Below are 72,089 nucleotides of genomic sequence, written 5' to 3' on the forward strand. Positions count from 1 at the left end.
GTGTCCACAGACTGAAGGTTGGCTCCTTTGGCAGATGAGTGATCTGGTTAGATGACTTGGGCCTCCCTACCCTCCAGTATCCCGTGTAGACACACCATGCTGACACGCCAAGGGAAGATAACAATGTCTTTTTCTGGCCCAGAGGCCAAATAGATAGCCGTAATAATGCCGGCCCTTTGGGGTCAGGACCTTTTATTCATTTCTCAATATTAGCATTTCAAAGCCTGAGGGCTAGATGCCTTTGTTCATAAAAGGTCACAAAAAAAGCCACACTGACTTCAATCAGCATTCTTGAACAGCCTGCCTGGCCAGGCCTTTCTGGAAGGGCAGGCTCCAGGAAGCCCCATCACGGGTCGACAGGAGACTCGTGAGACACAGGGTTTAAAATAGTGTTTAATTACTCCAAATCCACAGCACCACACCAGAATAATCCCTGAGCTCCTGTCCTCTGTCTATCACGGGCTTGTCAGGTGACTTGCCATCTCTCTGTGGATGCTGGTTCCTCATTCTGCATCAAAAAGGGTGGAGACACCAGAGCAGCCGCCTCCCATTAGAATCTTTTGACTTGATGCGTGCAGGTTTATTTTGAATTAAATGCTAATAAAAAACTCCTGGAAAGAAGCCCCATCTGCAGAGACTGACCGAGCTACAGGATGTGGAGACATTGACATGGGCTGGGTCCAGAGACTAGTTACCTTCTCGCAGGCTAGTTTTAGACCCCTGAATAGCTATTTCTTGCCCAACTCTGTGTTGGAAAGAACATTCTGTGTCAATAGATGAAAACCTTCAGAATCTCTTAACCTAGTAGGCTCCTTAGCTTTCACCAATCCCAAGGCTGAGAAGATCAGCCTGCATCTGAGGCCTGGCAGGAGAACTTCCCCGTCTTGAGGTGAATGCCTCTGAGGTATCCAGCAATGTGTTTTAAACCTGCTTGATTTATGATTTCTTTGTCCTATAACACTGTAAAATGCCATGAAGTTTGGAATAACCTAAGTCTGTGTTCCCTGGACATGGTCACTCAAGCTCGGCTCCAGAATAAACTATGTCTATGCCCTTTAAAATGACAGCCGTTATTGTTTGTTGTTATTGTTTTTTGTGTATGAGAGAGTATGTTTGTGTGTGTATGTGTGTGAGAGTGTGTATGTGCACATACGTATGTATGTGTGCATGTGAGTGTGTGAGTGTGTGTGCATATGTGTCTATATGGATGAGAATGTGTGTATGAGTGTGTGCGGGTATGTGTGAGTGTATGTGTATGAGAGTGTGTGTGTGAGTGTGTGCGTATATATTTATGTGTGTATGCGTATGTGTGTATGTGTGTGAGTGTGTGTGTATGTATGTGTTGATGGGTCCAGTACCAGGTTTTCTGAGTTGGCTCTCTAGGGTTGTGGTCCTGACCTTGCACTTAGGTTGGCAAGGAAAGCAGCTGGGTCCCAGCAGAGCTTCTTCAGAGCCACTGAACTGAATGGTCTCTCAGGGGCCTTTATTGCAATTCTTCTGAAAAAAAAAATCATCATGTAGCAACATAAAATATATTTATTTTAAAAAAAATCAGAAAAGTGGAGGACAAGAGGTTCTAAAGGGTGATAGCTCACCTCCATGTCCCCATTGTCCTTATGATATATTATGTCTGAGTGGTCTGCATAATTATAATCAGATTACAAATTCTAATTGGCATATTTTGGGAGATCTTTTTCACCAAATGTTATCTTAAAAGGATTTCCCTGTGTCTTAAACATCTTCCCCAAAGGACAACTTCAAAAGTGAATGACAGCTCGCTAGTGTAGACCCCTGCTTCTTCTCACTCCCTGTTATTGGATACTTCAGGTTAACTGGGTGGAAGTGTCTGGACTCCCACCCCCATCCCTCACATCCCCTGCCTGTCTGATTGCTGTGAGAGATGAGAGGCTGTCTGCCTCTGGCCTCTGTAGGGCTGTCTGTCTGTCTCTGGCCTCTGTAGAGCTTTCTGTCTCTGGCCTCTGCAGAGGCTGTCTGTCTGTCTCTGGCCTCTGGAGAGGCTATCTGTCTCTCTCTGAGGCTGTCTGTCTCTGGCCTGTGTAGAGGCTGTCCATCTGTCTCTGGCCTCTGAAGAGACCCACGACTCACACTGGAATTCCCGTTGGTGTCTGTGCTGGATGATGATGACAGACTCACTGAGTCATTCGCTCTCAAGGGGACCTAGGACAGGGCCTTCTGAAAAGCATCAGGATCCTTTGGCCTTGGTGCCCTTAGTATCGCTGCTGATGGAATGGATTAGTGTCGGAATGGATGGGCCTGGCCCAGAAAACACCTCCTGAGCCTTCCTGTCAGCTCTCATTTGCTGTGGCTTGTTTGACTGTTTTAAGGGCTGCAGTGAATTTTGGTATTAATTGGTGAAATCTCCGGTCAGAGAGCTCATTTATCAGCCCCATTACAAGCAGCTCAGACTGAGAAACAACGGGAAAGTCAGAGCTAGACTTGGGGCAGGGACCAAATGACCCACAGGTGACAGAGGCTAAGGAACTGGACAGTCTCTGCAGAGGAAACTGAGATACAGGGACATGATGGCTTAGTCCCAGGATGGAGGCAGAGGCCAGGGACCAGAACCGCTAATGGCTCTTATGTCCTATTGTTCGGCATGATTGGAAGTGCTGACCCAGGATTCTGTCATTGGTCTTCTTTCAGGAGGTTCCAAAGCTCACAAGGGCCCCATCCTTTGTCCTCCTCCCCACTAGCAGCTATGCCTCAGAATCCACATCAGAACCATGTCCACATGTTCATCCTGCCCTAGTGGTGCGGGAGAATTGTCTGTATTCTGTCAATCATGTTTTAAATAAATGCTGATTGGACAGGCAGGAAGTATAGGTGGGAAAACCAGACAGGAAGTAGAGGTGGGGCAATGAGAACAGGAGTATTCTGGGAAGAAGGAAGCTCTTTCTGCAGTCCTGTCCAGATCACCAAACAAGCAGGATGTGACCTGCCCTGCTGAAAAAGGTACTGAGCCATGTGACTAACAAAGATCAGAATAATGGGTTAATATAAGCTACAAGAGCTAATAAGAAGCCTGAGCTAATGGGCCAATCAGTTTATAATTAATGCAGACTTTCTGTGTGATTATTTTGGGGCTAAGCTAGCCGGGCAGCTGGGGCGACAAGCAGGCCCCTCATGTTACATGCCCCTCCTCTTCCCTTCTAGCCTTTCCAATTCCCTTCCTCCCCTCTCCCATGTCCAAATGCTCATCCTGCCTCCCCCATCCCTTTTAGCTTCTCTGACTCCCTCCCTCCCCCTTCTCACCTTCTCTCACTTCATTCACAGAATTCCTTGAGTGTAAGGCAAACCATTTGCTGCAGTGCCAAAGGGTCTGCCAGCCAGCGAGTGACAAGCTGGCCCTTTAGACTGCTAAGTACTATCAAGGGGCCTTGAGTTCTGGGAGAGGCCTCATCCAAGGCATGAGAGAAGGGGAGAAGAGCACCTCGAAATCAAATCCTGATAGCTTTTGTGTGGGTGAACCTCGTGAATTGTGAGCAGAAGAATTGGCCCTTTCCTTCCTGCCAGGGGAAGTGTGCATACAAAGGCCTGTGTGTAAGGAAGTTTGTGGCTCATGCAAGAACTGTGAGACATTCCATGTGGGCCCATGGTGTGTGTGTGTGTGTGTGTGTGTGTGTGTGTGTGTGTGTGTGTGCTGGGGTACAATGAGGTCCATAGCAAGACAGTAAGTTTACATGGAGAGGCTACAGGTCCCCAGTGGACTGGTCATACTGTCATATCAATTTAGCCTGGGGGTGGGGCACACTCAGGCTGCACCTGGATAGTCTCTGTGGGGACTGAATTCCCTCAAGAGTGAGAAACAGTGGTAACATAAGCCAAGGATAGGCAGTGGGAGATAGGGGGAGTGAATTAGTAGGGGAAAGTTAGGGCAGTGGGAAAGTAAAGTCTGGTGGGGAGGTAGGGACAGTGGCGAGGTAGGGGCAGTGGGGGAGGTGGGGCAGTGGGAAGGTAGGGCAGTGGGGAGGTAGGGGCAGTGAGAAGGTAGGGGCAGTGGGAAGGTAGGGGCAGTGGGGAGGTGGGGCAGTGGGGAGGTGGGGAGGTAGGGACTGTGGGGAGGTGGGGCAGTGGGGAGGTCGGGAGGTAGGGACAGTGGGGAGGTGGGGCAGTGGGGAGGTGAGGGCAGTGGGGAAGTAGGGGCAGTGGGGATATAGGAAGTCGGAATATTTCTGACAGTCCATTTCACTGCACTTCAGACTCCCAGGGGTGACTGTTTACTTTCAGAGCACCCCAGGGAGTCCCCAAAGGTCTCTTTAGTGGCTCAGGTAATTTACTGAGTTCTGTCTTTCTCTCGAGCTGTACCATGTGTCACCGATTCCTCGGGGCACCCAGGCTGGCTTCTGTAACACATGCCTCTGTGCTCCTGCCTGGGCAGAGCCAGCGCGGCCTTGGCGAGTATCGTGGCCAGACTGTGTACCATTGAAGAGGGTTAACTGAAGTTTTGTGTTTCTAAATTCAGTGTTGAGGTAAGAAAAGGAGGAGCAGGAAGGGTGGTTTATTTTCTTGTTATCTAAATAAAACAGACATCTAAAACCCAGTCCTTACAGGTTACAGCCAATTTTTCTTTCTTTCACCTGAGAACATCCCCAGGTGCAGAGCAGCTCTGGGGCTAATCCACACTTAAAACTGCATATGCTGCTCTTTGCCCCTACGACTATGATCCAGAGTGGGTTGTTGTCATGTGTGATAGCCAAAGGATGGGGAAGAACTCTAGCAAATTCAAATGACAGGATGGGGTGGCACACAGGGCTGTAATCTCCACACTCCAGAGGCTGAAGCAGGAGAATAGTGAATAAACCCAGGCCACATAGAAGATCTTAGTCTGGACTACAGGGTTGACATCTTGGCTCTAAATAATAATAATAAAGTAATAATAATAATTGTTAGGTATATTCTTAAGACTAGCCTCTCCACTGACACAAATAATTCCAGTCAGACCAAATGAGACTGAATAAAAGATGCCCAAGTTTAATGCAGCGCTCCCCCATGTCCAGGAGCTTGGTGAGGGAAAGAGAGAGACGGGAAACCATGCAAAGCCCGGAGACCACCTGTTCCTTTTCTGGGTGGTAGCCTAAATAGCCTGTGGGAGTGGTCCACCATTTGGTGGTTTTTTTTTTTTGACCCTCCCTGTGTGGGGTCACTGCTTGGCTGGCTTTCCCGGAGGTAGAGTCTGGACCAAGGCAACTCCCAGGGGTAGGGGGCTTCCAAAGATGGATGCCGGGTATAATTAATAATAGTAATAGTAATAATGATGATAGTAATAATAATAATAATAATAATAATAATAATAATAATAATAATGCAAAGACAAGGCTAAAGGTGAACTCAATAGTGGAGCAGCACTTGCCTGGCATGTAGGAGGCCCTGGGTTCAACCCTCAGGACAGAGAAACAGTTTACGGTTGTGATGGCCAATGGCATGGCCTTCCCTGTAAGGGGTGAACTGTGAACTTTGGCCACAACAGGAGCCATCACAGTAAGTGCTAGGCACCTGACCTTTGTGAGAATGCTCTGGCTCCGTACACCAGGGGAAACTAGGCGTCCACTGAGCCCAGACAGGAAAGGAGCCAGTTTACTTGGTTAAACCGCGCTGAAGACCTCTTCCAAGTGCAGCTGTAACCAGGGAGACCCTGACATGTTTAGCTGTGCTTTCCTTGGTGTCTCTGGGTTTGCGGAATAATGGTTTGGGATGTGCTACATTCATTTATACTGTGGAATAGTCGATTAATGATGCAAAGATGGGTTGCATTTTTTCATGTTGCATTTGTTTAACTCTGTAAAGCTCTGTTACTTTGCCTGCCTAAAACACCTAATCAGTCTAATAAAGAGCTGAACAGCCAATAGCTAGGCAGGAAAGAAGGTTAGGCAGGGCTGTCAGGCAGAGAGGAGAAATAAGAGGAGAATCTAGGCTCAAGAAGAGGGAGAGAGAAAGGAGCAAGAAAAGGAGAGAGGGCACCAGGGGCCAGTCACACATCCAGCCGTGGAGAGAGAAGGAAAGAAAGGCATATAGAATAGAGAAAGGTAAAAGCCCGGAGTCAAAGGCAGAGGGAATAATTTAAGTTAAGAATGGCTGGCTAGAAACAATCCAAGCTAGGCCAGGCATTCATAAGTAAGACTAAGTCTCCATGTCTTTATTTGGGGGCTGGGTGGTGGGCCCCTAAAGAACAAGAGTAAACAAAAAACCCAACAACATCTCTGATCTCCCTGTCCCTCATGAGGCTGGCAGCCAGATGGGCATCAAGGTGAGAGAGAAGAGGAGTGTTCATCTTTCCAGCCAAGGGTCGGAAAGTCCTGCTTGTCCATGTGGGTCTTTGTTATGAAGGTCTAAAGGGGCTGAGGGAGTGAGTCAGAAACTGTAGAACACATGCTACAGCTATAGGACTGACCGAGGAGAGCAGGGTGCGGGGAAGGGGCGACGTCATCTGCCCTGTGTCAGCTGTGCTCTGCAACCCAGCCTTGGCATCCTTTCCTGTGGGCTCTTGGATGCTCATAGTATCTGGTTTATGAAATCTCCAGCATCACAGACAGGGGGCTGTGTTGTTTTTATGAAGACAAATAATGATCTAAGTCTTTTGTAAGAGTCTCCTTGGGAGGCTTAGATTTTATGTTTTATCATCTCCATTTGGGTTATGGGCTGATTCTGGGTGACTTCAGCTACTTTGAAGCAGAAGGTCCCTAGACATTGTCGGTGAGTCTTATTTTTCCTTGCTGTGTTGCTAAGGATCTCATAGAATTATTCCTGAGGCATGCCGTCCAGCTGCACGCTGTTCTCTGAATAAGCTTTGAAACTCTAGGAGGCAGACAGATAAAAATAAACAAGAAGAAGTGACTAGAAGCCGCTGATTGGCTCTTTCACACTTCTAATTCAATTTAATCCTCTCTGCAATTCTGGGAGGAAGGGTTACTTATCTGTTTCTCCTGCTGAGGAAACTGATGTGCCAAGGAAAGTAGCTGAGCGGGTGGCGGGGTGGTGGCTGGGGTTCTAAGACAGACCCCAAAGCCTCCTATCTGTCTCTTCCTTCCCTGACTGTGGGCAGAGCTTCCCTGAGGGTAGAATAAGCAGCAGTTTCATATCTAGGTCGTGTTACACAGCCCATGAGTTGTTCAGGTATCATTAATATTATTTTGATGACTGAGCTCATCAAAAGGGATGCTGTCCAGATGGAATTGTCCTGCTACAGGAACCCCCCATCTACAGAGTGAGAAACCTGCGCGAGGGAGGTTAGACCACTGTTGTCTTGGGAGAGAGGCACTCGTGTGGGATGCAGGTGACTTTAGGACCGGAGACGTGTTCTGAGGTGAAAGCCAGTGACAGAATGAAGCCTCAGCCCTATGGCCCCAAGAACTGACTCTGGCCGGCATCATCTTTGCTTGGAAGCTCACGCTCTGGTGAGGAAATCAGCTTAGCAGATTCTTGGGCTGCAGCCTTGTGAAATGGAGCAGAGAACTGAGCTCAGCTCTGTTGGAGTTCTGGCCTGAAGAAACCATGAGGAAATAAACGATTCTTGTTTCAAAATGGGTTTGTGTGAATCGGTTATATAGCAATAGGAAGTGTACGTGAGATGATGAGCCGGACTTTAGCTCAAAGGCTGACTGGGTTTACGGCCATGCTGCTCCCATGCGGTACTGGCTTCCCTCTTCCACTCTATCCGGGAGGAGAAGAAAGGGATCAGTGGACAAGGAGATTCTACGAGTGTTTAGAGAGCCATTCTGTGCATACCCGTGGACTGGGCAGTGGACCTGCAATACTACAGAGACAGAATGGAATCCCCAAAGGGGCTTCAGACTAGTGTGAAAGGCGAATGTATCAGACGGCGATAGCGTAGCAAAACCATGGTGGACACAAGAACAGAATGCTGGGAAAGTGGGCAAGGACCAGGTTCAGATGAGAAGGAGACCTTGACCTCTGCCCTGAACCTGGGCACGAGCATGGGAGACGTATGGAACAGGCATGTGAAGGAGTGGAAAGAGCCAACAAAAAGCTTAGCATGCTTCCGTTCTAACGAGGAGCCTGTGGGTCCTGCACTACCAGGCACCTATGAGTCAGGTGCAAGATGGGCTAAAAACGCGGGAGGAGAGAGGGGTGCAGAGAGGAGTTCATGCCATGAGGTGCCAGTTGGGCCGCTTCCTCCATGTGTGCATGTGTGCCTCCGCTCTTTCTGCTGGTGCTGCTCAGAGACCTCAGAAAAACAGGCCACTCACTAGACCCCTCCGCTCTTTCTGCTGGTGCTGCTCAGAGACCTCAGAAAAACAGGCCACTCACTAGACCCCGTTCTAGGCTGAGCTCACATTCCCTGAGTGGTAAACTGCATTTGCAGGTGACTTCGATTCCTTTTCAGTTCATTTAATCCGTGAGTCAGTCATTCAACAAACACTCCTCAGACCGCCTCTCTTGCTGACACTGTCAGGGTTCGGGGGGTGGGGGCATAAACGCTCTCTCTTGGCTGGCAGGATTGTGAAACTACCTTGATTATGGGTGGCAGGAGGGGTGTGGGGGGGGGGCGGGGAGGCATTAGGAGGTTTTTCCCAGAGAAGGCAATCTGGCTCCTGGGAAGAGAGAGGAAGTAACGGGCCAGAAACATCAAAGTCTGTCTTTCTAAAGCATGCTGGGACTCCCTGTGCCCAGAGGACCTCCTGCTTTGATGAGTAGCTGGCAGGCTTCAGCAGGAAAAATGCCCACGTTTACCAGAACTGGGCCCAGCTGGAGCCTGCGTCCTACTTAACTGGATGCTCAGGGGGAATCGCCACACGTCCTGCAACCTTGATTGCACAATGGCATCTTTTTGTGAAAATTGGCATGATAACATCATAGGCAACCAAGCATTTCAGGGGCATCTTGGTGAACGGGCTTTTCTCCACCACAGCTCTGGCCTCCCTGCTCTGAGGGTCAGGGTTTCTCAGTCTGACTGTAAAATAGGAACAAGAACTATGAGGTGGAGCTGATTAGTGGGCCAATGGGGGAGCTAGTTTCTTTGGGCATTTGCTCAGCTGTCTGGTATTCACGGAGAGGCTTCAGTCTGTGTCCTGGGCTCGGTGACAGGGCCTCCGAGATAATTAAGTGGAGTTAACTTGCAGAGGATGAACCTGAACCTGGGCAGATGGCAGGGAGACAGGTAGGAAGTGATGTAGTTGCTACAGCACAGCAGCATGGGCTGGGAGGCTGCACACAGCTTCTTACTCCCTGAGTTCTGGAGGCTGCAGGTCAATATGTGAGAGCCCGTGGGGCAGGGTTCCAGTGAGGGCTGCACTTCCAGGTTGCACACTGACATATCCTGTCAAGGTCAGGTGTGGAGGCCCGAAAGTATGAGCCTATTTCCACGTAAGGTCAGAGAGTTGTAACTTACCTCTAGTTCCTCCAACGTGATTGTGCATCTTCCTCAGACAAAGGTCCACCTAGCTGTGGACTGAGAGTTCTGCTCTCTCAAGGTGGTTGTCAACAGGTGTGGCTAATAGCCAGACCTTGTACTTCAGGAAGAGTTTGTACCTCAAACAAAAGTCTAAGGCTTCAGTTCCTTTATGAAGATAACTTTGTCACTTTGATTGAAGTCAGCTAGTGAAGTGACAGAGAGCAGTACCGGGATCATGGGCTGGACGCTTGAACGCCAGCTCTCTGGAGCACAAGGCTGGAGGCTGAAAGTGATGGTCCAAGCTTATACAGATAGCCACCCCACAGCCCTCCACAAACAACCAGAGAGGTGTCTACACTACCTGCCTGCCTGGCTCTGCAAGAGAAAGTCTTATGATCCAAATTCCAAAAGCTAATGAGATATAAAATTTGAACAACTGATATCAGATTATTTAAATTTTTTCATGGCAGTGGAATCTAAAAACATACCCAAATCACAATGTACCACTTTGTTCATGAGTTCCCAAGAGAAATAGCATGTGGGGAGCATGTTAGTCACACAGTCTTTGGACCTTTGACATAAATCCCCATTCCAAGAATACCATTGAGCTTGTCTAGGTCACAAGCAGTGCTCTTCCCTTCCACACTCATTGAGCTCCCTGTGACACCCAAACTCTGTGCGTCAGACATCACTAATCAATCGCCATGCACTCCAGTCAATCCCGGAGAAAGCCTTAGACTCTTTTTAATTACAAGATCCCCAGAAACCATCCCTAACTGTAAGATTAGTGTAAAGATGTGGACTCTTTGAAGTTTTCAGACCCAAAAGATGAGGGATTGTTGGCTTGCTGTGTCCTTGTTCTGTGACTTGACACTGGCTTCTCCTGATGTTTTGGGTTTGACTGTATAACCTCAGATTTCAAGCTTTGGGTCACTAAAGCTCTGCCATAGATTTCCTCTTCCTCCTGCTTTCTTAATCCTCACCAACCAAGGGATGAGGGCTGTGCTAAACTCCCGGCTCCATCTCTTGCCTCACTCCTATTTGACCACGCCCTTCTAGCTGGGTTGTCATCGGTTCCTCTTGTTCTTAGCCGGTTTATACTCCCTAATGATTTTTTTAATTTAATTGTTTTTCAGGTCTGTGAGTGTTTGCCTGTGTGTATGTGTGTGCAAGCATGTATAGATGTATGAATGTATTTATGTATGTATACCTAGACGTGTACCTGGTGCCTCTGGAGTCCAGAAGAGTGTATCAGATCCCCAGGAACTGTAGTTATGAATGGCAGTGAAGCCACCCTGTGACTGCTGGATTCTGAACCTGTGTCCTCTGCAACAGCATCAAGTGCTCTTAACCACCCAACATCTCTGCAGCCCCCAAATTTTGATTTAAAAGTTCATTAGAAGGGCTTGAGAGGTGGCTCAGTGATTAAGGCACTGGCTGCTTCTGCAGAGGACCCGGGTTTGGTTCCCAGAGCCCACATGGCTGCTCATAGCCTTCTGTAACCCCAGCTCCAGGGGAACTTGCTTCTCTCCTTTGTCCTCCACAGGTGCTGCATGCATAGGGTGCATGGGCATGCAGACAGACAACTATGCACAACATAAAAAGAGATCAATCTTTTTAAAAATAGCAAAAAAAAGTCAAGATTTGTGGAATTTTTAAAAAGCAACTAGAATTTTCTATTGTTAACAGGACAGAATAAAAGATGCCAAATTTGCTGGTGCTCCTGGGTCCCCTGCCTCTTTACTCAGTGGAAAGCCCTGTCATACTGTCTCGGGTTATTTTATGTTCCACTATCTCACAATGGCCACAAGGCGCTCGTTAAATAATATTCCTACCAGCGAAGCTTCAGCTTCCCCCACCTCCTGGAGAGAACTCCCTCTCAGCCGCCCTCTATCTGCCCTCAGACCCCAGGTGTGCCCTTAACTGTCCTTGTACAAAGTCAGGGAGAAGCCAAGTAAAGAACAGGAATAGCTTCATTTATTCCTAAACTCAAAGACTCTTGGGGATAGAGGGATAATTTCTGCTGCGTTTAGAAGAAAGAATTCAGATCAGTGTTTCCCTCTGCTATCGTGAGGTTCACTCAAGGAGTGTATTAATCAGATCAGTCGGGTTTCCAAGGCCTCATTTTCCAAACTATGAGAGGCCTTCAGGGAAAGAAGAGCCCAGCAGATGGGCAGTGTCCCTCCTGCTGCGCAGCCAATCAGCTGGCTGTGGTCCCTGCTGTGGAGAGGAGGGGATGCTTTCCCTGCAAGGAGGGGATGCTCTTGAGCAGCAATGAGAGAACTGGGAGGCAGCAGCAGGTGGTGCCCTCTAGGGTCCTAGTCTCTCGCAGGCCTTAGAGACTGGGTCCTTCAGCCCTATAGGGGCGAAAGTTGTGGCTCTTTCGCAGTCTTAGGTATCAGGAGTGGGACTGAGTGCCCTAGGACTGGGCCGCAATCTGCGATTCTGCCTCAGCCATGCTCTTTGCAGCCTCTCAGCCTTCTTTGGCCCCACTTCCCGCTCTTCTCTTTCTTCCCATTGTTTCTAGGACATGGCTCCTGCGGGACTTCTCACCTTCTCCTGTGGCTCCTGTAGTTGCTGCTGGGGTGATCCCAGCAATAACAGCTTTTACCCACTGCTGGCATTTCCATCTCTGCCATCACCGCTGCCACGGCCGCAGCTACTACAGCCTCTGGGGTCACTTAGCTGCCACACCTCCTGTCTCTGCTTTATCTCCCACCATTGGCATGGAAGAGCCCAGAGTATAAAATTGCAAACCCTAAACACATGGGGGGTGGGGGGGCGGGATAAAGCTGACAGCCACTCTTAACCTCAACAGTCGCTTTTTGCCTTAAGAGCGGGCATCTTGGCAGCTACTGTGTGCAGAGGTAAACTTTTAACAACTGTCTCTGGCCTCCCAGCCTGGCAGTTTGCAGCTAGGTAGCACAGCAGACAAAGTTTAGCTTCTAACTGTCGCCGCTGTGGGACCCTCTGCACGTTATTCCCTTCATTTTTAACTCTCCTCCCATGACTGTACTCTTTGCCTTACATTCTTCCAGGGACAATGAAAAGCAACTGTATCAGCCACGGGTTTTTGCAAACATCCTAAGTAAACAGCATAACTTCCTATAATCAAAAGTTGTGAAACTTAAAAATGTAACAAGACTTTGAGCCTGACCTCAAGGTTGTAAAAGCTCTTTCACCCACCCACACCTGGTGCATGAGTTTAGTATAAGCAGAGGCTCAAAAGAGGCTTCTGTTGACACAGTGTCAGACGCCCCAACTTTGACCTGTGGCCCCAGTGCACTGGAAGTTTTTGTGCCCCACAGTGATTGGAATGAAGTTTGCTTCTGGTTCGTAGACTTTGGGGGTCTGCTCCCCATTATTTTGAGCACCCCTGGGACTCAATAGCCAGGGCTTCTTTAACTTTATGTAAGCAGCTCAGCCCGCTTGATTCATGATGAAGATCAAACTAGGTAAGAAAAAGAAGCAGCCTAAATTTGCAGCTCTAGGGGCAGTGACAGGAAGGTAAGGGAGGCAGGCTCCCAGAGTGGGCCCAGCAGCTTGCTTATACATTCCGTCATGGTGACAAGATGTTCATGTCCTCTCATAGGCATAGAGAGGGGGTAGAGTTACCAGGCCCCCACCTCGGATTGTACCTATCGCTACTTTCTGCCTCGAGTTGCGTGTGATATTGAAGGTGGTAGGGTAGATAGGAAGGAGAGCAGTGGCTCCCAGCCATAAAATGTTTCCGCTGCTACCTCATAACTGTAATTTTGCTACTGTTATCAATTATAGTGTAAATGTCTGCTATGCAGGCTTTCTGACATGTGACCCCCCAAAGGGGTTGAGAACCGCTGAAGAAGAATAACTGAGAGCCGATCTTCCTGCTGCAGTTTCCAGTGCAGTCTCTGACAGAAGCAAGAAAAGAGCAGCAGGCTTATAGAAAGGGGCTGACCGGAAATTACGGTTTGAGGGGGCTTTGGTAAGGAGAGAGCCTCATGACCAGTGCCATCGCTGTCTTCTCAGTCAGTTGATCAGACCTTGCAGCAGCAGAGTGTTAGGAGAGATCTGGCTCCACGCCGTCGGCAGCGGGGTGGGGCCTGGAAGGGTGAGCCTTTGATGCCAGAGAACAAATGGGCTTTCTGTCTCTTGAAGGTTTTCTTTCGGGCATGAGGGAAGCTCCATGCTACATGATCTAGCTTGACCTGACTGATGTGCTGAAGTCAAGAAGGCTGTGGTGGAGACTAGCTGTAATTGAAGGTTCACTTTGGTCCAGGAATTGAGGTAGGGGATTGGGCTTGCTCATGTCTGCAGGTAAGGGGGAACTGCAAGGCCACAGCATAGCCCGATTTCTTATCAACTCTGTCAGAGAGAGAGAGAAACAGAGAGAGACAGACAGAGACAGAGACACAGAGAGCTAAGGAGTATAGTCTGATTGCTGACATAAGATTTTCCTGTGGATGGGCATTGTAAAAAAGAGACCTTCATGGCCACAGGCAGCTGTCCATGATGAGGCCTTGAAATGGTAGACAATTAGGAGAAAGGTAACACCATACTAAAGGTAGTGAGGTGTTGGCCTTAAAGGGAAGCCCTTCAATTCTGAAGAACAAAGGAGTTTTCTGAGATAAGGTAACTAAAGATCCCTGGAAAAGCCGTACAACACGTCAGGTCCACCTCCAGGAGCCAGAGTTGTGCTTCTGCACCAAGGAGCTGGGGTTCTAGTGCGGCTTCCCCGAAGTCTCTAAGGCTATTCAGAAAGACTAGAGGTGGCGTAAACTCACCCAAGGGGCTGTTTGATCAACAGTACTTTACTCAAGGAAGCCAGAACACCAGGGAAGGGTCTAAGGACTGTTGACGAGGGACACAAACTGCCCCATTCTCTGAAGTCTTTGCTTATTTCCAGGGAAAATGCACATCAGAAGTGCTCACAATGTTAACACCGATTTCTAATGGTGCTTAACGGCTCTTTAACAATGTTCAGCACCTACTCAGAACTTGATAACAGGTGGATCCGCAGTCTGTCTTAGCTGGTAGAGGCCCTGAGTGATGAGGCTTGAGACTTAAATTGGGCAGGAGGCAGGCAGGAGTGGTGGCCTCATTTGTCTAAAATGTTCGTTCTCAACCTGTGAGTCGCGACCCTTTGGGGCTGAACAACCCTTTTACATGGGTCACTTACGACTGTTGAAAAACACATATTCACATCACAAGGCATAACAACAGCAAAATTACTATTATGAATTAGCAACAGCCATAATTTTATGGTTGGGGTCGCCATACACAAGGACCTATATTGAAGGGTCGAGCATTATGAAGGTTGGGAGCCACTGGTCTAAAACCAATTAAACTCAACTAAGGACTCCTCAGTGACAAGGGACTGCAGACAGCTTTAGCGTTCACACAGTGGCTCTTAGGTCTGTTTCTCCAGCCTTGCCTTCATTTAATGTGTCCCGAGCATCCGTGATTGTGTGGAATGTGAAGAGCAGATCCTATCTCTGCTCTTGGAAAAACAAATATTCATATATACAGGCAGAGATCTGGGGCATGATCAGAGCAGCGACTTTTGTTGAGCAGAATGAGCCTGCACACCCGTGCGTGTACACAGGACTTGCTGGGGGTTTGGGGGCTGTGACAGCAAGCAGAAAAATGAGAAGGACCTAGAAAACAAATCGCTAAAAATCCAAAGGTTTTGCAAGAAAGTCTGGGTACCACCATCTTCCAGACTGCCTTTTTCCATATCAATTAGGAGATGCAAAAGAGATCCTCTTCCAAGCTGAGAATCCCAGGTCTGCTGTCGGATAAGACCCTGAGCCATTAGATGAACAGTTTTCAATTCTGGGTGTGGCCAAAAGAAGCTTGGAGGCTGTTCCATCTCTCTTTGCAGACTAAAGAAGGTCAGCTTCAGAACCACTTCTTGTACAGGTGGGCAGAACTGCTGTTGCTTCCGGTTTCCCCTGGAAAGAGTCATGGCCAGCTGTCAATACCAAGGCAGGAGGGGCTGAAAGCAGTGGGAAGCCAGGGCAAGTCTGGGGGCAGAGTCAGACCTGGGGATGTCACATAGGACTGCGTTGGGCAGTGGGGGCAGAGGAGCCTGGGGTCTGAAGCAGGGTCAGCTCTGCAGGAGTCATCTGAGCTAAGCACTGTGGGAAAACTGGGGCTTCAGGTCAGATTCAAGGGCAGGCAGAGCTCGTTAGGATTCAGCGCCAGCTTTCAGGACAGTTCCTTGGCTAACAGGGAAAAATCAATCTCGTCCATGGGATGGAAGACCAGAACACCACCAGAAGCCAAGTCTACCATCATCTGTCACCTTCTAGAAGGGTCTACTGCATCTGGTCTTAGAGGCCCAGTCATCTAGTGTCTGCTCTAGGTCTATGGATGTCAGGGATGGGGAGGGAGCCCCTAAGGGCCCACATTTCAGCATGGCAGGGGCCTGGATTTGCTGCCTTGCTGTGCACCTGCAGAGTAGGGTAGGAAGCCAGCCACCTCTAGCCATGTGTACCTGAGCTTTTACATTAATAAAAGCCTTTTTACTTCCAGGAAATTTCATATTTCCTGTTATGGAATTTGTAATAATCATTCATGTTGAGCTATCACAAAACCAAACTGGAAAACTGCATGTAACTTGTAGTTGAGGGTGATGTTAGGGCTTCCTGATAACTCTCTGTGCTAAAGTGATCCCCCTTCATGGTATAGATGTTTCTAGACAGGTTCACAAGATACTCACTCTCTTTCCAGTGTCTGAGCTCACAGAGATACAAGACTGAAGTGGGATATCTCTCTGCACGCCGTGAACATGTTTATCACCATTGGTTAATAAAGAAGCTGATTTGGCCAATAGCCAGGCAGAATAGAGCCAGTTGGGAAACCCAAACAGAGATACAGGGAGTAAAAGGGCAGAATCAGAGAGATGCCGGCAGCTGCCAGGGAAGCCAGATGTGAGGTAACAAACCATGAGCCTCGTGGTAAAATATAGAATAATTGAAATGGACTAATTTAAGTTGCAAGAGTTAGTTAATAACAAACCTGAGATAATAGCCCAAACAGTTTGTAATTAATATTAAGCCTCAGAGTGATTATTTGGGAACTGGTGGGCAGGAGAGAAACCTCCAGTTACACAGGACTGGCTGGCCTTCCATACTCCATTTTACATTAAGAGTGAAAGCCATAAAATGATCTTGGATTTGATTTTTTTTATACCACTGGCTTTTTATTTTTTATTGTTTTATAAATAATACCATCAAGCCGGGCGGTGGTGGTGCACGCCTTTAATCCCAGCACTCGGGAGGCAGAGGCAGGCGGATCCCTGTGAGTTCGAGACCAGCCTGGTCTACAAGAGCTATTTCCAGGACAGGCTCCAAAACCACAGAGAAACCCTGTCTCGAAAAACAAAAAACAAAAAAAAACAAAATAATAATAATAATAATACCATCAAAATTTCCACTTCCTCCCCTCCTCCCATTTCCCTCCTGTTCTCTCACTCACTCTCCCTCCTCCCCCTCCAGTTCTAAGAGAGGGCAGGGTACCCTGCCCTGTGGGAGTCCAAGGCCCTCCCCTCCCCTAGGAAGGTGTGCATCCAAATAGACTAGGGTCCCAAAAAGCCAGCACATGCAGTAGAGACAAATTCCAGTGCCCTTATCATTGGCTTCTCAGTCAGCCCCCATTGTCAGCCACATTCAGAGAGTCCGGCTTGATCACATGCTCGTTCAGTCCCAGTCCAGCTGGCTTTGGTGAGCTCCCATAAGATCAGGCACATTGTCTCAGTGGGTGGACGCACCCCCTCATGGTCCTGACTTCCTTGCTCATATTCTCCCTCCTTCTACTCTTCAACTGGACCTTGGTAGCTCAGTCCAGTGCTCCGATGTGGATCTCTGTCTCTATCTCCATCTGTCGCCAGACGAAGGTTCTATGGTGACATTCAAGATAGTCATCAGTCTGACTACGTGACAAGACCAGTTCAGACACCCTCTCCTCTACTGATCAGAGTCCTAGCTGGGGACATCCCTGTGGACATCTGGGAACCTCTCTAGAGCCAAGCCTCTTGCCAACCTAAAATGACTCCCTTAATTAAGATATCTTCTTCCCTGCTCCCCTATCTGCCCTTCCTCCATCTCAACCATCCCATTCCCCCTCTCTCCCGCAAGCTCTCCCCAACCCTCCCGTTCTCCCTTCTCTCTCCCCCTCTCCCCATCCCCCCACCCCACCTCATCTCCTTGCTCCCAACTTTTGCCTGGCAATCTTGTCTGCTTCCAATTTTCAGGAGTATCTATATATGTTTTTCTTTAGGTTCATCTTATTATTTAGCTTCTCTAGGATCCTGAACTATAGGCTCAATTTCCTTTGTTTATGGCTAGAATCCACTAATGAGTGAGTACATACCATATTCATATTTTTGGGTTTGGGTTATCTCACTCAGGATAGTGTTTTCTATTTCCATGCATTTGCATGCAAAATTCAAGATGTCATTGCTTTTTTACCACTCAGTAGTACTCTAATGTGTGGATGTGCCACACTTTCTTTATCCATTCTTCCATTGAGGGGCATCTAGGTTGTTTCCAGGTTCTGACTATTGCAAATAATGCTGCTATGAACATAGTTGAACAAAGGCTTTTGTAGTATGATTGGGCGTCTTGTGGGTGGTGGTGCCACCACGAATCCTCAGACTGAGACTGGAAGTGAGACATGTCTCCTCTCATCTATTCCTCTCTAGTGCACACCACCACCGCCCATCTTCTGTGGCTAACTAGTGTGGCCGCTGGGATTAAAGGTGTGTGTCACCACTGGCTGACCTGTATGACTGACTAGTGTGGCTGCTTTGTGTTCTGGTCTTCAGGCAAGCTTTAGTTATTAAAACACAAATCATATACTACTATACGAGATAACTCAGACCCAGAAATCAGATGGCTCGTGTTCTCTGTCCTGGGTGGACTTCAAGTTTTGTGTTGCTCATTTTTATACACTTCAGTCACCCCGGCTTCACGTCTGAAGAATCACCCTGTCCCCTTTCTCGTAATTACCTCCGTTTTCCCAGAGTTCTGCACAGCCTTCACTGTGTAGCTATCTGCAGATGGAATATTCTGTTCTGCCAGTCGGCTTTCAAGTAATCACACAGAGACTTACGTTAATTATAAAGGAGTGGCCAATAGCTTAGGCTTGTTACTGCTACCTCTTACCACTTAAATTAACACTTATCTTTTTGTTTTTGTTTTGTTTTGTTTTGTTTTTCAAGACAGGGTTTCTCTGTGGTTTTGGAGCCTGTCCTGGAACTAGCTCTTGTAGACCAGGCTGGTCTCGAACTCACAGAGATCCTCCTGCCTCTGCCTCCCGAGTGCTGGGATTAAAGGCGTGCGCCACCTTTTAATCTACTTTCTTTCACAAGGCTTGATTACCTTTACTTTGTAAAGCCCATGCTGCTGCTCTTCTGGCTGGCTAGCAACTCTGCCCTTCTTCTTTCCAGCCTTCTCTCAGTTTCACTCCCGCAGCTAACCTCCTCCTGCGTGGCTATCGGCGAGTTAGCTCTTTATTAAACCAAGGAGAGCAACACATCTTCACAGTGCACAAAAGAATTATTCCACACCAGCTATCTACCGTGAGCAGAACTCAGAGTTTTCTCAACAGCCCACGGCAGCAAGAGAGGTGGGTAGAAAACACCTCCTGCCCTTGAAGTTCAGGGTAGAATTCAAAGAAAGCCCCCACCCTTCTGGTGTTGCCTGGGTGAGGGAGGATATGATCAATAGGATTGTCCAAAGCCTCCTGTTATAAGGAGGTCACCCCATCTGTGAGTGGACAGAGGGGTCAAATGTCCAGAGAAATGCGGTTTGTGAGGTGCCACCCAAACCACTCTGCTCTCCCCGCTAGATCAGAGCGTGTGTCTGGAAGTCAAAGTGAGCCCTGAAATGTGTTTGTTATATGGCGTTGCATAGTGAGGTTGGTTTTGACAGCAGGTAGAAATAAGCTCCGTCCATAAATTAATTCAATTGTAGTGATGAAGCATTCAGACACCAGGAGGTTGCGGCTGGCAAGCCTGGAGCCCAACTGTGTTTGATTAAAACAGGGGAGTCCTCCTTTCCAGGGATGTGAGCCAAAAAGGCAAATAAAGGGAATGCTCAAAATGGATTTTCTTTCTCAATTAGTTCATGAAAATGCTATTTAGATGAGTATATTAATGAATCATGTTTCTAAAACAATAAAGCTGGGTGCCTCGTGCCCCTCCTGTTACAGGCACTATGGGATCTCTGAGGCCCAGCACAGTTTCTTCATCCCAAAACAAGCAGTAAAGCCAATCTGACTTCTCTTCTGACTCTGCAACTGACTCAAAGGGAAATCCAGACACCCAAACAGGAGAGACTTCAGCTGGGTACGGCATAAGTTGCTTTTGTTTGTGACCTGCCATCCAGTGTGGACACACATACACACAACCCCCCCACACACACACACATAGCACAAACTCATAGAGCTCACAGCATAAATCACACACACACACATTCTACACAAACAAAATCACATGTACACACAAACCACACATACAGACACATAGCCACGTACAAAATTCCCCTTAGTTTTGTCACAAGTGCTAGATAGCGTTGGGCTCAGTGAGAGGGACTGTCTGGGAACACGAGGCCCTGGGGAGATAGACACTGAATTTGAAAGAGGAAAGCTAGAATGCCTCAAATATTGTGAGGTCGCTCACACTCACCTTTTCTGGTTTCTGTTTCCTCCGTGGTTAGAAAGGAACACGCCCCAAATTCCTTATAGTAATAAAACAGTGTTATTTTAAGAAAAAAGCAATATGAGATAGCTAGAAGCAATATGCTTATATATTAAATATATAGTTATTGGATAAATTTATAACTTAAAATATTAATGTTAAAATCATGAAATACTGCTACAGAAATCATGATTAGTGTAATTCATATTCAACATGAGCTATAATAAAGTCTATGAGTATTTCTGAAAACCCACAGAAACATTTCTGGGTCTTCCTACTAACCTTGGGTAGTAAAGATGTATTTATTTCCCAGGGTTCTCTGGGTGACTAGAAGAAACCCTCTCTCTACTGTCCCTAAGGGCAGTTTGCATATTCAAATTCCGTAACTTAAAGCTGTTGGGGGAGGAGATACTTTAGTTTGTCCTGACTTATTCTGGCCACTAAGGCTGAGTTTCATGGTGGTGAAAATTATGATTTCCTTGTCTATTTGGAAATAGTTCTCCAGGCAAACAACATCAACATGACAGTGTTTACCAGAAAACAGCTGGTGTATCATGGAAGGATTCTCACCCCCATTCAGCCTAGAATCAAAAAGCTTGAATGTTTCAAAACAAGGTAGTAGGTAAATGAGTCTGGAAGATTCTTGGTTTGCTGTCACTTCTGGTTGCTCCGCCTTGGTATATTTGGAATAAAATGGGAAGATCGATGGCTGTGTGCTCTGAGGCACCTGGCCCACCCACAGGGCTGGAAACAGAGCCAGGAATCAACCTTGTGGTTGAGGGAAATGGCTCAAAAGACTCAGGAAGAAACTGTACTGAAGGTAGAATTTTTTGGACCATCTCAGATCTTGTAGTTATAAGTGCTTCGTGTGTGGCAGACCTCTGCCCAGGGGCTGCGAAGGGGACACCAGATGTGCTAACTCTGCTTCCTCTTCAAGGATCAGGCCAGGGAAGTCGGTCTTTCCCTAGAAACCAGACAACATCCCCAGGGCTTAAAGAATAGAATTCCGGAGACAGTGCTGTCTTAATTTTCCTCATTACTGTTATAAAATGCTGTGACTTTTGTGTTTTTAAGGTTTTTGTTGTTATTGGTTATTTTTTTTTCACGTAAGGGAGGAAGGATTTATTTGGGGTATAGATGATAGCCCACCATGGTGGAGTCAGAACAGCGGAAGCTTAAGCTTGCAATGTAGCCAGGTGCATCAAAGAGCAGAGTGGCCCCCGAAGCCATAGCACCCACAACATTATCAAGGCACTCCTGAAGGGACCCCGGCTCTCCAAGCAGGGCTTCTCATAACGTAAAGGCGACCAGTCTTCATGACAGCCCAGATCAGACCTTAGCTGCACAGGTGACTTGTGAAAGTCAATGTGAGAACAAAGAGCATGAAATTTCCACTGACCCTTTGCAAATAATCACATTGTTGTACAAAGCAGAGTGTCTCTCTCAGCTAAATCTTGAGGCTTGGGGTTCTAGGGTTCTGGGGTTCTGATGACTCAGGTGCCATCAAAGCCTTGTAGTTTAGGGTTCCCAAAGCAGATTGTACTTCTTCACACATCCACCTGAGATAGGATGTTGACAGACACACAGAGCTACAGTTACCTTTCTAGTGTGCGTGAGCCCTTTCCTCTACCATGACGTTCACCCCACTAAGTCATGGATAAGTAGCTGCTTCCAGGGAGCTGTTTCTAGACCAGCAGTTCCTGACCTGTGGGCCGTGACCCCTTTGGGCAACACATATTAGATATCCTGCATATCAGATACTTACAGTGCGATTCATAGCAGTAGCAAGATTACAGTTATGAAGCAGCAATGAATGAAATAATTTTATGGTTGGGGTCACGACACGCGGAACTGTACTAAAGGGTTGCAGCATCAGGAAGGTTGATAAACACTGTCAGACTAAAGCACGCTGGGAGTTCTGACCAGTCCCTGGCACAGTCTAAATGAAGGCAGCCTTACTCTCTGACGCTTGCTTCAAGCAGGGGGTGGTAGGGATGGTTCGCGGGGTCACCCTTTACTAGCGATTCAGTCAATTTGAAGCTGTTGCTGGCCTTTGTGAAAGCTCCTTCCATTTCTTCCAAGGGAGCTGGGGGCCAACCATATGCCACTTCACTTAGCCTGACCCAGTCATCACCACACAAGAGAATTCTCTCTCTCTCTCTCTCTCTCTCTCTCCCCCCCCCCCCTTAAGTAGTCATGTCCACCCTACGACTGATATCCCAAGGCTATTGGTGGAATGAGTTCCCACAATATGACCCCCCAACCATAAAATTATTTTAGTTGCTAACTCATAATTGCAATTTTGCTACTTTTATAAATTGTAATATAAATACTGATGTAGGTGGGTCTTCTTTCTATGTGTTACTCTCATTGGTTACTAAAGAAACTGCCTTGGCTTTTTGATAGGGCAGGATTTAGATAGGTGGAGTAGACAGAACAGCATGCTGGGAGAAAGAAAGCATAGTTGATCAGACGCCATAGAGCCAGCCACCAGGTCAGACATGTCGAATCTTTCCCGGTAAGCCACCACCTCGTGGTGCTACACAAATTAATAAAAATGGGTTAATCAAGATGTGAGAATTAGCCGATAAAAGGCTAGAACTAACGGGCCAGACAGTGTTTAAAAGAATACAATTTGTGTGTTGTTATTTCTGGTGTAAAGCTAGCTGTGCGGGAGCCGTGCAGGACGAAGAGCAGGCCTGCTTGCCTTATCACTACAAAATACCTGATATGCAGGATATCAGATATGCGACTCTCCCAAATGAGTCTTGACTCACGGGTTGAGAACCCCCTGCTGTGTCAAAATGACAAAAATCTAACCAGGAGAATTATTTACTCTAAATCGTGACCCACCGTCATATATGGCTTCTCTAGATATCTCCCAATATCTTCTGTGAAGTTTATTCCTCCTAAAACATTGGTGATATTTTACCTACATACACTTATTCTTTTATTCAACAAATTAGTTTTCGATATTCAGCAACCACATCAAGTCATCTTACGAATACCCAAAGCAGACCTAATTCTTCCTAAATTTGCTTTCTCTCTAAGATTATGACATAAATATTTGTGAATTCCTATTGTAACTTTGAGACATCAAAAGATTCTTACATATGAAAGGCACCCTGATTTTTTCCCTTATAAACAGGGTCTGATTTGGGATGGCAAAGTGACCAATTAGAGATCTGCATACTCACGACTGTAGCAACAGCTTGTCTGCCAATGAGATTGACTGTGCCATATTGGTGACTACTGAAGAAGGTGGCAGAAACTCCTGGAACCTTAGCTCCTTATCAAGGGCATGGTGAAGTCACAAACACAGAAACCGTTCCAGTGAGAACTGGAATCCTTGCTGTCCAGTAGATAAACACAGGCACAAACAGCCTTTGTCTTGCTCCCCTGGCAGCCCCAAAGGCCTTCAGATCCAGTTACCACGTGTCTGATACATAAGCATGTATGTGGTCTCTCTCTTAGCCTAGGCTGGTCCGGAACTTGCTATGTAGTCCAGGCTAGCCATTAACTTTCCATGCTCGTCCTGCCTCAGTGTTCTGAGTGCTGGGGTTTCAGATATGAACAACCACATCTGGATCCATTTATCATTTTATCAGGGAGAGAAAGATCTGAGTCTTATATTTATAACATCATATCCTAAAGTACAGATTCTCCTGTTCTTCTGTTTCTTAAACTCAGGGATGTTTGCTGTTGTCCTGCATTGTAACCCATCTTCCTCCAAACCTGAGGATGAACTCCACCTTAGAGAGAGAGCAGCAAGGGAGGGGGGAGGGAGGGAGGGAGGAAGGAAGAAAGAGAGGAAGGGAGGGAGGGAGGGAAGGAAGGAAGGAAGAGAGGAAAGGAGGGAAGGAGGAAAGGCAGAAAGGAATCGAAAACTAACCATCAAATGCTAGCATCCATGCAGACCCAAAGCTCAGGGAGTTATAAACTATGACTGTTGACAGTCACTAGTGTGTCTTCAACACCTTATCCATGCAGCCAAAAGGAACTTCTGTTTCGTAAGACCTAAAGGTGTGGCCATAGAACACATTATCACAGCTACTTAGATACCCAGACTAGGATCATCAGCCAAGATTTTTACATTTAATTTTACTTAGAAATTACCCAGGTAACAAAAGATTGTCCATCAATTAATTTGATTTTAAATTAGCGTATGGTTACAAGTGTTGGAAGCTGCATTCAGGCAGGTGTTCAGCAAACATAATTAATGTAAAAGCTTGCCAGTATTATACAGCTCAATTTATTTTATAATAATTCAATTTAGTTGAAAATTTCACATTCCTCAATTCTAAATATTACATAGGAACAATATTAGCTAATCTGTTAATTATTTAAAAATTTAAGAAATTCACATTAGTCTCTTTAAGAAAAAGAAATCAAACCTTACTTTAGAAATTTTTGTATTATACCCCTCATTGAGAGCTCCAAAATTACATATAACTATCCTTCCATCACAAGCTGCCAGATCTGCCTAGTGAGGATCCCTTGTTCGTATTTACTGTGGTTCCTTAACAAATGCCAGGACGGGCTGATTGCCTAAACCTGGCACGTTTCATATATTAGAAGTGTAGTTTCTTTGATTTGAGGGGAATTCTGGGAATATTAGATTAATGTAGGTGCTTAAAATCTCTATGAGCCAATTAATTAAGAGATTTAATATTCTAATTTATTAGTGCCTTCCAGAAGAAAAGCCCCTCTCACACACATGCTCTCTCTCTCTCTCTCTCTCTCTCTCTCTCTCTCTCTCTCACACACACACACACACACACACACATTCATGAACACACATTCACAGACATATGCACACACACATGCACACACATACACCCACTCATACACACATGCACACATACACACATAGTCACACACAGATTCATCCACAAAACACACTTATAATACACACATTCACAAACACATGCACATGCAGTCTCTCTCTTACACACACAGAGAAATGAAGTTTACCTCGATCACATGCATTTGTACGTACAAAGACCTTGCAGCTCCCCTCCTAGAGACTCAGATACAGGTGAAGGACAGGAGCTGTGCACACTCACTGCCCACATCTGGAAGGGCTACTCTTTGTGTCACAGATGAGCACACAGTCCTAGAGGTCAGAAGTCAAGCAGATCAACCAAAACAACCAACCAACTAGACTCTTGGCTCTTTCTCATCAAGGGAAGAGACGTTCTCATCCCATCTGGGATTGCCGGATGAGCAGTGACACCCGAGTTCCGATCACTGCAGCCCTACAGAAAGTAAGTTATTGATTGGCCACAAACAAAGACCAGACTGAACCTGGATCCGAATAAAAACAGAGGTGGGAGGTAGAAGTGAGAGGAAGATGAGGGAGAAAGCAGAGACTGGAGAGAGCCTGATTTGGGATCCACGCCAGGAGCCAAAATAGCTGTGTCAGCTGCAGCAGTCAGACAATGCCCTTCACTGAGCACATTTTAATTGGTGCAGACAGGTTCCCCTGAAGCCTGCGAACTGACAACTGTGATGACTTCAGTCCTCTAAAAGTTAAAAACATCCAGATACAGAGTGAGTGTGTGCCGAGGACTAACTGAGGCATCAATCTGGGAGCAGTCAGATTCCCAGGAGGGGCCACCTTATCCTGACCTAGAGAAGCCTTCCCAGGAGGGGCCACCTTATCCTGACCCAGAGAAGCCTTCCCAGGAGGGGTCACCTTATCCTGACGCCCCTTACTTTATTTCTTGTCAGTTCTATTTAGCTTACCAAGACATGCATTCTGAAATATAGTGGTTATTATATACCATGGAAGGATGAAAAGTGACCCACCAAAGACGTCAGCACCTTCATCCCAGGGTCTGGGTACCTGGCAGGTTCATGGCAAAATTATTTTGCAGATTCCTTGGCTAAGGATTCTGAAATAAATGGAGGGTCTTGAAGCATTTTGGCATAATCAGATGAAGCATGTGAGTCTCCTTCAGTGGGAAAGGAAGGCAGGGGTTGATCAGGACCATGCTGATGTGCTGGTGCCTGCTGTGAAGATGGAGGACCATGCTGACCTGCTGTGAAGATGGAGGCACCCATGTGACCTGCTGGTGACTGCTGTGAAGATGGGAGACCATGCTAACCTGCTGATGCCTGCTGTGAAGATGGGGGGAGCCCATGTGACCTACTGGTACCTGCTGTGAAAATGAGGGGGACTTATGTGACCTACTGTTGTTTGCTGTGAAGATGAAGGAAGGTGACCAGCAACCAAGAATTATGGTAGCCATTAACTCTCACCAAGCCAGCACACAGCAACATGGTCATACACCCTCAAGGAATCAAATTCTTTCCATTAGAATGTAGATTCTCTCCTGGAACTTCCAGCAAGGCACAAGGCACCTTAATCAGACTTCTGATTTCCAGAACCGTACGATTGCTGTTGGCTTCAGCCATTGAACTGGTGATAATTTCCTATGGTGACAACAGGAAGTAGACGCAGTGGGATAGACAGAATTTGCTAGCATTCTGCAGGATGGCAAAGCTATCCTGATGTTATCTTTCTAACTTTCTAGCGTCCCTCTTATTTCATAACTACTGGGGAGGGCAAAGCCAAACACAGGTAGATTATTTGAGACAACGGGTTCCTTATTGAGGGATTCTGTTAGACAAGGTTCAGTGTGGTGCTGAAAGAGTGGCAGCCACCCTTTGCCTTCACCAAGTAGGTAAGATTGGGAGGCATCTTTGCATGTCATAGAATGTGAATATGCATGAGGGCAAAGGTTGTATTTGTATCAGTTCTCATAGACACACCAGGGTTTAACATAAAACCTAATGTGATGTAGGTCCAAGCTTATTTATTGAATAGGAATAACCCCACAAAACATGATCTTTACTTCTGGCTATAAATTTGGTGATCAGTCTCAATGAATCCCTCTGACTCCTTGGGCATGAAACTGCCAACCTCTCTCCCACAGGGAGGCTTGGCACTTACTTGCTTCTGCTCGGAACCCACACCCCACTGGGTGATCTAATGTATAAATGGGCACCTCATACCTCAGCTCTCACAGTACATCCTCTGGTGGCTAGCTGTTCTCATCCTTCCATGCCTTCTCCCAGTTCTTACAGCCCCTTTGCCCTCCCTTCAAGGTACCTAAATATGATGTTATCTGCCCAGGCGTATCCTCTCCATGGTCTAAAGCAATAAAGTAACCACTTGAGCATCATGGTTAGAATGCTTGGCTCTGCAATTTGTAGCTGTGTTATTTTAAATAAGCTGACCAATCTCTGACTTATTTTCTTACCTGAGAAACAAAGGTAATATTAAGCCTGCCAAAGATGGGTGTGAGGATTCAGTATCCAGGGCTTAGGACAGAGTTGAGGGCATAGCTAGCACAGAGGACAATCTTGCCATGGTGTGTGTTCAGTGCTGCTAATCTATCCTTAGTGTCTGACACAGAACGTCTGATATGGTGCTTGGTGTGCATGGGATTGTCTGTAATGTTCACAGAATAGGATGACCTAAGATAAACTCTGTGAAAAGAACCGTGGACAAAGCAGCATTGTCTGTGTAATGAGAAAAGCTGTCTCAAGAGAGTGCTCCAAGGCCAGGAGAGACAGCATCCTCTGCTTTCAAAAGATGCCTGGAAGCCAACAGATTGGTGCCAGTGAACAGTGCTAGAGACTCCAGCATGGCACATAAGCCTTGCTTCGGCAGAAGGGCAAGCATCTTGTTCTTCCAAAGAACCACGGACTCTCAACAATGGCAGGCTAGCACCACCTCATCCCCACTCCTGGCGCTGCCTTGGTCTCTGTCTCACTCTCTCCCCTTCTCCCAAGACCACCACTGTGTCCTAGATCAGGAACTTCTCTAGAATTCTCGAAAGCCATTAGAACAACACTGGAAATCAGTCTTTGAAATTCCCAGGAGCCTAGTCAGACCTAGGATGTGTCTTCCAGGACTGCAGAAGCCTGTTCTGGCTGCGGGGATTCAGTGGTCATTTCATCCCTTCTTTGGTAAGTGGGATGGTAGCTAGTTGAGCCAATGGCCCTTTGGATGTGCAGGCTGAGAACTGCCCTCCTTCAGCCCTTCTGCCTAACGTTGGGAAATACCAGGCTATTTGGTAACATCATGGAACTCTGCCAGCAGCTCATGGTGGCTTCATCAAACTCCTGCCCCTTCAGTCATCTTCTGGGAGACTCCTCAGAGTGAAAAGGGATTATCTATAAGTTATGAGAGAAGAATAGTCACCTTGCAGATATCCCCAGAGCCTACATGGATTTTGTACATGGAGAGAAGCTATAACCATTTACATAATCTTTAGGGTCCTGATATTAATACTGGTGTGGGCTGTAAACAGAGGCAAAGCTTTTGTCCTGACCACCTGGACCCAAATAAACACATAAAAGCTTATATAAATTACAAAATGTTTAGCCTATAGCTCAGGTTTACTGTCAACTAGCTCTTACAGCTTAAATTAACCCATTTTTATTAATCTACATTTTGCCGCATGGCTTGGTTACTTTACCTGTTCTCTAGAACATCTTATTCCTCTGGTGGCTGGTTTGCATCTGTCCCTGGCTCCACCCTTTTTTCTCCCTGTATCTCCATTTGGTTTTCCCTTCTGGCTCTATTCTGCCTTGCTATAGGCCAAAACAACTTCTTTATTAACCAGTGAGGGCAATATATATTCACAGCATACAGAAGGATTATCCTACAGCAGTGGGCTGCATCCAAGGTTGGGAAGAACCTTTGTTGATAGCCAGCCAAGCTTTCCTATCTTTCATCTATTATTAGATAAGTTTTTTTATAATCATTACTTTTATGGTTCAGATTTGGATACTTTTATTCCCCTACCATGAGAGAGCCAAAAATGTTGCATAAATATAAGCATAAATGCCGATAGCAAAGACCTGTATTTGGTTATAGTCAAGCCATCTTAGTTTACAAGTTAAGTAAGATAGTCACCTCTGTAGGGCAAGTTTCAGGCCCAGGAAATAACCCTTGTCTCTCCCTGTGAGTTAAGAATGCCTGCAGACTTGCAGGCCTGGGGCCCCAGAAGTAAGTAATTAGCATTCCCCCTGTTAGTAAACATTTACAGAGCCTCAGTATTTTCTTATTTTTCCTGTCATCTAGGACATCTCTAGACATGACATTCCAGTTAGAACAACCACATAGCAACCTACCCACCCCCTGTCCTTTTGCTATAGAATGCTCCTGAGAAAAAAATAAATGTTGCAGCTTGATCAGAATGCAGACATGCTGTCCATTTTCTCATGTCTTTTGTCCCTCCATTTCTCCCCTCCAGGGTCTGGGCTCCCAATTCATATCCCGCTGGTTGGGACACATAAAAAAGCTAAATGGAGCCCCTGAATCATGACTGTGCCTCTGAGAAAAGTGATTTGGGAAAGATTATTCAGCCCACGAGAGATTGTATCTGCAATGGACACAGAGACCAGGTCCTGAGTTCCAGATTTCTAGAATATTACATCCTCCGCTCTGCATTGCACCCTGTGCATTTGGACAGGCTAAGATGGGGTTGTGGGACAGACACCTAACAGAAGGGCAGGATTCCTGCTTTAAACACCTGAGATGAGGCTGCTGACATGCTTAGCAGGACGGGTGAAGAGATGTCCCAGAGCTATGCCTAGGCTTGATTCCTTCCATCTATCTAGCATGACATTTGAAGCATTACTGTCCCAGAAAGTAGCCTGCTTGAGCTTAGGATGCTGCCAGAAACCGCAGCACCTCCCGACACTGCTGTGCAATTTCAAAAAATAGCTCCGGGCCTCCTGTTGGGAAATGCCTTGGATTGACCTTAGGAACAGATAAGGTCTTCAGAGGTGTCCCCTTCTGTAGGACTTTCCTCCAGCTCTCTCCCAGGTGGCTGTGGAGGAGGAAAAGTGACACCCCGGAGAGGTCAAGGTCACACTTTGACAAGTACTAGAAGAATGGAATGTGTCAAGTCTTCTTTCCTGGTCTCTAAACCGTAGTTCTCATTATTCCTTTCCAGCTCTCAGATGTGCCTGGCTGAGCCAGCCCTGTCTTCTGCATCCTTGTGTGTCCCCCTCCCTCCCTCAGCTCTGCTGCCTCCTTCCCAGCTTCTTCCTATGACAGTCAGCCTACAAGTAGAATTCCTCAGCATTCCATGCACTGGGGTAGCATAGCCTGACTGTAACATAGTAACCAGAGGGAGGATTCTGAGGGGGCCAGGAACTAGTCCCACATAGCCACTTTTCAATGGTAACTCTTTCAGGCATTTGTCAAGTTGCTAGCCCACCCTCTGCCCCCCAGTGTCCATGCCGTTCTGAGGCCTCTGGATTACTCCTGTCTCCACCCCAGCATCAGTCTTGGTACCTATGATCCAGAAAGAGAAGGATTCAGACTGAACTGGTTCTAGCAGTGGATCAAGTGGTCAGACAAGAATTTAATTAGGTGGGGCAGGGGTGGGGAGAGTGGGAGAGAGGGGAAGACAGCCCAGCAGGTGAAGGCTCTTGCTGAAGGAGCCTGACAGCTGAGTTCTACCCCAGGAGAGAACTAACTCTTGCAAGTTGTTCTCAGCCTCCACGTACACGTCACAATTCATGCACACACATAGATAAATAAAAGCTTGTTTTAAACGGTTGTTTAATTAGAATAAGCGAGGAAGCAGGAGTACACTCTTTAGGACACACAGTGAACCAGAAAAAGCAATGCCTCGCTCGGAGCAGCTTAGGTTTTCCCTGCTCTGAGCTTCCTCTGGTCAGACACTTCCAGCAAAGGGGAGAGAGTTCCTCAGAAGCCCATTTTACCCACATTCAATCTGGATAAGAAGATATATAATTTATAGCAATACACATGGGAGTTTACTCCAAATTTGAGAAGTTTACAAGGTAACGGTGGCCAGCTAATGCTCACTTGAGAGGGAACCACTGGTTCGCTTCTGACCACTGTCACCCATTGCCCCTTATATCTGTCTTTGGAGCCCTGACAAGACTCACAAGAAACTATGGAGGAGAAAATGAAGGGTGGATATGTGTCCAGAGTCCCCAACAAATTGTGCCACCCACTTCTGGTACTGGTGTCTCCAGGTGCCCTCTGTGGAATCCCTTCTGGGCGGCAGACCCAGGCTTCCCAGTGCCTCTCCAGTCTGCTACATGGTGTTTTAGATCCTGTCTGTTTGTCACTGCTATAAGAAATGCACGAGATGGGAGAAGCATTTGTTTTCTCGTCATTCCTGGGGCTTGGAAGTGCAGGATCCAGGAATGGCCGATTGGGTTTCATTGGAGAGGACTGTTCTCTGCCTCCAGAATGGCACCTTCATGCTGCATCCTCTGTCATGGAAGAATGCTGGGTGCCAACACAATGACCCAAGGATGAAGACCTGACTGCTGCTGAGGAGAATTCCCAAGGGCGAGGGCCAGCATCAAGGCGATTTTGTCATTACCTGCCTCTGTTCCCATCCCCAGGATGCCCTTGGTTGACCTTGAACAATTCCCCCATGCTGCCTAGTACACCATTCTCTCTTAGATCTTCTGGCCTTTGAGAACCAAAAACAGTGGGCACAGACAGGGTAGGATGGCACTAGCAGAGCAGCAGGGACCAGGATGCTCCTGAGTCCTCCACCACCACGCGAAGACAAACAATGGTGGTGGTGGCGGTGACGGCAGAGTTCTGATAACCATAATACCAAGTGCCAGCCATTTTACAGATATCAGTGTGCTGACATCATCAGAAAGCACACACGAGACCAGAAGGAAGCATCACCTTGGACTGGAGCCGTCCCCTGACACAGCCCTCATTCTCCTTGCCTGCAGTTCATCCAGGGTTGGTGTAGATACTCCATCACCTCCCACCCTTCCCAGGCTGAACACCTCCTATAGACCAGCCCTGTCTTAGATGCTACAATGGACAGACAGCTGTGGCTCCCATCTCTAGTTGGGCTCAGTAGTTTATGTGTCTCAATTCCCTTCCCTTTCTTGCCTTCTGTAGCCCTCCTGGTGCTTCTTCCCATGTGTTTGGGATGCAGCCAAACTCTCCGCACATGAAGATCATAGTGGCAGTCTCTGCTTGTTCCCAGTCTTAGCTGCAGCGAGGGCAACAGAGGCACAAAGGGGAAAGGGTGGAGAGAAGCGTGACTGTCACTTGGTTCACTGTTCGAGAGTTCCCGCTCTGTCACAGCTCCTCTTGGGACATGGAGTTGTTTACTCAGTTATATGTCTACTGTCCTGCTAGCCTCCCAGTCATGATCTAGCAATCTAGTACCTCAGATGGCAGGACCTTCTGTTTCACTACACCGCATGCAAGTTCCCAGAGCTCGCTGAAGCAGACCCCAGAATTGACCACTTCTTGGCATGAGGAAGGAACTGCACAGACTACTTAACACTTGCCCCCTCTGACCTGTGAGAAGAGCATCATCACAGATGGGGAGAGCCAAGCTCTCAGAAGTTACATAGGCTTCTCAGTGCCACATAGGGTTGAACTCCAGGGCTTGCTAGACACACAGAAGGTATGTATTGTTTTTACCAGGCTTCCTGGAGCCAAGCAGACAGCTTAGGCAATTTGGTGAAATGTCCAAACCTGGAGTCTTGCTAAAGTCTCACCAAAGCTCTGGTTTCTGCTGAGGTCTGAAGTGAAGTGTCCCTCATATGCTCTTGTTTGAAAAACCAGTGTCTCGCTGATGGTCTGGCCTTGGAAATTTGTGGAACTTTGAGGAGGTGGAGCTTGCTGGAGGAAGTGGGCGACTGACTGGCAGTGGGCCTTGGGGTTTTATGCCCAGCCTCACTTCCTTTTTACAGTCTGCTTCCTGACTACTTGACCATTGCACTGTGATCACCTGGCCTCCTGCTGTGGTCTCTCCAACACAAGGGACTGTATCTCTTAAAACTGCAAGCCAGAGGAAGCCATTCTCCCTTGAATGCTTCCTGTCCTATATTTGATTGCAGTGGCAAGAAAATCAACAGTATTATTTTGTTTTGGGGAGTTTCAGAGGAAGAATCCCAAATCTACACAGGTGCAGGAAAAGGACAGGGAAGAACTCAGGTGGTGTGCGAAGCTGATACTGGCTAGCCACCAAACCAGGGAGCTCTGGCAAATGCTTCAACCCCACATGCAACCCCACAATCAGTAATCCAGCTCAGAGATTCCAGGAAAAGGGGATGAGGTCAAGGGAAGTTGGTACTTACTCAAGAGGGTGTGATGAGTGGTCTCTCAGGGTGTCATGGAGACCCTGGTGTGTTAGGGTGGGCTTCATCTTTGCATTCATGTGGTGAATGCCAGCTCAGGTCTATGCCTGAGTTTTCATCCGTAAAACCAGCATTGCTCATAGACTGGTGGTCATGGCCGGATAAATTAGCCTCCTATAAGTGCTAAAATTGTGAAAATACCTCTGCAGGTGTGAGTAGCAACCCCTACCTCAGAAGCTCACAGCTACCATGGCCTATGAGCAGCAGAGGCATAGCTAGGGTGTTCACCCATCCCCAAAGCCTGCTGGCCAACAGGGCACAAGTACAGGACTCAGGAAGCTTGTTTCTTCCCATGGGACTTTGGCTTGTGGCCAAAACAAGGTAGGGTACCAGTCAGGATGGCCACAGAGCTCATCTCCCCAACACTGGCTTGGCTGTGAGGTTGTCTGACCAGTGTCTCACGTGCAGGTTCACTGAAGATCTTCTCTGCAGCTTGCAGGGATGCTGCCATCCGAGGCCAGAAGCATGTTTAGACAAGATGGCTCCCAGACCTAGGAGGAGCAGGAAGTCCCTGGGAGCCAGATCTGTCTTCCAAAGAAAGCATTTGTCCCTGACTGTTGGGAAGTGAAGGCTTTTTGCAAAGACATTTAGTCCCCTGCCTTTGGCTGTCTGACAACTGAGACAATAGTTCCCAAGGAATTGGAATTCCCTCACACTGGTAGAAAAAAAGGCTGGTGCCATCCCCAGGAGGACTGGACTCCAGAAAGAGATTTCACACAGTTCTGATAACTTGCCAGACAAGAATGCAAGAGAGCCTTGAGCCAAGACAATGCTGGCCAGTGATTGGCAGAGCCTTACTTTAGGAGAAATGTTTGTGCATGTCTCTTGTCTTCAATTTAAAACTAAACCTCACACCCTGAGGGAGTGCAGTCCCTGGACCTCTCTGTTTCTTTCTGCAAAGTGGCCATAGTCAATAAATCTTTCTGGGTTTTTTTTGTCCCCCGAGTCTGACATACTTACTGAGGACTGATAGTCAGCCTAGTCTAGATGTTGGGGTTACCAAGGCCTAGGCGTTGATAATATTTCTAATGACAACACCCTATTGTTGTCCTTCTCTGGGACTGGTCTTAGCTAGAGACAGCACTAGCCTATCTCCACCTTTGCCAGTGCAGTGGTTGAATCAAAGTGGCCCTTATAGCCCCATAGGGAGTGTGTGGCCCTGCTGGAGTAGAGGTGGCCTTGTGGGAGTAGAGGTGGCCTTGTGGGAGAAACTTGAGGTGACTGGGCTTTGAGGTTTCAGAAATTCAAGCCTGGCCCAGTGTCCCTCTCTCCTACTCCTGTAGATCTGGATGTGGAATTCCCGGCTACCCCCCCATTGTTGTTCAGTTCCTCCTCCATAGCCTTGCTTCTGCCCCACTTCCTGCCACAGGTATTCCTTTTTGATAGAAACTTCCTGCTCCATGCCTTGTCTCAGCATCCCTTCTAGAGAGTCCAACGTGCCTCAGTGCTAGACACCTGGAGAGTGTGGGAGTGTGAGGGGCGGGGCTGGCCGAGAGCAGTGTGTGCTAGCTGTGTGGTTCTTACTTTTGTCACAGGGAGGTGTATGGGTAGCTCATTTCAGACTCTCATCTTCAAGAAGTAAATGTGTACTGCCCTCCTCCTGTCTCTGCTCAAGAGTTAGCACAGTGGTCTATTCTTAGCGCTCTACTGGTCTGAGGGTCAGTCACAAGGGTTGGGCCGCACACAGAGTCCTCTGGCCCTGGTCACCAGCTTCTCCCTGGATGAGTCACTGGAGGACGTTAGCAGCCTGCACAGTTTTCCTTCCTTCCTGGGCTTCCACCATCCTCTGCATCACATCCATCCTGGACACAAACGCAAGCAGATCTCAGCTCATCGCTAGAAGCTTTCAGTGGCTCTTCTGCTTCTGGACTGCTAAAACTCTGGACTCCTTAACTCAAGCTGCGATCTTCTTAGCAGCCTGGCCCCCCCACTCCAGGCACCACAGAGCCAGGAGCTGGCGACATAGCAGCACACAGAACAGAGTAGGTGGTGGCAAATACCTGTCATACAACTATGGACAGAAAAAGGAAGTGTCCCATGTAGATAAGGAGAGGATGGGGAGCTGGGTGGAGAGGGGTCTTATTGACTGAGGTTTTCTGTCCCACCCGGTCCTGTAGAATCACACAGAGGTCTACATTAGTTATAAACTGATTGGCCCATTAGCTCAGGCTTATTAGCTAATTCTTATAACTTATATTAGCCCATAATTCTTATCTATGTTAGCCACGTGGCTCAGTTCCCTTTTCAGCGAAGCAGTCATATCTTGCTTGCTCTGTGTTTGGAACACAACTGCAGACTGCTGAATCCTCTTCCCAGAATTCCCCTATTCTCATTGTCCCGCCTATACTTCCTGCCTGGCTACTGGTGAATTAGCATTTTATTAAACAAGTACAGGAAACAGATATTTCCAGGGTAAAACCATTGTCCCACAGCAGGCTCTCTTATCAACATGGCTTTCCGTAGACAGAAAGGACTTTACAACAGGAGGACACACGGAGTGTGTGTGCCAGGGAAGGTGGCAGGAGAGGACCAACGTCAAAGGCCTTGAGGCGAGAGTGTACTTAAGACACAGCAGGATGAGGGAAGGGCATGCAGGAGAGTCCCAGTAGGTGAGGATTTCGCGGTCACAGGGTTCACTTGAGCTGCCCTCGGAAGGAGGTATGGACCATCTGAGTGAGACCACGTGAGCTGGCGCGTCTTCACAGGTGAAGAGGGCATAGTGGGCTTTGGGCTAGGATGGCCACCATGTAGGTGGAGGAAGTAGTCTGACCCCAGAGGACAGTGGAGCTGACCGGACTTGCCAAAGGCAGGCTAAGGCACACAGGAGAGGCCCAGTGCTAACTGCAAGACTGGGGCCCTGAGTGCTGGGAGAATGGAGTCTTTGGGTGGAGATAGCAGTGTGGTGGGTTTCGTGGAGACATCAGTGTGACTTGGATACGTCAAGTTCAAAATTCCATCTCCTGCCTCACTCTTATACTGTTTATCCATTAGTGGCCTGAAAAGTGACCTTGTCTTACCCTGGGGCCTTTGCACTTGCTGTATCTGCTCACATATAGAAGCGGGGTTCCGAGGGATGAGAAGCCCTTAGGGCTCTGACTACCAGGCGCCTTCTTCTCTCGGGTTCCAGGGTGACTGTCAATTCCTGCCTCTGCTGAGAACAGTTTGAAACTGCATCTCCCTTTCCTTGTTTCTAATAATGTTTCTCTCCATCCATCACTGCTAGTTTGTCAGATGTAAGAGTTAGAATCCTGTCTCTGGGGCTGCCTGACAGCAGCTCGGAGCCTGGCATGTTCCGGATGCTCCGTAAACATTTGTTAAGGTAACTTAACGATGAATGAGAATAATTTCTCTGTGCCCCAGTGGCTCCCTGCCACAGAGAGATGTCACTACTGATTAGTCTGGTGGAAAGGAACCAAGCTCAAATAAGGCCCAGGGAGCATCTTTGGGGTGGCTGGGGTGGGGGTAGGAGCAGAGACAGAATGTGGCAGAAAGAGCCATGCAAGGTCAAATAAATAGAACTCGGTAGATGGAGAATTCTGCTTAGCAAGGTCAGAGAGGGATTGGGGGAGGCCCTGGAGGAAGGAGCAGAGGCAGAGGGTGCAGGCCCAGGCCAGGGTGGCTTCTTTTCCTGACATGGAGGATAGCCAACAGTTCGCCAGGTCCAGGGCAGGGGCCCCAACATTCCAGCAGCTCCTTGCTGGGGTGCCAATAGAGCCACTGCAGCTTGTCAGGGCGCTCTGTAGTTGTCCAGCAAAGGCTGCCCCCCCCCCCCAGACACCAGAGAGAAGAAACCCCACGGAGCTGGCCATCGGGACCAGTCCTAGTGTTTTCCGAGTCCTGCCTGACCTCCACAAATCCCGAAAATACTGCCAAAGCTGGTGATGCTGACCAGTCAGGTGACTCTGAGCACCATGGGAAGATCGGCTCTTCCCCACCGCTAGTCATGTTTAGGCCTCAGGAACCAAAAGAAGATGAATGAGCTCTCCCTCCATCAACATTAACCCACCCAGGACAACTCTCTGATCAAACCTAGATGTTTCTCTGAGGTTGGGGATAGTGACATCACTGGAGTGACATTTCCATATACTGTTTAACTTTTCTTGGGGAGACGTCAACAAACTGGGGGAGGCAAGCATAGAGAATAGGTTAGCAGCCTAGGACTCTACTTGGTATGGGCTGTGCACACCCCTCTCTGAACAATGCACTTAGCGATTGTAACCTAACGCAACCTAGGACCACTGCTTGCATTGAGTCATGCGCATGCCACACTGGGCAATACAGTAGAGCTCTCTTCCCTTAACCACCACCCAATCTAGATGAGTCTGTGTGCTTGTCTTCAGACAATGCCAGGTATGAGAGGAAAAAGGCCAATCAAGCTTGAACTGGTTTGGGGTACATGTGCAGTCAAGCAAACTTACCATCCCCTATTTACCATACCTAGCATATAATTGATCATGCATATGATTAACAGGTGCATTATGGGAAGAGACACACACAGTGGGAAATGGTTACATAATAATCTGTCAATCAAAATAGAAAACACCCAAACTTTAACCTTAAACTATGACCTTAGTATAGTTAATTAGTATAATGTAGCCCCCCCCCCCTTTAGTCCCTGTTGCAAAAAGCTCCAATCAACATCCTGGACCCTTGAGTACCTTCAGTCGTGTGGTTGCTGTCAATCTTGATAATGTACCCTTCTCTAATTCGTACTATTGTTTTCCTTTGAATAGAACATTCTAGCTCCTTTGTAATCCGTGCAGCCTATTCATTCTTGAAGGAGACAGGGAGGATCTAGGAACACCAGGCCTAGAACTGAAGTCGGGTAACTAGGGCTGGTCTCTAATGCTAAATCATCTAAAGATGATGGCTACTAGAGGAAGGATCACACCCAAGTCTGGATTGGTGGACCTGTTGGTTTGTTTGGGTTGCTCATAATCCCCCAGAAGCCCACGGGAGTACGGTTAATGACTCAAAAAAGCTGAATTATTGGAGTGCATCACTGGAGACCATGCTGCACCTTGCTGGTGACCTCACTGCCTTCTCCCCTTGCCCAGCCTTTGTGGGCTGTTTGTATAAGCTCAGTGGGAGGCCTGCTCACCTTCTGTCTTCTGGTGAGATTCTGGAAACTCCTCCCTCCCTCCATAAAGAAATAGCTGTAGCACTCTGTATCACCAAAGGAAGCAGAGAGCCCGCAGCTCCAAGCAGGGCTAGACAGGAATGGGTCAGGAGGCAGAATGGGGGCAGGGCCTGTCTGTCAGGCTTCCTTGGAGCCCTGGGGAGGGTTGGGCTTTGTTTAGCATTAGAGGCCAAGAAGCTTGATTGGGCCCGTGGGTGCCTTGCTATGGGGTGTTTTTCTTAAACTTTTCAAGCCCCTACAGTGTGTGCTATTCCTTCTCCACGGTGCTAGCTGCCGTGTGTGCCAGGGCTATCATATGTAGGGCAGATCCTTGCTTCAGCAGCAGCCTTCAAGGAAAGGTCCCAGGTCTCTCGGAGACGACTGAAGGCAGATTCACAAGCATGAGGGGGGTTAGGAGAGGGCTGACTCTGGGCAGCTTTCTCTCCTGTTTTCTCAACCTTTGGAACCTGGAGGAGATCTTTTTCCTGGGTCATCTCCCCCTCCCCCCAAAGCTGATGTGAATTTCTGCCTTCCTAGTCCAGAGGCCTGGTCACAGTTCCAGTTTGGTCCTTTATTGCCCCCTGGTGGCCATCTTGGCTCACTGCCTACAGAATTGACTGCTTCCATGTTTCCCGTGAGTGACAGTCATTCCTGAAGCCGGATGGCGACAGAGCGACCCTAGTGAGAGTAAATCAGAGTTCACCCACAGAGGACACATTTCAGTCTCAGTGGGCGTGTGGGCGTCTGGAAATGTGACAATTCTGTACCCTTGCTTTTCCTAAACTATGCTTTTTCCCCTGCACGCTTTCCTCTGATAGTGTTGCCGTCTAGGGGTCTCCATCAGGTTTGCTCTTGCTGCAACTTAAAGAATTGAAAGCCAGGAAAATTCACAACGGGTAGTAGAGGAGAAATCTCAGACACCGCAGACAGAATCAGCAGTTGAAGAAAGCTGTTTGTCGTGGGTGATAAACACACACGTAGCAGACACACAGAGAAAACGACCCTCTGCAAAGCAGATGGGGGGGGGATTCAAAAAAGCAACAATTTCAGCTCCTTCTTGGGGGCTGGGGGTTTAAATGTCTCTGGAGAGTCTTCCTCCTATAATTCAGGTTAGGCAGCTTGAAGACAGGATGATTGATTGGCCAGCAATTGTTGTGTGACTTGTTGAGCCAGGGGACCTGCTTGCTTGTTGGGAGCAAAAATCCCACAAGGCCTTTGCTTTAAACTGTCAATCTCTTGTCTCAAGTCAGGAGGTCAAGGAAGTCAGCCATCTTGGAAATTCTCCCCTTTTATTATCTGCTCATGGCCCTCTCCTCATCTGTTTGCCGATCAGGTAGTCTGTCTACTCCCCTCGGTAATTTACATATTAGGCACAATGGTTATGAAAGACCCCCCCTCCAGCTTGCTAAGCAGCTTAGCACCAGATAAAAGACCCCCCGCCCAGCTTGTTAAACGACTTAGCACCGGTAACGCCATTTTATAAGGCTTGTACTGAATATTCAGGGTTTGAACAAAGGGCAGTTTAGAAGCTGCCAAAACGAGATAGAGACACCTGTGGCTGGGCCAGGGGAGGAACGAGGAATACCGAGAATGTGGCTGGGCTTCATCTGTCCCAGGTGGGGAGGAACACCGAGAAGACACCCTGTCTGCCCTAGATAAGAGCCAAGGGAGCCCATATCTGAATTCTCGGAAACTAGGGACCTTGTCCCACCTGAACTCGGCCACATTCAAACTAACCAATAAAAACCCTGTAACTATGCTTCTCGCTTCTGTACCGTGCTTTTTGCTCCCCAAAACATATATAAACCCATTACCCCGACCTGGAGGCGCACAAGTCCTCCGAGAGACTTTGTCGCCCCAGGTACCTGTGTATCTGAATAAACCTCTTGCTGTTTGCATCCGTACAAGTGGTCTCGCTGTTCCTTGGGAAGGGTCTCCCCAGAGGAAAGACACTCGTGGAGGGTCTTTCATTTGGGGGCTCGTCCGGGATTTGGAGACCCCCCCCCCCCCCGCCCAGGGACCACTGACCCATTTTTTCGGGAGGTAAGCTGGCCAGCGATTGATCTCTGTTGTGTTTGTCTCTGCGTCACTGTTTGTCATTGTGATCATTGCACCGCGTCCGTACGACCCAGCTGTGTCATCTGGTATTTGGGCGGAATTGTGGAGGAACCGACGGGTTCAGGAACTCCCGACCGCAGCACTGGAAGACGTTCCAGGAGCATTTGGAGCCAAGTTTTTGGCTCATCCGTATTCACTGAACCCCGGTACCCAAGTCGGGCTTTTTGGGGCACCCCCGCTGTCCGAAGGGTACGTGGTTCTTTTGGGAGACGAGAGGTCCGGACTCTCATTGTCTCCATCTGAGCATTTGCTTTCGGTTTTGCGCCGAAGCCGCGCTGCGAGATTGTGTTGTCTCGGTGTGTGTCTGCTATTCGTAGGGTCTGTGTTCGGTGTGGTCCTATTTGAGGCAATGGGACAGTCTGTTACCACCCCCTTAAGTCTTACGTTACAGCACTGGAGACACGTCCAGGACACGGCCAAAAACCAATCCGTGGACGTTCACAAGAAGAGATGGGTCGCTTTCTGCTCATCTGAATGGCCCACTTTCAATGTAGGATGGCCATGGGACGGGACCTTTAACCTTGACATCATTTCACAGGTTAAAACCAAAGTGATAGATCCAGGGCCACACGGACACCCGGATCAGGTGGCATATATTGTCACTTGGGAAGCTATGGCTTATGACCCACCCCCGTGGGTCAAACCCTTTGTTACCCCCAAACGCCCTCCCGCAGCTCCCTCTGCCCTGACCCTTCCACCACTACCCCTGCTCCCCACGCCCGCTCGGTCCCCTACCAAATCCTCCCTTTACCTAGCCCTCATGAAACCCACGCAGGCGGAGAGTTCAACAGAGAAGAAGAAAACTTTGGGGGCACCCCCGGTCCTGCCTCCTGGGGAGGACCTCCTGGTAGATTTGATGATGGAAGAACCCCCTCCCTATCAGGAGCCAGGGCCGGAACAGCAGCAGAGGGAGGCTGAGCCACCGGAACTCCCGGTCGAACCAGCTCCCTCCCCTATGGCCAGACGACTGAGAGGATGCAGAGAGCAGCAGCCAGATTCCACATCCTGGGCTTTTCCGCTGCGTGCGGGACCGAGCGGCCAGCTTCAATATTGGCCCTTCTCAGCGTCTGACCTTTACAACTGGCGAAATAACAACCCATCTTTTACCAAGGATCCCTCAATGCTAACCTCTTTGATTGAGTCTATTCTAGTAACTCATCAACCCACATGGGATGATTGTCAGCAATTGCTGCAGGCCCTGCTAACCACTGAGGAGAGACAGCGAGTTTTCCTAGAAGCCTGAAAAAATGTGCTTGGGGATAATGGTCACCCCACTCAGCTGCCCAATGAGATCGAGGCAGCATTCCCCCTGGAGCGTCCCAACTGGGACTTTACCATGGCCGAAGGTAGGAACCACCTACGCCTCTATCGCCAGTTGCTCATAGCAGGTCTCCATGGTGCGGCTAGACATCCCACTAATCTGGCCCAGGTTAAGCAGGTAATGCAGGGATCCGAGGAGTCACCTTCAGCATTCCTTGAGAGGCTAAAGGAGGCCTACCGCATATACACTCCATATGATCCAGAGGATCCAGGTCAGGCTACTAACATTTCTATGTCCTTCATATGGCAGTCAGCCCCAGATATCAGAAAGAAAATTGAGTGGCTTGATAATCTTAAAGAGAGTTCACTCCAAGATTTGCTGAAGGAAGCAAAACGAATTTTCTTTTTTTTTTTTTGTTTTTGTTTTTGGTTTTGGTTTTTCGAGACAGGGTTTCTCTGTGGCTTTGGAGCCTGTCCTGGAACTAGCTCTGTAGACCAGGCTGGTCTCGAACTCACAGAGATCCGCCTGCCTCTGCCTCCTGAGTGCTGGGATTAAAGGCGTGCGCCACCATCGCCCGGCAGCAGAGCGAATTTTCAATAAGCGAGAGACTCAGGAGGAAAGAGACTAGAGGCTCAAAAAGGAGGTGGAGGAAAGAGAAAACATGAGGGATCGCAAGAGAAACAAGGAAATTAGTAAATTGTTGGCCACCGTAGTTTCAGGACAGAGACAGGATAGACAGGGAGGAGACCGAAGAGGCCCCCGAGTGGACAAAGACCAATGTGCCTACTGCAAAGAAAAAGGACATTGGGTTAAGGATTGTCCTAAGAGACCAAGGGGACCAAGGAAGCCAAAACCCCAGGCTTCCTTGCTGACCTTGGAGGACTAGGGAAGTCGGGGTCATGAGCCCCCCCCCCTGAGCCCAGGATAACCCTTGATGTTGGGGGGCAACCCGTCACCTTTCTGGTAGACAACGGGGCCCAGCATTCGGTGTTAACCCATGCCCCGGGACCCTTGAGTGATAAATCAGCCTGGGTCCAGGGGGCCACTGGAGGAAGAAGATATCGATGGACGACGGACTGAAAAGTACAGCTGGCAACCGGTAAGGTGACTCACACCTTCTTGCTTGTTCCTGACTGCCCGTACCCCTTACTAGGGAGAGACTTGCTCACCAAACTGCGGGCACAGATATATTTTGAGGGGACGGGGGCACGCATTACTGGGCCCCAAGGTCAACCTTTACATGTGTTAACTCTTAATCTAGAAGATGAATACAGACTGTATGAACCTGAAAAAACCCAGAATCTGATGATGACCTACTGGTTGGAGAAATTCCCATATGCATGGGCAGAGACGGGGGGTATGGGACTGGCCCTGCAGCAGGCACCGCTAATGATCCCACTAAAGGCCACGGCAACACCTATATCGATCAAGCAGTACCCCATGTCCCACGAGGCCTACCAAGGAATTCGCCCCCACATTAGGAGATTATTGGACCAGGGGATATTGGTTCCCTGCCAGTCTCCCTGGAACACTCCCCTCCTCCCAGTAAAGAAGCCAGGGACGGGGGATTACCACCCAGTGCAGGACCTAAGGGAAGTCAATAAGTGGGTGGAAGACATCCATCCCACAGTCCCCAACCCTTACAACTTGCTGAGTGGGCTGTCCCCAACCTATACCTGGTACACAGTGCTAGACCTCAAGGATGCCTTTTTCTGCTTGAGGCTACACCCCAAGAGCCAGCCCATCTTTGCCTTTGAATGGAAAGACCCAGAGTTGGGAATATCTGGGTAGTTAACCTGGACTAGGCTCCCACAAGGGTTCAAGAACAGCCCCACGCTCTTTGATGAAGCCCTGCATAGGGACTTAGCTGATTTCAGAATTCAATACCCTGCTATGATCCTACTCCAATACGTGGACGACCTCTTACTGGCAGCCACCTCAGAGGAGGACTGCAGGAAAAGCACCAAAGCTCTCTTGTAAACCCTGGGGAGCCTAGGATATCGGGCATCTGCAAAGAAGGCTCAAATCTGTCAAAGGCAAGTTACCTACCTGGGCTACCAAATAAGAGATGGGCAGAGATGGCTGACTGAGGCCCGCAAACAGACAATTACGAGTATTCCCGTCCCCCAGTGCCCCCGACAGCTGCGGGAATTCCTGGGGACGGCAGGATTCTGTCGCCTCTGGATCCCAGGTTTTGCAGAAATGGCAGCACCCCTGTATTCATTCACTAAACAAGGGACCCTCTTCACCTGGGGAGAGGCCCAACAGAAGGCCTACGAGAACATCAAAGAGGCCCTGCTGATCTCCCCCGCCTTGGGCCTCCCTGATTTGACTAAGCCCTTTGAACTGTTCGTGGACGAGAAACAGGGCTATGCCAAAGGGGTCCTAACCCAGAGACTGGGCCCTTGGAGACGCCCCGTGGCATACCTCTCAAAGAAACTTGACCCGGTAGCCTCGGGATGGCCCCCTTGTCTTAGGATGGTGGCTGCAATAGCGGTCCTGACCAAAGATGCTGGCAAATTGACTCTAGGGCAGCCATTGACTATTCTAGCGCCTCATGTGGTAGAAGCTCTAGTCAAACAGCCTCCAGACCGCTCGCTCTCTAATGCTCGCATGACTCATTACCAAGCCATGCTCCTGGACACAGACCGGGTACACTTCGGACCAGCGGTTGCCCTGAACCCGGCAACCCTGCTCCCCCTGCCAGAAGACGCAGAGCACCATGATTTCCTTCAAATCCTTGTGGAAATGCACAGGACCAGACCGGACCTGACGGACCAGCCCCTCTGGGACTCTGACTTCACCTGGTATACGAACGGGAGCAGTTTCCTGGAAAACGGGGAGAGGAGAGCTGGGGCAGCGGTGACCACCGAAACGGAGGTAATCTGGGCCGAGGCTCTTCCATCAGGGACCTCAGCCCAGAGAGCTGAGCTTATCGCTTTAACCCAGGCGCTTAGGATGGCAGAAGGTAAGAAGCTCAATGTCTACACAGACAGCCGGTATGCTTTTGCCACAGCCCATCTCCATGGAGAAATCTATCGGAGACGAGGGTTGCTAACCTCGGAAGGCAAGGAAATTAAAAACAAGTCCGAGATCCTAGCCCTACTTAAGGCCTTGTTTCTGCCTCAGAAACTGAGCATTATCCATTGCCCAGGGCATCAAAAGGGACACAACCCGGAGGCACGGGGTAATCGACTGGCAGATGCAACTGCCCGGGAGGTGGAACTCAGGAAGATAATCCCCTCCTCCCAAGTTTTTCCCTTGGCCCCAGGAAAAGCCCAACCCATTCCACGCTGCCCCCTCCCATATAGCCAAGAGGACATAGATCTTCTAAGAAAAATGGGGGGGCAAGCACGATCCTGAAAAAGGGCATTGGACATTCAAAAATAAGCCCGTCATGCCCATGAAACAGACTTATGAACTGATCACCCACTTACATAAACTGACTCACCTCAGCCCCAAAAAGATGAGGGCCCTCTTGGACCGAGAAGAGAGCATTTATTACTTGCTGGGGAGAGACGATATTTTACAAACTGTGGCAAATAAATGTAAGGCCTGTGCACAAGTTAGTGCAGGAAAGACCAAGTTGGGGTCAGGGATCCGGGTACGGGGGCATCGCCCCGGAACTCATTGGGAGATTGACTTCACCGAAATAACACCTGGACAATATGGATACAAATACCTATTGGTATTCGTGGACACCTTTTCAGGATGGGTGGAAGCCTTTCCCACCAAGCACGAGACTGCTAAGGTTGTAACTAAAAAGCTCTTGGAAGAAATCTTTCCCAGGTATGGCATGCCGCAGGTATTGGGCACTGATAATGGACCTGCTTTCGTCTCCCAGGTAAGTCAGTTGGTGGCCAAGCTATTGGGGATTGATTGGAAATTACATTGTGCATACCAACCCCAAAGTTCAGGGCAGGTAGAACGGATGAATAGAACCATCAAGGAGACTTTGACCAAATTAACGCTTGCAACTGGCTCTAGAGACTGGGTGCTCCTCCTTCCCCTAGCCCTCTACCGGGCCCGAAACACGCCGGGCCCTCATGGACTCACCCCATTTGAGATACTATATGGGACACCTCCACCATTCATTAATTTCTTTGACTCTAATATTGCTGATTTTGCTAACAGCCCTTCTCTGGAAGCTCATTTACAGGCACTGCAGATTGTCCAGAGAGAGGTCTGGAGGCCATTAGCTGCAGCCTATCGGGAACAACTGGACAAACCGGTGGTACCACATCCCTTCCAGATAGGAGACACTGTCTGGGTCCGCAGACATCAGACCAAAAACCTAGAACCCCGCTGGAAGGGACCATACACCGTACTGCTGACCACCCCCATGGCGCTGAAAGTTGATGGCATCGCCACCTGGGTCCACGCCTCCCACGTCAAGACAGCCCATCACCCTGAGGAGAAGGAGCCAACTGCGACCCCACCGTGGAGAGTCCAGTGCACCCAAAACCCGTTAAAACTAAGACTCACCTGTGGGGCCCCTTGACTACTCTCTGGGCCCTGCTAGAACTGGTAGGGGCAACCCTAGGGGGGAGCCCACACCAGACGTACTCCTTAAAATGGCAAGTCCTGTCCCCAAGTGGAGAGATTGTTTGGGAAATTCAGGGCAACCATGCACTTAACACTTGGTGGCCTACTCTCACACCCGATTTTTGCCAGTTAGCTGCAGGACCAAATGACTGGGACATAATAACACAGGAGGCCCACAACTTATCAGTAAGAATGCCTTCTGTAACCGGAAGAATGTAAGCTTACATACCCATTCCTGTGGGATGTGCTTCCCCGGAAGAGAGATGTACACTAGCCTCTCATGACTTCTATGTCTGCCCCAGAGATGGGAGAAGCCCCACCTTTGCTTATCACTGTGGAGGATATGATGATTACTATTGTGCCGCCTGGGGATGTAAAACTACGGGTAGTGCGTACTGGAACCCATCGTCCTCATGGGACAAAATCCGGGTAAGACGAGGCTGGAAAAGCCTCATGGACGGGGAAATGGACAACCTTGCATGCGCAGTCCCGGAGGCTTTGTCTGCTCCACTGGATATTGCTTACCCCTCAACATTTCATTCACGGAATCAGGTAAAGCGGCCCCTGAATGGCAGAGAGGGTACACCTGGGGCCTCAGATGGTATATGACCTCTACAGATAGGGGAATAACCTTTAAGATTAGGCTCAAGGCTGATATAATAACCCGTCCTGTTGGGCCAAACCAGGTTCTGACAGAACAGCGATTATCCTCCCAAGCAAGGCCGGTCAAGCCCCCGGCACCCCTCCCCCATATCCTAACAACCACCTCACTGCCTAATGTTAACACCCAGAGTCTCACCACCAAGGCCTCCACTAGTCAATTCTCTTTCGAGTCGGGGACTGGGGACAGGTTGCTCAACTTGGTGCAAGGAGCGTTCCTGACTCTCAATTATACTTATCCCAGTAAAACACAAGAATGTTGGTTATGCCTGGTCTCGAGACCCCCATATTATGAGGGGATGGCCGTTACAGGAAACCTCACTAACCAAACTACTGCCCCAAGTACATGTGCCTCGGGGCCACAACATAAACTGACCTTGTCGGAGGTATCAGGTCAAGGGCTCTGCATTGGAACGATCCCCAGTACCCATCAGGCTCTATGCAACTCAACTCAGGAAATCAGTCCTGGCTCATATTACTTGACAGGCCCCAATGGAACATATTGGGCCTGTAACTCAGGTTTGACACCATGTGTGTCCACCCAGGCCCTTAACTCGGTCTCTGATTACTGTGTGTTGATAGAATTGTGGCCAAAAATTGTATACCATGAACCAGAATACATTTACAGCCACTTCGAGGGTATGACCCGACCCTGCAGAGAGCCGATGTCATTAACATTAGCCTTACTGCTTGGAGGACTCACTGTTGGAGGTATCGCTGCGGGGGTAGGAACAGGGGTCACTGCCCTGATGGAGACCTCCCAATTTAGGCAACTACAGCAAGCAATGCATACAGACCTCCAAGCTCTGGAAGAATCAATCAGCGCCCTCGAAAAGTCCTTAACTTCCCTTTCTGAGGAAGTCTTACAGAATAGAAGGGGATTAGACATCTTGTTCCTGCAGGAAGGAGGGTTATGTGCAGCCTTAAAGGAGGAATGTTGTTTCTATGCAGATCATACTGGGCTGGTGCGAGATAACATGGCCAAGCTCAGGGAAAGACTTAAACAAAGACAGCAATTATTTGAATCAGGACAAGGTTGGTTTGAAGGATGGTTTAATCGGTCCCCATGGTTTACCACCTTAGTCTCCTCCATTATGGGACCCCTAATTATCATCTTCCTAATCTTACTCTTTGGACCTTGTATCCTTAACTGGTTGGTCCAATTCATGAAAGACAGATTATCAGTCATACAGGCTCTGGTGTTAACTCAACAGTATCACCAACTTAGGCAATTTGACCTGGAGATTCCCGAATCCACTTAAAGCAATTGAATGGAAGATTCCATTCAAAGTCATAAGACTTGGGGGAATAAAAGACCCCCCGTCCAGCTTGCTAAGCAGCTTAGCACCAGATAAAAGACCCCCCCCCCCCCCCCGCCCAGCTTGTTAAACGACTTAGCACCGGTAACGCCATTTTACAAGGCTTGTACTGAATATTCAGGGTTTGAACAAAGGGCAGTTTAGAAGCTGCCAAAACGAGATAGAGACACCTGTGGCTGGGCCAGGGGAGGAACGAGGAATACCGAGAATGTGGCTGGGCTTCGTCTGTCCCAGGCGGGGAGGAACACTGAGAAGACACCCTGTCTGCCCTAGATAAGAGCCAAGGCAGCCCATATCTGAATTCTCGGAAACTAGGGACCTTCTCCCGACCTGAACTCGGCCACATTCAAACTAACCAATAAAAACCCTGTAACTACGCTTCTCGCTTCTGTACCGTGCTTTTTGCTCCCCAAAACATATATAAACCCATTACTCTGACCTGGAGGCACACAAGTCCTCCGAGAGACTTTGTTGCTCCAGGTACCTGTGTATCTGAATAAACCTCTTGCTGTTTGCATCCGTACAAGTGGTCTCGCTGTTCCTTGGGAAGGGTCTCCCCAGAGGAAAGACACTCGTGGAGGGTCTTTCAGTTAAGAGCACGGCCTGCTCTTCCACAGGTCCTGAGTTCAGTTCCCAGCAACCACATGGTGGCTCACAACCATCTGTAATGAGATCTGGGGCTCTGTTGAGGAAGAGACCTGGTCAGTCATCCTCATCAACTTATGAGGACATATGGAACCCAATATGGTCAAGTTCAGCAGAACCGCCATATATGGGCTGCCTATGCATGCTTCAGCATTGCCAGGGCATAAATTTCAGTTTCATTTAAGAGAGTAATACCACCCATCCCTGATAAAAACAGAATAATTTTAACAGCATACCGATAACATAAAAGCATGGGAGTGGACCTGACAGCAAAGACAGCTCTCACCCCCTGTTCCCTCAGACGAGGTGTTTTTCTGTAACACATGTAACAGGCCTGGCTGTCCTGGAACTCACGCTATAGACCAGGCTGGCCTCGAATCTAGAGATTCACCTGCCTCTGCCTCTCAAGTGGTGGAATTAAAGCTGCCCACTCCCCCCGCCCCCACCATGCCTCCTTCAGTAAGATAGCTCTTTAAGAGACTGGGAGCAGACAGAACCTAAGTCTTCCTTCTTCCTGGAGCCCTAGCTGTGGCATACCTGCTGGGTGTAAGCTGTGCCTTCACCTTGTTCTTCTTAGCTAGAACCCAGTGCTAAGCATATAGAACTTGTACGTAGACTGTAGAGTTAGTTATACACATAGCGTTTTGTCTTTTGCTTTCTCTTTCATATACGTGTTTGTTTGTGTGTGTTCTTTGTGTTTGTCATGCACGTTGTTTAGAATCTGCTGACTGGGACTGGAGAGATGGCGCAGGGGTTGAGAGTGCAGATTGTTCTTGTAGAGCCTGGAGTTTGGCTCCCAGCACCCATGTAGGTCTCCACACCTCTAAGTCCTGCTCTGGAGGCCCTGACGTCTCTCCTAGGCTCTGCAGGCGTTGTTCTCAGGTGCACAGACCTCACAGATGCATGCACATGTGCACATAACTCAAAATAAAAATTCATCTTTGAAAAGAAAGTCTGGGGCTGCGGAGATGTCTCCACGACTAAGGGCACAGGTTGCTCTTCACAGGACCTGGGTTTGATCCCCCACACCCACATAAAAGCTCATAACCATCTGTAACTCCAGTTTTAAGAGCTCTGACACCCTCTTCTGGCCTTCACAGGCACCAGGCATGCACATGGTATACAGACATGCATGTAGGCAAAATACAAATATGCTTAAATTAAAAATAATTTGAAAATAAATTTAATGCATAAAAGAAAGTCTGTTGACTCTCCTAGTCAACATAAAATAAATGTACCCTTTCTTTTCCATCTATATAGCTGGTTCCTTATTTTATACACCAAAACATTCGTAGAAAACTGTTTCTATTTTCCTTTTGGTTATTGTCCTGTAATCTGCTGAAGACTCCTGGCCACTATGCTTCTGTTTGGCATCCATCCTCAAAGCAGTTAGCTGAAGACCTATAAAACTGGTAAATAGTGGATTCCCAGCAAGGCTTTGAGACAGAGTGTGTACCGATCACTTGCCGCCTTGATTTTACATTGCCCCATCAACAAAGACCCAAAATATAACATCAGTTAGAGGCACCGTTGCCAGGTGGGCAATGCCCTGTGTATATACACACTTGGATTGTCCTCACAGCAAGACAAGAGCCTGGGCATAGCCTGATCTGAAGCAAGGAAGGGGGCAGCCACTCAGGAAGACATGTTCTTTCCCTAGGAATTTAAATACTGTGAATATCTGCCCACAACCTGTAATTTAAGCTATGCCGTGTCTTAGCTGACAAGGACCTTGATCCAAACTAACGACAGGAAACAACCCAAGGATGAAGTACTGCAGAGTAGTGTGAAGGCCCCGTTATCTGACACACTTTTTTTTTAAATATTTGTTTATTATGTATACAATATTCCATCTGTGTGTATGCCTGCAGGCCAGAAGAGGGGCACCAGACCTCATTACAGATGGTTGTGGGCCACCGTGTGGTTGCTGGGAATCGAACTCAGGACCTTTGGAAGAGCAGACAGTGCTCTTAACCACTGAGCCATCTCTCCAGCCCCCTTGTATTCACAATAAGAATCAGGAAGTCATGGGGAATATCACTTGAGTCTTGGGGTTACACAAGGACCGACCTAAATGTAGCATTCAAAAGTAGCTTGAAGACGGTCAATCCCACTGAGGTTGTCATGGTTTCTAGGAAGGGCAGCCAATGGTGGAACCACAAATGAGGTTCTTTTCTCTGAGCTTTGGTTTTCTCATTCATGAAAGGGAGCAGTTGTATGACTCTCTTCCAAGACTCACACACAGCGAATCGTCAGAGACCTGAAAGGCAGCACACTGGAGGCTTAGCCAGTGAGACCTGAGGGGTCATCACACTGGAGGCTTAGCCAGTGAGACCTGAGGATTAGCACATTGGAGGCTTAGCCAGTGAGACCTGAGGGTTAGCACATTGGAGGCTTAGCCAGTGAGACCTGAGGGTTAGCACATTGGAGGCTTAGCCAGTGAGGGGTCTTCCTGGTACTGCAAGCCATTCTGGGGAGGGGCTAACCTGCACAGCCAAATGCTTCTCTCTCTCTCTCTCTCTCTCTCTCTCTCTCTCTCTCTCTCTCTCTGTGTGTGTGTGTGTGTGTGTGTGTGTGTGTGTGTGTGTGTGTATGTGAGACTCCCAGGCCCCACTCTACCTGCAAGATGTCAGGTGTAGATGGTTGGCCATGTTCATGTGATGCTCTATACAACATGTATTTGCAGAATAAGTTCCAGTTCTCTAAACTATAATCAAACCAAGAGTTTCCTCTCACGTTTTTTTAAAACCAATTCCTTGGCTTTCCCTTGTCTTAAAACAAAAATTAACTTTATAAAGGCTCTTCCATCTACCCCTTCAAGTAACTTTTCAGTTTCTGGTACATGTGATAGTGTAATAATTCTGATTTCTTTACTAAGAAAAAAACAGCTGGCACACTGTCTGAGTCTGTCCCCACTTCATCATGTTCTCCTCCTGATTTTCTGAAGAAGCTCCTTCAGAAGTACCTCTTCCAATCAAAGGATGGCCATTTGTTTTGAGAGCTATTAACAGCCTTGGTTCTTTAAGGTACTTCTGGAACATTCTATTCCTCTCTATAGTGTTGATTTCCTCTGTTTCCTTATTCCTACACATTCTTAAAAAATGTTCCTCTATGTGGCAGGATGTGACAGATGTGTCAGAACAAAGGGAACCGCTGTGTGTACGCAGAGAGGTGGCAACTTCTTACTCAGACAGGGACAGAAAGCCGTCAGGGAGTTTTTGCAGCTCAGGTACAGACTAAGCAGATGGCTAACGGCAGATTCCCAGGTAAGCATAGTTCACTGTCTAGTCCACCTAGTGTAATAAACAGTAGGAAGACCAGGCTGCCAGGAGCTGAGCCTGTGGTCACCCAGCATGGCTTCTCCCCCTACTCAGGTTCAGCACTGCACTGTGGGAGTCCACCTGTTTGGATTCAGACCCAAATTAACAAGCAAACAAAAAGCAGGATCACCTGCTGACTCTGGGAATTAATTCAGAGGTGCTTGAAACAATTCAGCTTCCCTTTTCTCTCCATTTGTTTTATTTCTGTATAAATGTTTTATTTGGGTTCTGTCTCCTAGATCATGTTACATATCAGCACAAGGTGCTTCGCCATGGTTTACATCAACTAGCCAATATTTAGGAAGAGTTCATGTAATTAAGATTTTTTAATATTAAGAAATGTGTGTATGAGTGTTGTGTGTGTGTGTACATAAAAGTATTATGTGTGTACAGTGTCCCCAGAGGCAAGAAGAGGGCTTTGGACCCTGTGGAGCTGAAGTTACGGACAGCTATAAGCATCCATGTGAGTCCTGCAAACCAAATCTGGGTCCTCTGCAAGAGCAGCCTGCACCCTTAACTGCTGAGCCACCTCTCCTGCCCTGAGATGAGGATTTTCAGGACTGAAACATCCTGAATAGTAGAAGAACCACGCGAGTTATCATCGTCCCTGACCTCAAACTATACCACAGAGCTACAGGAATAAAAAGAACATGGCATCGGCACAAAAACAGACATGTTGACCGTGGAATTTCACAGATGACTCAGACATAAATCCACACATATATGGACACCTGATTTTTGATAAAGAAGTCAGGAACATGAACTAGAAGAAAGAAGCCATCCTCAACAAATGGTTCTGGTCAAACTGGGTGACTGGCGGCACATAAAAGAATCCAAATAGATCCACATCTATCACCCTGCACAGAACTCAACTCCAAATAAAGACCTTGACATAAAACCAGATACACTTAACCTGATAAAAAAGAAAGTGGGAAGCAGCCTTGAATTCATTGACACAGGAAAGGACTCTCTGAAAAGGACACCATTCACAAAGTCACTAAGATCAACAATCAATAAATGGGACCTCATGAAACTGAAAAGCTTCTGTGTGGCAAAGGTCACGGTCATGGGGACAAAGTGCAGCCTACAGAATAAAAAGACTTTTACCACCATCCAATAGAAGACTATACAAAATATATAAAGAAATCAAAAACACTGATATCAAGAAAACAAATAATCCAATTAAAACACGAGGTGTGGATCTAAACAGAAGATTCTCAAAAGAGGAATCTCAGATGGCTGAGAATCACAAAGAAATGTTCAACATCCTTAGCCATCAGGAAAATGCAAATTAAATCTACTTTATAAGATGACATCATCTTACACCTGTCCAAATGGCTAAGATCAATGAAACAAGTGATGGCTCATGCTGGCAAGGATGTGGAGCAAGGAGAACATTCTTCCATTGCTGGTAGGAGCGCAAACTTGCACAGCCACTATGGAAATCAGTGTGGCAGTTTGTCAGGAAGATGGGAATCAATTGACTTCAAGATCCAGCTATATCAGTCTCGGGCATCCACCCAAACGAAGCTTTATCCTGCCCCAGAGACACTTGCTCGGTCGTTTTTATCACTACTCTCTCCAGAATAGGAAGAAATCAGAAGCAACCTAGATGTCCCTCAACAGAAGAATGGATACAGAAAATGTGGCATATTTACACCAAGGTGTCTCTAAAAATATGAAATCGTGAAATTAGCATTTAAACAGATGGAACTAGAAAAAATCATCCTGAGTGAGGATATTCAGAAGACAAATGTGTTATGTATTCACTTATACGTGGGCATTAGCTGTTCAGCCAATGAAAACCAACCTACAATACATAGTACCACAGAGGTTAGGTATAGAGTAAGGGACAGGGAGTGGGCAGATAGATCTCCCTAGGAAAGGGAAATACAATAGATAGCTATATATGGATGGTGGAGGGGGCCTAAATGGGAGAATTAAGTGGGGAGAATGGAAGAAAGGGACAAAGAAAAGAATGTGGAGAGAGACAGCTAGAATTGAGAATCATATGTGAGGTGGCATGGAAACCTAATATAGAAGCTTCCTAAAATATATACATAAATGGAGGCAATCTAAATGAAATCTCCAAACAATGGGGGGGAGACAGAGCACTAACTGGACCAAATAAAGCTTTCCAGTACCAGGATTGGGTTACATCTAATTAAGTTGTTGGCCAAAGTGGTCACTTGGGGACCCCCAAACAACACAGGCAGTTGCCAAGACTGTAGGTTGCTCTCCACAAACCAATGGCAAGTCCCATTGCTGAAGACAGCACCCTCGGAACTCACTGAACATGGAGAAGAGGAACTGGTGTCTATATAGAGCCCTCCCTCTGTCTGTGTTAGCATCTTTGGTATCAAATGCACGCTACCAAATGAGAAACATCAGCCCATCCACAAGCTCTTTGATCCACAATGGTGTCCTATCTGCAAGATATGCCCATGCCGTGGTGGCACAAAGTCTGCGGGAGTAACCAACCTGTATCCCATTTGACTTTAGATCCACACCACAAGATGGAACCCATACCTGACACTGCTTAGGTGACCACGATCCTGAGACTAGACAGTCCAGGGACCTAGGGTAAAACCAAATGATGCTGTTTTTTGGATTTTTTTGTTTTGTTTTTTTTTTAAGTAGCAATGAAATGACTCCTAACGACATTCTCGGTATAATCGTAGAGTAGTGACTTGCTCAACCATCATCAGAGAAGTTTCCTCCTGTAGCAGAGGGAAACAAATACAGAGACCCACAACAGAGAGTGGAACTATCAATGCTAAAAGGACGTCTCCGTCAAATCCATCCTCTCAAGTCTCAGAGAAGCCTATGGAAGAGGAGAGAGGAAGAGTGGAAGAGCCAGAAGGGATGGAGGACAGCAAGAACACAAGAACTTCTAAGTCATCATCACATATGAACTCACGGGGACGAGGCAGCATGCACAGTGTCCGCACGCTTTGGGGTCTTAGATCTGAAACAAGTGGACACATGTTCCTGTTTCTAGCCCAGAAGCAATCGCCAATTGATAACCGCTTGCAAATGGAAGCTTCGTTTCCTCCAAGGGAGTCTCACTGGGGAAACAAACAACCCTTAAGGGTCGGCTGCATGCCCAGCAGTAGATGGCCAACAGCGAATGTTCTCAATGACATCTTTAGAGGTTCCTTGTCTCGTGATGTTATGTTAGGGCTCTTCTTTTTAAAATTAATTTTATTATCTATAATTTTTATTTTATTATATTTTTCTGCTTTTTATCCTACAGATTCTTTGCTTATATATAATGCCTTCCAGTTTGGTGTTCTTATGGGATTCCTGAGTTTTCAAATGAGTGAGTCTCTGATTCTCGTGCCTTCTCTTGGGCTCTCTTCCTTTCTGTTGGTTTGTTTTGTCCAATTCCAATGTGTTAGTTTTTGTTTTATCTTCTATCTTATATTATCTCATAGAAGCCTCACTGTTTTCTAATGAGAGATAGAAAGAAGATAGATCCAGAGGGAGGTAGAGAGGGAGGAGAAACTATAACCAGGATATATTATATGAGGAAAAATATATTTTCAATAAAAAAGGCATTTTTTTCTTCTCCAAGATTTAAATTAGGGAATAACTAAATAAAACGCCCAGTAGAGAGTTAACCTCCAGAAATTATGCCCATCTTTAGCTGGTCTGTTGTGCACTTAGCTCACGTGTGGGATTTAATGGTCTCCTGGAGCTCAAGTCTTTGAAAAGTCTTGGGTTTCAACTGTGCCATGCACACTCTTTCTATAGGAGAAGAACATAAGGAGGCTCAGGGCACAGGGGAGCTTGTGGATGGAGGTGGGCTGGGGAGCTCTTTGACTGTGTTCAGGTTGACCTGCCCCAGTTTCCCCACAATGATCCATTTTAGAGAGACTAATCAATTTGGAATAAACATGGAACACCGGCACAAAGTTCATCAGCCCCCTCAGGGGCCAGTAAATCTCCGAAGTGTATCAGGAAACCAGCTTCTTGTCTGCAGGAGGCTACCATCTGCTATTTGTCAGGAAATAGAGTTTTTACAATTCCCAGATATTGAGATAAATCAGCCAAGAAATCAGGAAAAATAGAAACAAGTATTCCAAATCGCTTTGAGAAATCAAGGAAACAAAGCATCCCTGGCTTCAAGGAACCCAGGATTTCAAGTAGAAAGCAGGGGTGGGGAAGGCCTGACTGGGTAGGGCTGTTAGGGCTGGTCTGTGCAGGGACCAGACATCATCCCGGAGACAGCAGGGACCAGACATCATCCGGAGACAGCAGAAGTTTGCCAGGCAGTGTGTGTGTCTGGCCTTGGCTGCCACTAATAGGGAATTGTTTTTACAAAAAAAATGAATATCAGTAGATTCATACATACAATATTGTCTTTGCAAGTCCAGGTACAACTTCTGCATATGACAGTGGCTGTTTCTGCATGTCTCCGTTTGATGTCATTCACCTGCCCAGGTGGTCTGAAAGCTGCATTCCTGGAACCTTAGCCAATACTGTCTGCTCAGATCTCTAGTGTCTAAGTATCACTATAGGCTACCCTGGTTTGTAAACATTACACTTACATTCTCATATTCTTCTTTTTTATTTACTAAGGGCCACAAAGAATGTTGGATGCCTACTAGGTAAAACAAGATTTTAGAGAATAGGTATTCTCATTTCTCATTTGGGCGTGGAACTGGTAGGAACTGGGAGGCACTCTTCTCTGTCTCCTGAAGGTTTTCTAGTCGGTGCTCACATCTGCCTCTTATTGGTGCCATCTCCTCTAGAGAATGCTGCTCAGCCAGGTGCCAGTGATTTCTGCTCAGGTTTTTCTCCAGGCGAGAGCGGGAAGGAGTGGGCACAGACAGAGACACATTCATTTCCTCCCCCTCTTAAGACATGTTCATGAGTAACTGCCTTTAGAGATGCTTGCCTTCACTAGTAATCTAGAAAATAAAAGTGGAAACAGTTAGACTTCTATGGATACATATCACATTGGTAAAACAAGTACAGTCCTAACCCTGGTGGCCAGCAACAGGATCTGGGTTCACTCGACCTTTCAGTTGTGAGCTTGTCACGACGATAAGGGTGGATGCCTGATGGTCATCAGCAGCTCGTGTGAATGACACCCAGGAAGTGACAGCTCTTATCTGAGCGTCACTCAGGTACCTGCCAGAGTGGAGTATCCCCTGAGCCCCCTGAGCACCGCCCAACGCGCTATCCCACGTTGATTCACTGGGCGCTTCAAACTCATGGGGGTTTTCCTATCATGAGCGTGGGGAAACGGTGTTCGAGGATTTCCATTTCCATGCTCCCTTTCCTCTGGCAAACGGCCAAACGACACACGTCCATACAGGCACAGCCCAACATCCGTCAGGCCACATTTCCTGTTTTCTTGGACACCTGCGGGGAAACGAAGGAAATAAACCAGGTAAATTGCGCTATACAGCGTGGTGTCACGCAACATTAGGATCCAATATTATTAAACCAGCATGCCTCTAGTTTACGAGCGCAAGTCCGACTTCCTGAGTTCATATTATGGAGGCCAGCTCAGCCTGCCCATCCTGAAGACATGCTGTCTGGCCTCTCTGCCTTGATGTGGATATCCTTTAATTTGATACCTAGCTTCCATGATCAAGGTCTCCATTGTGTTTGGAGAAAAGTAGATGTTAAAATCAAACACATCTGCTTTGGGATTCTGGGCACCAAAGCTTAGCATTCTTTGTTCCTAACCCCAAGTTTCTCCACCCCTATAATTAGAGCGATAATCCTTCCATAGCTAGGATGCCTTTTGAGGACTGAACAAAGCCCTGTGTGCAAGGCAGTGCCTTCGCCGTCTGATTTGTGCAGAATGTGAGCCATCTATCGCTTCCTTTGTATTTCCCTGTTGATCTCAGCTCATGGAAAAGCTGAAAACTAGATCTCCCTGGATGAGGCAGAAGGGAGGAGGATGTTGCCTTGGCTATGATGCTAGTTGGCAAACACCAAGAGGTGGGCACATGGGAAAGGAACAAAGAAATGGGTTGCTATAATCAAAAAGCCCTTGTCCTGGAAGTATGACAACCATAGCCATGCTGAACTTGAAGCAAACTGGATTTGAGCAGATTGCTTAGCCACATTAGAGAAACAAAGCTAACAGTGATCTGGAAGCCAGTTGGTCTTAAATCACTTTTCATCAAACCTGGAGTCTTTGTTTAAAAAGATAGACCAAGACTTGCAGTGGGGGAAAAAAACCTCAGCATAGGCTTGCTATGAGACATACATTTATTTATTTAAAAAGATTTACTTTCTTTTTAATTATGCATATGTGTTTGTGTATACTTGTATGTAGGCTCCCTTGGGGCCAGAAGAAGACATTGGATCCCCTGGAGCTGGAGTTACAGATGGTTTTGTGCCCCCTGACAAGGATGTTGGGAGCCCAACTTAATCCTCTGTAAGAGCAGGAAGTGCTCTTAACAGCTGAGCCTTCTCTCCAGCTCCTGCCATGAGACTTTAATAAGCCCTATCTGGTCCCCATCTGTATCTATATCCACTAAGAAGTTAAAGGCTTACATGAGGTCCAGAGGTCCTGTCATCAGTAGTAAGTCTCCATCCATATCAGCTCTTACCCAAGAATCTTACATACCAATCGAAATGAATCCTCCTGTGTTTGAAGTCTGCTCTGCGTTATCTCCTTTTCTGTGGTGAGGGAACTCACTGCTGTAGGCTTCCAGAATCTTCCTGCTTGTAGTTGCACTAAGGTTTCTAGTTTCAGAGGCTCTGTAGGCACCAGGGGGTTAGCTGTCAGTACAAGGGATGTCAAGCCGTCCTGGCATCAACAAAGGACGCTTTAGTCTACTCCTTTTTCTAGTCAGCTCCACACAAATAAACACCTGGTGCGCAGTGCGAACGTTTGCTTGTTTGCTCTCTGCCTTGGTACATGAATCGATCCAGAAGGGCTTTGATCAGACACCAAAGGCTTTTGGCTGTAGCAAGTCCACGCTAAGGATTCCCTGCCAATCCCAGTCTCAAACATTACACCCGAGTTCCATGTCAGGAGTTATCAATTTCAACTGTGGAAACCGTCATACGATGAGGGTGAAAAAGCAGAGAAGGGGCTACAAAATGAACTCTGGTCAGAGATGTGAGTGATGAGGGGAGTCCATGCTTGCTACGGAGCAGAACCAACCTGGGCAGAAGGAAAGCCCCTGTTAGCAAGGCTCTCTGCGGCTGCATAAGTGCAGGCGGTGCTCCATGTGTGTGACTCTCCTGCCCTCTAGTGTCCCTGGATAAAGGCTGAGTTGAACCTGGGAACCGCTTCTTCCCATCCATTCAGGGTCAAAGACCACAGAACACTAGCTCAGCCACAGAAACCAAAACACACATGGAGAAAATCCGGTGAGCGCCATTAGTGGCTGAAGAGGAGGGAAATGCAAGACCAGAGAGAAAGAAGCTGCTTGATCATTCTGCCAAAATTAGTCACAGCAAGGATGAATCAGTTTACCCATATTGGAAGCCTTTTTATGGGTGAAATTCATAATTCTCTCTGTTCCTTCCCTAGACTGTTTTCTCTGAGGATCCTGAGAACAACACAAAGACAGTTCTCATTTTGGTCGTTGTTCCTAAGCCCTTTAAAGCCTCCAGCAGCAAACACAAACCCGCTCACTTCCGTGGCTCACTACCCCTGCTCACCTCCGCTCATCCCCCATGTCCCAAGCGCTTTGAAGAGTGTGGTCTGTGTTTGTCCTAAATCAATAATTGTTGAAGACAAGAATTAATGAATGAGTGGCATAGTAATTTGTTGGAATATTTATTCAACAACCATGGTTAATGGCTAATTAATTAACAACTTATTAATTAGTCATGCCTATTCTTCACAGTGCTGTGAGCATGCAGCTTGTTGAAGCAGTAGAGGTTAGCCAAGTATGGTTCAGAATAATTCTCTCCCAACTCCTACCATTTCAAGCTTGCTTAAGAGTATAGCTTTTGTGTTTTGAGTTTTGTTCACTGTATAGTGTAGCCACTTTTTAACGCAATATATAAATGTCAGTCACTCGGGGCTGGACTTCATAGTTCCAGGACCATTCCTGAACATAGAAGGAGGTGGAGCAGCCATTTTCTGTGATCTCATTGGATGGGGAAGGTCAGGTTTTAGGGCCTCCCAAGAAGAAGAGGTCATAGCAAATACCCTGGAACCGGCAAGTGGGGCCACCAGTCACACAAAACTTCTTGCTGTGTTAGCCCAGCGTCCACAAGGATAAAATGAAGCCTGCTCCTAGCTGCACTGTGGTGATGGCCCTCTAGATCAGCGGCCTTACAGAAGTGTCTGTGGATCCCAGAATGTCCCAGAATGTCAAAAGATCTTCAGTTTTAAGAATATCAGTCTCATACTCAACAAAATTGTACAGTTTGGATAGAACCTAGTGCATACATCGGGGTAGATCTTGGGGGGATCCAAATGGGAGCATTCTCAGGTGGACAAAATCTCCCAGGAGCACAGGACACTGAGTGGTGACTTACACAGGGAGCCACCAAGCAAAGAATTACACGTTAGAACAGAAATACCAAATAAAGACTTGAAAAGAGAATGATCAAATCCTGATATAAATCAGAAGTAAGTCCAGACAGAAGCACATAGGGACAACCCCCCTCACAGATAGAGAAACAGACAGAAGCATGGGGAGAGAGCCACCCCCACAAAATAGTAAAAATATGATTTCAAAAGAGACAGTAACTGAGAACCAAGAATTGAAAGGGGGGGGGGGGGGTGCTGTGGTTCAACCAATAGTCTTTAAGATACTAGGTCACTTTGGGTGTGGTCTCATGTACTATAAATGTAGGTGAAAAGCATGGTCTTTGGGCAAAGAACTACCCATGCCTCAACCACTGACAAAATGCATGGTGTCCAGACTGAACAAGCAGGATACAAGCAAAAAAGACTGCCAATCCTTGCCAGGACAGGGTAAGATAGTTTTTAAAAATTTCCTGCCTCTGAAAATGGTCTGTCAGTTACTCTAGGTCTTAGACAAAGTTATTTGTCTCTGTGTTGCAAACAAGACTTTGGGTGAATGCCCAGGTAGCCAGTTGTCTCTGCCATTTCCTGCACCTTTTGGAAGTTGTTTGATTTCACTTCCTGTTTACTCAATATTAGTTCCCCTCTCAGGTCTTTGATGGGGTTGAAGACTAGATAGTCAAAGTTACTTTCCTCTCATGACTTAGCCAAGCCATTTTTAATATAAGACTTAGGCTCCTTAGGATAGGATAACTATGGAAATATTTAGCATATGTTTTTTGTTTGGTGTTGTTCATGCTGGTTGTAATTCTAATTTTTATGTATGGTTTTGCTTCTTCTTTTCCCTAAACAATGCTTGATATTTGTTCTTATTGTATATAGTTTTGTATTAGACTTAGAGCACCCTTATTTAGGCGAAAGGGGAGGGGATGCTGTGGGAACTCCTTCAGCCAATAGCCTTTATGATACCAGTCCACTTTGGGTATGGTCTTATATACTATTAATGCAGACGAAAGTGTGTGCAGGCACTTTGGCTGTTGGATTTGGTTTCAGTTCCCAGAGCTTGCAAAAGACTATAGATTGCTACTCTTTCTGTGAGTTTATTCCCAGACAAGTAAACCTTTGTTATATTCTATTCTGGGCTATTGTGGTTCTCTTTTTCTTTTTGAAGGGCGGGGGAGACAAAAATAGATTTAAAGAGTCAATGACAAATTTCCAGAACCAAAAGAGAATGAGTCCCATGGCTTAGGAGCTCTAGAAACCCAAAGTTAAGATGAATATAAAATAACTACCTAAGTACATCAAAATAAAAGTCATAAAATTCATAGTATTTAAGTTTGTGTTATAGTCACACTGTGGAATAGTGTATGACTGTGGGGCTGAACAATTGATAATGACTTGCAGCATTTAAGTCTGTAAGTGTACTATCTAGCAGTATCAAGGCCTCAAGAGAATGCATATTGTGAGTGAATAAAACTTTCAAAGTACAAAAAAAGTTAAATAAATCCTGAAGTTCATAGTGAATTAAACCAGAATTTTATTTAACTTGGAGAGAATAACAGTTACTGGTGAGTAAGAGACAAAAGTGTACTTAAGATCCAAAGAGTTTATGTTAAACAATAATACTATATCAGGGAATTTAAATATATGTAAATAAACCCATACTTCTTTATTGAAAGAACTGGCATCAGCACAGGACACACCAAGACCAAATTCTCAGCACAAAGGAGATTTATTTGTTCCAGAGGGACAGAGGACAGGGATAAGGGAAAACTTCAGGTAGAGGATGAGGGAGAAAAGGAAAGGAACAGGGAGATGAGAAGGGATATTAAGAACGGCCTCTGGATAGAGAGGAGGCAGATGCGGCACATGGGCAAATGGCAGTGTATAAAGGAAAAGGGGACGCCTTGTGTTAGGATGAGGTGTTTAATTTTGATTGGGCAGGTTAATTAGGGTGGCCAAAAGGGGGCTTTAATTGCTGGACTTCAATACTTTGATAGCTGGACCTTGATGGTCAGCCTCAGGCGGGGGTGGGGGGAGGTGGCCAAATAAGGGAATAGACCTTGGTGGCTGGCTTTGGGAGTGTAATCTAATGGTTTTTAATAAGGAAAAGGGAATGGGGGAGAAGGCCAAGGCCTGCTAGAGCCGCATTTGCCGTGCCCAGGCTGGGTAGAGCCTTTCATTTATGAGAATGTGTGTTAAAATATGATGCTTTAGTGAACTTAATATGGTCTTTGGTAAGTTATATTAAAGTAGAAAGAAGTAATAAAAAGCTTAATGAGAATTTTAATGTATGTGGAAACTCAGCAATATTCTAAAAAAATCATTAGATGAAGGAATTATAAATAAAAATAGAAAACACTACAAACAAGTGATAAAATATACTACATTAAATCTTTTGAGACGTAGCCAGCATGTCCTTAGAGGGCTATGTGCCATTCTGAGTGCATATTTTAATAAAAAGGAGCCTAAAAATTAATAATTTAGCTATTGCAAGCAGTCGTGGAAAAGGGTAATTGAAACCCAGAGAAAGCAGAGAGAAGGAAATTATCAAAATGAAAGCTGAACGATTGAACTAGAAAACAGAACAGGCTTAACAAAATCAGTATTGTTCCCCCCACCCCCAGTATGAACAATACCCTGCTGTTGAGAGTGATCCAAGAAAAATATAATACAAGCTATACTATCTTCAGAGTTCACAAGGGATGCCAAACAGCAGTAAGAAACAGAAGTAAGAATGTATCAGAGTTTTACATCCGTGTTGAGTTCAGAGATGATCTACTTGGGTTGTGAAGGACCTGTGTGCTAAGCAAGCAGAAGCAGAAGCAGAGGCACTGCCAGCAGTAGGCAGGCAGCAAACACCAATAGCAGAAATGTTGGGGGAAGCCCGCTTCCGGACTGAGATAGTTCCATGAAGGGAGCTTTCTCACCGTGGATGGGCTTCTGGCTTCCTGCACTTGGGACAGGTGCTTGAATATCACTAGATAAAAACAGCAAACGCTGCTGGGGACGGTTTCCTTTTAGCTGCTCTCAAAGCTTTAGTTTCTAGGGCTCCAAGCAGTCTGCTCTCCTTGTTCCCTGTTAGAGACTCAGGCGGCAACATGACCCCAGCAGGACAGGGAGCCTTAGAGGACACTTGAGCCAGACATGCTAGACAGCTTACCGGATAGTTTACGATACAGTCAATGCGGCAGAACTTTTAGGTGAAATGGACAACATAGCCTATCAAAACCGATTTCTGAAAAATTCGGGTTCTATTTAATTTTATTGACCACTAAATGCCTTTGCCCATGAAGTGTAAGGTGCTAAGTCGTCGCTGGTAAGTCATTACGTTTAAAGAAGTGATAATATCAGCGCATACGGATCTTTCCTGATAATAGAGAAAGAGGAAACATGCTTCAACTCCTCCTGAAAAACCGTAACTCTAGTAGGATGTTACAAAGTGAGAGAAACTATAGACCTAGTATCTTTTAAAAACTGATTGCCAAGCCAGGTAGTGGTGGCGCACACCTTTAATCCCAGCACTCGGGAGATAGAGGCAGGTGAATCTCAGTGAGTGCCTGGCGAGACTGGTCTACAAAACAAGTTCTAGGACAGCCAGGGTTGTTACACAGAGACACCCTGTCTTGAAAAACAAAAATAAAAACAAATACAAAACAAAACAAAGAAACTAACTGATTGTAGAATGGGCCATACGATGCCAGTGAGCAGAATCCAGGAAGACGTATGCAAATGTAAGTTTTATGTATTATATTACATGTTATATAATATATGTACTATATGGTATATATGCATAATTCATAGTATTTTGCGTATATTAATTATAATTAATATAATGAAATAAATGTAATGTTTCTATTTGCTTGCATTTGTTTAAGTTCTCTCTGTGTGTGTGTGTTTGTGTATCAGCCAATCAGGGACTCAAGAGTGACCAATATTTTCAGAGTAATCAGTGTGATTTATCACATTAATATGCACAAAACAAAAAGCCACATGGCTATTTCAAAAGACCCTAAAAGGCATTTGCTAAAAATGTAGTCATTTGTGGGTTTTTTTTTTTTTTTTTTTTTTTTTTTTTTTTTTTAGTTTTTGGAGACAAGGTTTCTCTGTGGTTTTGGAGCCTGTCCTGGAACTAGCTCTTGTAGACCAGGCTGGCCTCAAACTCACAGAGGTTTGCCTGCCTCTGCCTCCTGAGTGCTGGGACTAAAGGCGTGCGCCACCACCACCTGGCCGCAATCATTTGTTTTTAAATTATCTAAGAAATTTTTATTATTCAAATATCTAAAAATTCATAAGAAATTTCCTGAGAGTACTAGCCTGTAAAAAACAGAAAAATAAAGAAGTGAAGCCATAAAGGCTTGACGGGAAGAAATGAAGATCTGGTGTGTAGACAGCAGGCTTGGTCATTGCTGGGTGTGAGCGATCCCGAGATGGACATAGGACACGGGGTCAATATCCCACTGTCCCTTACATTTCTATGTGCATCTCATGACTAATTAGGCAGTCAAATGTAGTAACATATTTACAATAGCATTAAGGGTAAATATCAGGTAAGATATTGATGAAAGGTGAGTAAGAGCCTCTGCTTAGAAATCACATAGTTCAAAGAGGGAAGTCCCTAACTCGTCCATGTCCTTAGATTCCACAACTATTATTTTAAAAAGTCACTTCAGTCTGATTTACACACATATGTAATGCAATTTTGAGATTTATATTGACTGCATATATCTTCTCAAGGAAGTTAATAAACATAAAATTTATATGGCAAGTAAAAAGCTAAGTATAGCCAAAAAAAGTTTGCCAAAGGATAGAAGTGCATGGGTTGCAGTCCTGGACAGCGAGCAATAATCACAGCACTCAACACAGCATGGCAGATGAGAAAAGAGTAGACGCATGTATTTAGACGCACTTGGCTGGTGAGAAAATGGAACACGATAACAACGGAACAATGAGCCTTCACTTGCTCCTTCTGGGTGCTCAGCATCCTCAGCCAGCAGGGACTGTAAATGAGAACCACCCTGAGATCACAGTAATGAAAACAAATGAATTCTGTGGGAATCACGGGGGAAAAGGGAGCCCTCTTCATTGCTGGTAGGCGTATAAATTATTTTAGCCACTGTGGAAATCAGTATGGATATTCCTCAAAAAAGAGAAAAAATGAAAATAGAGCTGCCATGCAACCTCTCTGCAACTTCCGGGCACACAGCTGAAGGATTCTAAGCCAACACGCCACAGAAACACCTGCACATCCATGTTTATTGCAGAACGCTGTTCGTGATAACCAAACTATGGAATCTGCCTAGGCGTCCATCAATGTAACTGCATAAGGAAAATGTAACATATATGTACATATAGTATTACATAATAGAGCTTTATTAACTCATGAGTAAATGGAAATTACGCTGTTGTTGAAAACTCGGTGTAATTGGTAATCATCACATTAAGCAAAGCAAATCAGTCACCAAGGAACAAATACTATGGTTTTTTATTTGTGGATCTTAGGATTTTATAGATCCATAGCACCATGTACATACACACACACACACACACACACACACACACACACACACTGCATGTGACATGAAGCAGAAGGGAAACTGAGTTGAAGGGAGGAGACAAGTGGGAGGGAGAAGAAAGGGGGAGGAGGGAGAATGTTCAGAGTGCAAGCCACACTTGAGGGAGCTTACTTTACGAAACCCATCACCACATGCAATGAATATATGCCAATAAAGAGAAAACATGTACTTTAGACGGATTATGTACAAAACTCTCATCAAATATGTTTAAAGATTTTAAAGAATGTAATAGAGCCTGCTATTTAGGGATTTGGGCTCTGGAGTCAAAGGCCCACATTTAAATCTTAGCGGCTGACAGCCCTCCCTGTGATTTAATATAAGTGTGAAACGAGAGGAAGTAGAATGAAATACGCTCAGTAATAAAATCCTTGATAAATTGTTCTTCATTAAAATTATGGATTCCAGAGGCTGGAGAGATGGTGCAGAAGTCAGGGAGACTTGTGGCTCTTGCAGAGGGTACCAGTTTGGTCCCCAGCTCCCATACTGGGCAGCTCACAACTGCCTGTAACGCCAGCTCCAGTGAATCCAAAGCCCTCTCGTGAGGTCTGAAGGCACGGCACACGTGTGGCATACACATAAATAAAATACAACTTTAAAAATAAAATTACAAATTCATGTTCATCAAAATATCCCATTAGTGGGATAAAATAGCAGACCACAAAGTGTAAAGATATGTCTTCAATTTATTTAAATAGCACATTTCTCATCTCTGTATTTTAAAAATTCATAAATAAAAATGACTCAGAATAAATAGATAAATGGTATGAGAGGGACCTCACTAGAGGCGCCGGATGTAAAGATGCCTAATGAGAATATTAATCACAGTATGATTCTACTGCACCTCTTCCAGACTTGCTCAGATGAAGATGACCATCGCATTAAGGGGACCAGGGACCACTAGAGATGTCACACACTGGGGACAAATGTGCATACTGGCCCTTCCACTCAGATCAGCTGCAGCATGTTAGCTACTCTATGAGTGTATGCAGAAAACTTGAGATGTCTATCCCGAAAGACACACAAACAAGTGCATATCTCTTCATTTGTCATGGGATTCAGAAAGTGTCAACAACCCAAGTGTCCACAGACTGGACAGTAGATGGTATATGCCATTATGATATTTTCGCATGTGCGCGCTAGCTAATGGTCACGGAAATGCAAATCAGCTGTCAGGTGACACACGTGGCCCAGTCTCAAGCACAGACTACAGGGTGGAAGGCTTGAGGCTCAAAGTGTGTGTCATGTGACCAGGTGTGACAGGGCACAAACCCAGGAGAACTTGTCCATGACCTTGGATGTTGGGAGGACAGCTTGGCTTTGGAGCAGGAAGAGGAGAGGATGGGACTTGAGGTTCTAGAAGAACTTAGGCCATGCTCGCCTTTCTTTAAGCCATAGCAACAGCATTGCTAAAAAAAAAAAAAAAATTAATGCATAAATAATTGGTCATAAAACAATGCAATCAAAGGCTGGAGAAATGGCTTGCGGGTAAGAGTTAGTGCCATTGTAGGGGACCTGGGTTCAGTTCCCAGCACCACATGGGTGTTCACAACCACCTGTAACCCCAGTTCCTGACTCTCCTATGCACCCTTCTGACTCCTGCTGATTCCTATGTGTTTATGGTACACATACATAAATTCAGATGCACACACATACATATAAAAATATTTTTGAGAACAATGCAATTGATTTCTAATCCTTTATTTTGGAAATTCTACTCTAAAATGTAGAGATGAATTCATTAAAGAAGTACTGATGTAGAAGGTGGTGTATGCCGTGAATATGTTTTATTGCCATTGGTTGATAAAGAAGCTGCTTTTGGCCAGTGACTTAACAGAGTAAAGCCAGACTGAAAGAAAAATATCAAGAGAGGATGTAGAGTCAGGAAGAAGCCATGGAGCTGCCAGAGGAGAAAGACATGAGCTGCCTGCCAACTGGAACCTTGCTGGTAGGCCACGAGCCATGTGGAAAAGTATAAAATACTAGAAGTGGGCTAATTTAAGATATAAGAGCTAGCTAGCAATACGCTTAAGTGATTGGCCAGGCAGTGATTTAATTAATATAGTTTCTGAGTGATTATTTCTGGTCTGGGTAGCCAGGAAATGAACAGATAGCCTCCAACAACACTGTACAAAAAGGTTAAAAGATTAAGATATGAATGTGTTCAAGACGTCATTGTCTGCAGCAGGGAATATGAACTTGTCTTAGTGAGAAATGAAAGATGGTTTAGAGGGGGCAGGTGGGGAAGTAGTGGCAGCAAGCTCCCGTTCTGACCCAGGAAACCATGGCTCTCCAAGTTCTCCCGGCACTATCATGAAGACATTCAACAGCAAATCATCAGGGAGACTTTGCGTTTTGTATCCACGCAAGATGAAAATGCTTGTCATTTCCCAGGAGGATTATTATCAGAGGACCTGATAATAAACTGATGTGTGGACATTATACAGCACCATACTTTGTCTTCTGTGTGGATTCCCTAGAAAGCGGACTTGGCATTTTAGGTCTAATTTAAGTATTTGTGGAAACATTGGACAAATGTTTTGAAAATGTCTGTGAGCTGGACTTACAATTCCATGCAGACAAAGTTCATAATATTTTTGCAGAAATGATGAGGGGAATGGTACTGGAGACCAACATGAATGAAATGGAGGCACAAAATAAACTGGAGAGAGCTGAGGTCTCTGCGCCTTTTAGCCTCTGGTTCCCGGTCACCCGTAGTTGAAGCATGGGCTCCTCCTCATGGTGTGCACCTCAATTTAGACCAATTATCAGTTGGCTCCTCCCACAAGTTCTGCTCCTCCATGGCCCCAGCACCTTTTGCAGGCAGGACAGGTTGTAGGTCGATCGTTTTGTGCCTGGGCTGGTGTCCCAGTCACCCCTGGAAGCCTGGCCTGCAAACTCAACTTGGAGACTGTCTCCTGGAAGACCTTTGACTAGGCTGAGAGAAGCCGTGAGGACAGTGGCCTCTTGTGGACAAGGAAGATGGTTGATTTTTATTCCTTTATTTTGGTGGTGAATGACTTCCAGGAAACAGAAGCTTCTAGACACATCAGAGCATGTGACACATGAACTCAAAAGACTGAGAGCAGGCTCAAGAACCTGTACAGGTTCAAATCAGACAAAAGTCTCAGGACAGAGAGGGGGAAGCAGACACAAAGTTTCACCCCCAACCAAGAAGCTATCTGCAGCTGGTGCCCACTGTCAAAGGGAAGGAAGATCAGCTTTCTCAGCGGAGTGTTTCTGGGTGTTATCAACCACACTCCAGGGCAGGTCCCGTGCCCAGGCATAGTTGGCTAACACAAAATAAACTCCATAGTTTCCTTGTGCAAAAAAAAGTTTGGTTTAATTGTACAACTTCAAACATAAAAATGTGAGGGTAAATGTTTTGACTTGAAAAGCTACAAACAATTAGGTAAAAATACCAAGTTATCAAATAACATCTCTTTTAGGATTCTAATTATATTAAATAAATTGTCAGACTATATCTGACAAAACTCTCTTCGTTCGAGTGGTACTTAAGAGATCCTAATTTTCGCTTTTATTATTCTAATTTGTAATGTTTCTAGAGGAACAACACATTTAGGCGTGTTTGATGACTCCCTGCCTCGTGTTCTTTTAAGAGGAGGGGGCCTGACCGTCTCTGTAACTGGACAGGATCTGGGATAGGAAGCTAGGATGCTCCTGGCTTGCCTCCTTTGTGATTTAGGAACCTGGGAGGTGGATGGATTATGTTCTGCCTTTTGTCCACCCTAATCCTCTGATCGAGGAAACCCCTTGGGTCCAGGGACTGATGGGTGGCTGGCATGTATGTACAGTGACAAATTTTTCAAGAAAAATATGTCCCTACCTTTTGGTAGGGGGAACAGATTCCCATGGGAAGGCATCACAAAGTCGGTGTTTGGGTGTCCTGTAGCTGATATGGGGTGGGAGTCGGGCTACTCAAATCACTCCCCTATGATCATATCAAGGTAACAGCAGAATGTTTCCTTTGTATTTTAATTTTTATCTGTGTGTATGAGTATTTTGACTTCGTATGTCTGTGCACCACACATGTACCTTGTGCCTATGAAGGCAAGAAACGGGCGCTGGATCCCTTGTAGAATTTCAGACAGTTGTGAGAAGCCATGTAGGTGCGGGAATCAAGTTTGGGTCCTCTGGGAGAGCACCTGGGGATCTTCACCACTGAGCCGTCTCTCCAGCCCTAACCACTGGCTGCTTCTAATGACAAGGATTGGGCGTTTGGATGTCACCAACATGTAATATCCGATCATTGCAGCGAAAGCTTGCTCTTCGTTATTAGTGGCATTCCATGCAGAGTGAAATAGTCGCCCTGTGCCCGTGCCAGCAGGGCTTGGAGTTTGGAAGGCAAGGTTCTGTCTGGAAACCAAGTATAAGATGCTTAGGTGACCACCCAATAAAACCTTATGCTGTTGTCACCTACATACAGACTGCTGTCCGTAGGGACCTAGACATCATAAGTCTTTGCGAAAATTTTTTTAAATGACCTTTTTAAAAGGAGCCATAGAGCTGATTGAAGGACAAACAACTTCAGTTAGAAGAAACACATTCAAAAGTGACTACCAGTTTTTGAAAGTTGCTAATTCTGTGTGTGGTGATGTTCGTGGTCTATATGCACGTGTGCATATCAGAGTGCATCAAGACGTTTGTATGCATGTGTGGCGGTGAGGGGGTCAATCACCCTCCACCTTATTTTTTTTGGATAGGGTCTCTCAGTGGACCTGGAGGTCACAGGCCAGTGATTGTCAGGATCTACCCGTTTCTCTGGGGCTGTAGATGTGAACCTGTGCTCAGCTTTTACATGTCCTCTGGGGATTCGAACTTAGGTCTTCATGCTGGCTTGTCATCTGTTACACTGAAAATTGCCAGTAGTTTTATAATCCACATTACAAAAAGTGGCGAGTATGTGAGGTAAGCATAAACTAAGGAGCTGGATTTCCTCAGTCTGTGCTGTAGACCTATTTTAAAGCATCACAAGTAGACAATAAACGCCCGTGACTTCTGTCAATTAAAAATAAAAACGAGAACACAACCTCCTACTGCATGTGTATCTTATTCAAAACTGGCTTCTTCTTTTTTATTGTTTTTATTAAACTATATAATTTTCTCTGTTTGCCTCCCCTCTTTCCTTCTACCCTCTCCCATGACCCCCGTGACCCCCATGCTCTCAACTTTCTCAGGAGATCTTGTCTTTTTCTACTTTTCATGTAGATTAGATCCATTTATGTCTCTCTTGGGGCTCTTGTTTGTTGTCTAGGTTCTCTGGGATTGTGAACTGTAGGCTGGTTTTCTTTTCTTTATGTCTAGAAGCCACTTATGAGTGAGTACATATTATATTTGTCTTTCTGTGTCTGGGTTACTTCACTCAATATGTTTTTTTTTTTCTAGATCCATTCAATTGCCTGCAAATTTCAAGATGTCATTTTTTTTTTTTACCACTGAGTAGTACTCCATTTTCTTTATCCATTCTTCATTTGAGGGTCTTCTAGGTTGTTTCCAGGTTCTGGCTATGACAAACAATGCTGCTACAAACATAACTGAGCATGTGTCCTTGTAGTATGATTGAGCATCCTTTGGGTATATACCCAAAAGGTTGTTTCCTAATTTTCTGAGAAATCGCCATACTGATATCCAAAGAGGCTGTACCAGCTTGCACTCCCACTAGCAATGCAGGAGTGTTCCCTTTACCCCACATCCTCTCCAGCATAAGTTGTCATCAGTGTTTTAATCTTGGTCATTCTGATAGGTATATGATGGAATCTCAGAGTTGTTTTGATTTGCGTTTCTCTGATGACTAAGGATGTTGAG

General features: G+C 46.6%; 1 protein-coding gene and 1 pseudogene across 1 annotated transcript; both read left to right on the plus strand.

The window, feature by feature from the left end:
* The first annotated feature begins 40,828 nt into the window (after positions 1-40,828).
* Positions 40,829-46,241, plus strand: LOC121444927. Its single transcript, XM_041646874.1, is given in 4 exon segments — positions 40,829-42,143; positions 42,337-42,644; positions 42,647-45,087; positions 45,089-46,241. Coding segments are annotated over 4 exon segments (5,217 nt in total).
* Positions 46,242-67,365: 21,124 nt separating this feature from the next.
* LOC121444928 lies at positions 67,366-68,985 on the plus strand (annotated as a pseudogene).
* Positions 68,986-72,089: the final 3,104 nt, after the last annotated feature.

This window comes from Microtus oregoni, unplaced genomic scaffold (assembly GCF_018167655.1).
Source record: "Microtus oregoni isolate MIOR12 unplaced genomic scaffold, Mior012 000148F_ref0000004, whole genome shotgun sequence".
Taxonomy (NCBI): Eukaryota; Metazoa; Chordata; class Mammalia; order Rodentia; family Cricetidae; genus Microtus; species Microtus oregoni.